The 72,089-nt window shown below is 46.9% G+C and overlaps 1 protein-coding gene across 4 annotated transcripts; it reads left to right on the top strand.

Annotated features, from left to right (window-relative positions):
• Nucleotides 1-44,500: 44,500 nt before the first annotated feature.
• On the top strand, nt 44,501-70,309 carry LANCL1 (LanC like glutathione S-transferase 1). 4 transcript variants are annotated; one of them, XM_083154471.1, is made up of 10 exons: nt 44,501-44,659; nt 49,370-49,459; nt 50,265-50,382; nt 50,817-51,024; nt 57,946-58,093; nt 58,719-58,865; nt 64,430-64,612; nt 66,791-66,967; nt 67,289-67,361; nt 68,450-70,309. In XM_083154471.1, exons 2-10 carry the CDS (start codon nt 49,382-49,384, stop codon nt 68,524-68,526), a joined length of 1,209 nt encoding a protein of 402 aa, XP_083010597.1. In that variant the 5' UTR covers nt 44,501-44,659; nt 49,370-49,381; the 3' UTR covers nt 68,527-70,309. The 4 variants fall into 4 exon arrangements, with proteins under 4 accessions (XP_083010597.1, XP_083010598.1, XP_083010599.1 ...); XM_083154472.1 differs by lacking the exon at nt 44,501-44,659 and adding an exon at nt 44,934-45,051; XM_083154470.1 differs by lacking the exon at nt 44,501-44,659 and adding an exon at nt 45,527-45,681.
• The last annotated feature ends 1,780 nt before the right edge of the window (nt 70,310-72,089 follow it).

Raw genomic sequence — 72,089 nt, 5'->3', positions numbered from 1 at the left:
CGTGTTTGCTGCACGAATACGATTTTTAAATACGAATTTATCTTAGTAATTTTCCCCCTTCCAGTCTGCTGTGTTTTCATATGGGTATTCAGCAGTGATGCCGGGCAGGGGGCAGGTACCTTGTGTGCTACCTGTCAACTTGCAGGAGACCGCATGCTGCCATCCTTTAGACCCTAAGTCACAGGTCTGCTTCCCCTTTAATGCTGCAGGCTATTTGAATCTCCCTGGCCGTGCGGGATTTCACCGTCCGGCAGGATTGGATACTCAAATCCCGGGGTTGAAATCCCAGACTTTTGAGGCCAAATCCCGGGATCCCTCCAATCCTGATCCAGTGATTGGCCACCCTAGCGGCAGCTATCTACACGCCGTTCTCTGCAACTTTTCAGATTAGCGTTCAGGTCTGAATAAGGCCCAATGTCCTTCTCCATGAGACATGCATTGGCCTCATTCTAAAGTGACACAAAATAGGGATATAAATAGGGTGTTGTCACCCACATTATGGATGATATAAACGTTGGGAAAATATCTGTTACTGTGTAGATGTTACGTAATATTCCCATTGTGCCAAATACAGTGACGCATAACAGATCTGTATTTGGACATGTCCTGTTGTATCTACTTAACTGTGATGTCTCTTTACCCTCCTAGTTCACTGAGTGGATCTCAATGCACATGGAGAAGAGGTCAGATGGCCAATAAGGCGGAGGCTCCATTCCTGCTGCCTGAAGAGCGGGCGGCTTTCCTTGAGCTCTGAGTAAGACATACTGCTCGTATCATTGTATCTGATGTACATGTATTGCCACATCCTATCTCAGACTTTGGCCCTTATTCTGATCGGTGCGGCCCGATCAGAATATGCGGCCGCAACCGTGCAGGCGAATCCCCGCCTTCCATACGGATCGCCACCTGCCGTCCGTACGCGGATATGTGGCGATCCGCATGAAATTGGACGGGGATACGCCTCCTCCGTCTTGGGAGCTGCCCCTGCATTCGATGGTCGTCGAACATCGAATGCAGGGCCGCACGCTCCACCAGGTCCCGCAACACAAGACCACACGGACACTTGTCCGTGTGAAATCATGTATGGGGGCGGGCAGCTGACATCCGGCGATGTCAGATGCCCGCCCCGTACCCACGCGTCACGGCCTCATTACCATGCATACGCCCCGCGTTTGCATGGGAACGCCCATGAAACGGGGGGCGTATGCATAGGGTAATGAGGCTAAGTAGCCCCTCACGCCCCTCTACGCCCCCTGTGCGGCGTATAAAGAATCCATGCGGCGAAATCGCCTGCACATGCGCAGAGTGACCTCTGCACATGCGCAGACGATAAACATCGGCGGGCCGTACGCAAGCGGGAATATCCGCACCGATCAGAATAAGGGCCTTTATTATGAGTTATAGGGACCACACAGTCCAATACCAGTAAGTAATAATGTTCTAGAAAAGTGGATCTCAAACTCTGTCCTCAGGACCCCACACAGTTCCCATTTTCCAGGATACCCGGTTGGTGCATAGGCGCACTCATTATTTACTGACACATTTTCAAAGATCCACAGGTGGAACTAATTATTTCACTTGTGATTCTGTGAGGAGACCTGGGAAATATGCACTGTGTGGGGTCCTGAGGACCGAGTTTTAGAACCTGTGTTCTAGAGAGCTGTACATGTGTATATTGTGGGGAGAATAAATGACACTAGAATTTATTGCAGGGGTTCTGATCTAATGTAATTTCTTATTTATTATAATCTCTTTAGAGGATGACCACATAGACAACTTTCTTCTCCGAGACACTGGCTTTAGGGTGTCTGACAAGTACCTCCTTGCCATGGTGACACTGGCTTTAGGGTGTCTGACAAGTACCTCCTTGCCATGGTGACCCTGGCTTTAGGGTGTCTGACAAGTACCTCCTTGCCATGGTGCTTGTGTACTTTAAACATGCAGGCCTGAAGATAGAGGAGTATGGGAGGAATTTCTTCGCCGCCCTGTAAGTATCTCATCAATGACCTTAATTACTGAACTTTTACGCCAAATAATGACTCCGTTCCAGAATTTACTGGTACATTTTGGTCCGCTAATTGTCCACCCATCAAAGTGGGTGATTTGTAGGCTTCTCTTACAATCACACCTTTCCAATATCACACCTTTCCAATAGTGCTAGCACCCTCTTACTTACGTATATGTACCAATGACTGATATAGCGTTAGCATTATTAAAGGTGGAATATTAATCACAGCCAGATAAACCAATGTTAATACATTACCAAATCACCATGGAGAACAGAGATCGAACATTGGCACATTTAGCATGGAGGAAATAACTGACCTAGCAGTGCTCACAGCCAATCCAGAAGTCCACATTATGGCATCTACATGACTCCACCATCCACTCACATGCAAACTGGCTTCACCTGGTGTCAATTCGCTGGTGTATTTCAATGGGGTTTTCACTGGGATTCGCCGAGAGTGTATTCAATGCTAGGATGGCAAATTGCTTTCTCCCTGATATTTGCCATGATTCATCGTTTTGCATTCAACATCTTTTTAAGGTGAAATGGAACGTGATCTTTTAAAATAAAGGGTGTTTGTTTTTTTTTGGTGTCCAAAAAAATCAGTTGTTTTTTTTCTGTGAAGGGGCATACTATTTTTATGCATGTGCTCGAAGCACATTAATATATTTTTATTATTTTACAATTATTTTTTACACATACGCCAGCAGGGGGCCGGGAGCCGCTCATTAAATATTCATATATTCACTTCACCTTGGAATCCCTAGTTTCTAGGACTATAAGTACTTAGCACACTCAGAGAGATTGTAAAAAACATGTCTTTCTTGATGAAAACGGTTATTCTTTTCTTTATTGAACAAGACTGCAGTCTGATGGACAGTGTGACTTACCCGCATTAAATTCTGTTTTTTCAAGGCAGCACGTTTGACATTTACAAGTTAAAGCAAGCTTTACTGTTTAATATTTCCATTCCCTCCAAAAGGAATAACTAATTGCTACCATGAGATTATTGAGTTATAGTGGAGTAACAACAGACAGTCCAACACTAGGAAAACGGCAAAGTTGCAGACACATTTGTCTGAGGTGTAAAAGACTTTTTAAGCCGTGTACACACGGCAGCAATATGTGCTGAAATCGCTAGCAATATATATGGTTGGCTGGTGACCATATTGCCAGTGATGGGAGTGTGCCCCGTCAATAAATCACCGGATGCGCACTCCCAGTTTCAGCCCCGTTATAATCGCAGGAGCTTGCTCCTGCGACCAGTTTATTAACTCTGCGGCTCCGCCGGCAGAGGTTTCTTGTCATCAGCGACCATCTCTGGTCGCCGATAAAAAGGAGACATTAAGCGATATATCACTCGGCGATATATCGCCCCATGTGTACGCACCTTTAGAGAACTAAAAGGGACTAAGCAAGACTTCAAAGCAAACCAGGATCTTGCAAAGAGAAGTAATAAGAGCCTTATGTGCACATAGATGGTAGAAATACTTTTCTTATATGGGCTAAATTGCACAATGGGGGTTATTCTAGTTCACTTACAAAGGCACAATTGCTCTCTAATGGAGAAAACCATGTGCACTGCAGGTGGGGCTGATGTAACATGTGCAGAGAGAGTTACATTTGGGTGTTTTAATGTTTCTGTGCAGGATAACTACTGGCTGCTTTATTTTTACACTGCAATATAGATATCAGTTTGAGGTACAAACCCCACCCAAATCTAACTCTCTCTGCACATGTTACATCTGCCCCACCTGCAGTGCATATGGTTTTGTCCATTAGAGAGTTATTGTGCCTTTGTGAGTGAACTAGAATAACCCCCAATATATGTAAGTGACTTTATACTAATTCAAGGACCATTATTATTGTGTGATGATTTATATGGCATTGGGTACTTGTGAGTTATCCGGGCGCCCGATGTGGTCATCGCATGCCATTATAATAAGCATACGATGCGACGCGATGCGACGCGATGCGACGCGATGCGACGCGACGCGATTTGCCATCGCGTAGTATCTCGTCGCATCGTATGCTTATTGTATGGTATACAATGGGATGCGATGCGACGCGACGCGACGTTAACACTTCCCGCCCATTTTTAAACCCGCCCTCTGCCACATCTGGAAGAAAATCAGTGTGAGGTAGTTTCCAGAGGAGAGAGCAAGTGATTTACAGAGAGAGAGAGTGATTTACAGTGTTGGTGTATTTGTGAGGTGAATTTTTGGACATTTGCCCCAATATTGCCCCATTTGGCCCCTTACACCTGCCCCATTTTGGCCCTTACACCGTATTTCCCAAAATGGCTTTGGTGGATGGTATCTTCAGCCTCCCTAAAACTGAAGAAGAGACAGTAGTATTCCTGCAGGACAAAGGGCTGCTTCCATCTACAGCCACTTGTCCAAATGGCCACCCTATGCGCCTGTCTATAAAGGAGCGCAAATGGCGCTGCCACATTAAAAGTTGCAGGAAAAAGCAGAGTCTGCGGGCCTCGCTATTCTACCCTGGGTGCAGGCTGCCGTTCATGACAATCCTGCGCTTCATCTACTGCTGGTGTGATGAACTCACTTCAATAGAGTTCTGTACTAAGAACTTGAAAATATGTAACAAAAGCACCATATTTTATAACGCATTGATGCGGGAGGCATGCCAATGCGACTTGATGTCACAGCCTCAACGCCAGATTGGAGGACCAGGGCAAATAGTGGAGGTGGACGAGACACTCTTTGTGAAACGCCAAGCCAATGTTGGCAGAGTTCTCCCACAGCAGTGGGTGTTCGGAGGAGTGTGCCGGGAGACAGGGGACTGTTTCATGCTAGCAGTTGCCAAGCGAGATGCACCAACTCTCCTCAGTGCAATTGTGGAGCACGTGGCACCTGGCAGCACGATTGTCAGCGATTGCTGGCGCGCCTACAAAACTCCTGAACTGGAGCGGGCTGGTTACAGCCACTTGAGGGTCAACCATCGGTACAATTTTGTAGACCCAGAGACTGGTGCACACACCCAGAACATTGAGAGACTGTGGGGTTGTGCAAAATGGCGCAACAAACGCCAGCGGGGCACAGCCCGCCATCACCTTGATTCCTACATGCAGGAGTTTGTGTGGCGAAAGTGCCTGGCGGGAGACAGCGCATTTGCCCGCATTCTACATGCGCTCACTTTGCTCGATAAATAATGATGGTGATTGATTATTGTGTGCTTTGTGATTGATTGTTATTATAATTTATTTCTGTAATATGTTAATTACACAGTTATTCCCTTAAATTCAGTTGTCCTTAATGTGTCAGATATGAATGATATTGATGAATGATATTGGATGCTCACAGCCACTCCACTATCAACGTGAACCCGAAGCGTGGCGAGCGCAGCGAGCCCGCGAGGGGCGGCGGTACGCGTCCTCCGACCTTTTCATGCCCTACTATCCACTAGGGCGTGGAGTGAGAATAGAATAGTGTGGCGAGCGCAGCGAGCCACCGAGCCCGAAGCGTGGCGAGCGCAGCGAGCCCCGCGAGGGGACACGGATACCTTCACAGGGAAGCGCGTCCCTTCGCGGGCTTCCCAGGTGTCCATGGCGACGCGGACACCTGGGAAGCCCGAGAAGGGATGCGCTTACCTGTGAAGGTATCCGTGTCCCCTCGCGGGGCTCGCTGCGCTCGCCACGCTTCGGTCTCGGTGGCTCGCTGCGCTCGCCACACTATTCTATTCTCACTCCACGCCCTAGTGGATAGTAGGGCATGAAAAGGTCGGAGGACGCGTACCGCCGCCCCTCGCGGGCTCGCTGCGCTCGCCACGCTTCGGGTTCACGTTGATAGTGGAGTGGCGTTGACAATGGGGATGGGGACTGACATTGTGTCACTTTGTGACACTTTCTGGGGGTTTTGCCCTGCTAAAATCGGGTGCTGTCGCATCGCATCGCATGCCATGTGGTTAACATGCGATGCGACGTGATCACTTTACATGGTACCCGATGTAAAATCGGGTTTGGGTGGTGATCTCGTCGCGTCGCATCGCATGCCATTTGGTTAACATACGATGCGACGCGATGCGAAATCGGGTTTGGGTGGTGATCTCGTCGCGTCGCATCGCATGCCATTTGGTTAACATACGATGCCATGCGATGCGACGCGATGCGTATACGACCAAAAATCGGGCGCCCGGATAACTCACAAGTACCTGGCATTGTTATTCTGTGATTTATATTGTATGGTTATTTAGTGGTGATTTAAATTACATTGATATTCTGTGCTGATTATATTGTATTGTTGTGACGTGTGGTACACATTCACGGCAGTATAATAAACCGTATATACTCGAGTATAAGCCGAGGCACCTAATTTTACAAAAAAAAAAAAACTGGGAAAACTTATTGACTCAAGTGGGACCATCACTCGAGTATAAGCCGAGGGGGGCTTTTTCAGCATAACAAATGTTCTGAAAAAGTAGGCTTATACTTGAGTATATATGGTATACTGTATGCCCTGCGGTAAAAAAAAAATAATGTTTCATTTATACCAAGGGATAAAAAATCTCTTTTGATGCAGGTACTCCACAGAAGTATAACGACAATAACCCTGGAAACCTTAATGCGGATAATATTGGTGGGTGACTACATTCTAAAGTTAGGGAAATACCACCAACACAGATTAATAACTATACTAGACAATGTTAATGAGCCCAGACCCACAAGAACATAAGTATGACTACAATTAGTGTGGATGAAGTTTAAATTATTTTAGACATATTAGAGATGTCATGTAACTATTAAACTTCTGGCAATTCAAAGCTTAAAGCAAAGACAAAGAAATTCTCCCTGTCCCTCAGTTTACCAATGAAAGGGACATCGGGCTAAGACAGCGAGTAATTTAATTTGTCACTGATACCCCTTTTCCACTTGCAAGCTGGTTCCCACCCGGGATTTTTGTACCCTGGTGTGACCCGGCTTGTAAACCCTTTCCCACTGGTGCCCGACCCGACATAAAGCCTGGAGGGTGACGTCATCAGGAGGCGTGGCCGAGGCGGTGCTGGGAGATGAGAGCATCTCTCACTGGCGGCCTCTGTATTGCAGTGAATGGGACCCGTTACCACATCGGGTCCAACCTAGGTAACTACCCAGGTTGAAGTCGATTTTGAATTTCCACTATCAAAAAAACCCAGACGACCTGGGTTATATTTGGTAGTAGAAAAGGGGTAGGAATGATCTATATTAGCTGTATATCACTAACCTAGTGTTTGGCAAAAGAGTGACTGTCATTAGCATAGTAGTCAGGCTTATTACCATACATACCATCTGATTAGCATATTACTGTTTGAATTAATCATGTGACTCACAGAGGCCTCTCTCAAGCAGCAGAAAATATTGTTACTTTAGGCCAGAGGTGGGGAAACTTTTTGTGCCAAGGGCCGCTTGTATGGGTAAAAAATCCTTCAGGGGCCATATGTATAAATGTATCTTACAAATTGTCCTGCTGCAGCCGTCCCACGCTCTGGCGGCTGCCGCTGAATAGGACTGACAGTCTACCGCTGCTGTTGATTAAGAGGAATCCTTGTGAGAATTCCCCTGTACTCGAGACTCCCGGCAAAGCCGCCGGGCAGGTGGGAGGGCCACTCAAATCGGCTACGGGGCCGCATATGGCCCTGTTTAGGCCTTAAATATTTAACAAAAGAGGTTACAGTCGTACACAACATTTAGAATATAACAGGTGCCCATACACGGCACAATGATTGCATACAATCTGGACTAGCTCGCACCAAACTGCATTGGTTATGCAATGCAATGCAATGAGATGAGACCCAGTACAAAAAGTGCAGCACATACTTTTTGAGCTGTGCGATAAGATGTGTGTGGGAGCGCGCATCTCATCGCACCCAGCAATTGTACAGTGTATGGGCACCTTAAGTAATATACTGCTATTGTACAGTAGATATACTGTAGCTTAGTAAGTAAGAGTACCAAGATAGGACTTCCGGTTCCGGCGGCTGCATGGAAGGCTGCTGAGAGGCGCAGCTCCGATAGACAGCCGTCCAAATTACCTCTTACAAGGCCCAAAGCCTCCCCAAACTCAGCTCACTGAGACCCGCTGCACTGGTGACAACCCCCGCCGTATGGAAAAGTACCTCTCGGCGATGCCGGGATCAAGAAGCCGCTCACAGAGGGAGAAAACTAAAGGACACAGAGAATCCAAGATGGCGCCCGGACCCTCCGCCAGCGCGTCTCTCCCTGCATCTCCGTCACACAGCCAATATCAATCGGAGGATGATCAGACAGCAGATGACTCTCAGGTACCTGATCCCCTATCCCACGCTACCCCTCTGCTGCTAGCTGACACAGACAGACCAGATGAGACTACCCCTATTACATATGGGAACCTGGCAGCAGCAATGAGACTGGCAATTGGCCCTCTCCTTAAGGAGCAGACCAAAGACATAAACCAGCAAATAGCACAGCTCCAAAGCAGGGTCCTAACAACGGAACACAGGGTGGGGGAAACCTTTGCTCAGGTTACTGAAATATCTAGAGTCACTACTGATCACACTAAAACCATCAATCAGTTACAGAACAAGATCCAGGATCTGGAGAACAGATCCAGGAGAAATAACCTGCGGCTAGTGGGGTTACCAGAGTCCATAAAAGGACAAGAATTATATGATTTTGTGAGAATCAAGCTACCCACATTATTACAATGCCAAGATAGATGCAATGATCTTGTGATAGAGCGCGTGCATAGACTGGGCCCGCAGAAACCACAAGAGGGCGCCAGACCACGCCCCATCATTTTTAAAACCTTGAATTACCTTCACAAGGAACTGTTATGGGTTGCATCGCGCAAAGTTAGGAATATTACCTGGGAATCCCATAAAATCCTGCTATTCCAGGACTATTCCGCAGAACTGTCTAAAGCACGCAAAGATTTCTCCCCAATATGCTCGTCACTAATACAGGATGGCAGAAAATTTGCGCTGTTGTATCCAGCCCGACTGCGAATCTTTGAGGGCTCCTCCTTTAAAGATTTCCTTAACCCAGATGATGCCAAGGCATATTTACAAGAACAAGCGGGCAACCCGAGATCTCCCCATCACATGTCGGATTGTGACTAACCTGGCAACACCTCTTAGCCATTTACTTCCCTATTATAAGCACACCATCGGCCAATTCGGATTATAAGTATGAACTGGCCTTAAGGGCACCTATGCCCACAGGCACCTTTTCCATTTTTGAGTTTTTTTTATCTTTTTTCTTTATTATTGTCGACTTGTGAGTCATCAATACTTGTTGAGGGCCAAGAGACTCACATACCCAATTGGGTCCAGATGCAGATCGCTGCAGCAAACACAAAACGGATCTTTCTCCGACTGCAGACACACGTGATTGGCAGCCAATATGGCAAGGTTACGAGTGGGAACCACCAATGTTTGTAATGACTCACAGGTTCTTGGACAATCCTATGTTACAAGTTTGCACTGGTTTACAGACACCTCTCTTGCACCATTTACATCAGGATGCGAATGTTGCTTAGAGATGATTACTATAGAAAGTTTGATTGCAATTTCAGTGAATTGCTGTTTGTTTAAAAATACCACAAATTTTGGACGGTTGGTACTAGGAGCCAACCCTCTCCAAGCGAATGTCTGGGATATCTATATCCTAGAATGCAGATGATTTCTTACGGAAGTCAATTTAAACAATTTTTCTTGTTTGTATTTGTCTTTATGTGTTTCCCTCCCCCCCTCTCTCCCTCTGACTTTCCTAACCCCCCCCCCTCCTCCTTTGGGTTGGACAAACAAGCCAATACTATACTCTGCTGCGGCGTTTTCCAACAATAAACCACAAATGCGGTATCATGCTCTTGCGTTTTCACACACTGAGAAATTAGATGTCACTTAAAATTGGGAGCTGGAATATCGGTGGCATAAACTCTCCGGGCAAACGCAAAAGCATTCTAATTTATCTAAATAAACTTCGCCTAGATGTGATTATGTTGCAGGAGACACACCTGATAGCCAGTGAAACGCTAAAACTGGGTGCTTTGGGGTGGAAGATGGTTGCGGCCGCGCCATACACCTCAAAGGCTAGAGGTATAGCCATATTAGTCAGATCTAATCTACCTATTCATGTAAATAATGTTACTGCAGACCCAGAGGGCCGCTTTGTCTTATGCCATATGTCTTATGAAACTCAGTCATTTGTTATTATGTCGGTCTATGCTCCTAACACATATAGCAAACCATTCTTTACGAAAATAGTGTCTCTACTCACACCGCATACACACTCCCCGATTATCCTGGGGGGTGACTTTAATCTAATTTCATCGGTCATCCTGGATAGGCAAATTACCCCCACACGCCCCCCCAAACTACCCAAATTTGGAATAACTGCCTTGGCAACCCAACTTCAGCTACTAGATATCTGGAGAACACTCCATCCCATAGAGAAGGAGTTTACTTGTCTCCCTGCAGCCACAGGACAGCTATCAAGAATAGATTATATCCTTGCCTCATCCTCCCTATTGCCAAAAATGGAAGACACCTCTATTGAACCTATCACTCTCTCGGACCATGCAGTGGTCTGGGTTAAAATAAAGCTAACTAAAGAGAGGCCTTCGATACGATGCTGGAGGTGCCCCTCCTCTCTGACATCATCTCCCAAAATGAAAGAAGCGGTGCGCTCTGCTTGGGATGCGTACCACCTACATAACAAAAATATTCTAGATACCAACCCGGTATTATATTGGGAGGCTTCCAAACCAACCATACGTGGAGAAATCATTTCTTTCTCTGCATTCCAGAAACGAGAAACGACACGAGAATATATAGCAGCACAACAGAAACTCACCGATACATTTCAAACCTTTAAAACTAACCCCAGTCCTCTAACCCGTACTCAATACAATGTAGCTAAGACAAACTATGAAAAAATCATAGCCAAAATCGAGGCATGGTACTCCTTCAACAAAGACTTTAAATTCCACAGATTTGGTAACAAATCAGGAAAACTCCTATCCAACCTTCTGCAAGGCCAACGTACCCCCGCCACTATCCACCCCTTAAAACATCACGATAACACCTTAACCACATCTGACAAAGAGATAGCCCAAGTTCTACATAAATTTTACAGCAAACTATATTCAAAACCTAACTCTGACACGGACAGGAAAGCGACCTTCTGGGACAACCTACCTCTTCCTCAACTCCCACAACAGTTAGGCACAACACTAACTCGTGAAATCACACTCCAAGAGGTAGTAGATGCCATAGCGGCACTGAAACCTAACAAGGCCCCTGGCCCCGACGGGTTTACAGCGGCATACTACCGTCTATTGTCCCACAGGATCGCACCCAGCCTAGTGTTGGTCTTCAATACTTTACTTAAATCCCCTAAAATTCCACTAAGCTTTAATTCCGCAAACATACGGGTACTACTCAAGCCGGGAAGAGATTTATCAGATCCTGCCTCATACAGGCCAATATCATTATTAAATCTTGATTACAAGATGCTAACCAAGATCTTAGCAGAAAGACTAAAACCTCTTGTCCCGTTGTTGGTACATGAAGATCAAACCGGATTTGTGTCAGGAAGACAACCAGTCACAAATATCCGCCGGGTGCTCTCGGTGGTGTGTGACTCCCGATGCGCCATGTCGAACACATCCAAAGCAATACTTGCCCTAGATGCAGAGAAGGCGTTTGACATGGTGCATTGGGACCACTTATTCCACACTTTACGCCGATTTGGATTCCCCTCAGTCTTTGTAGACTGGCTCAGTGTTATATACTCTGGATCCTCATCCAGACTATTGTGCAATGGGGACATCTCAGAGCCCTTCCCTATCCTGAGGGGCACCAGACAGGGATGCCCAATGTCCCCCCTCCTCTTCGCCCTGGCGTTGGAACCCTTGGCAGTAGCCCTGAGGGCTTCGCCGCTATATCAGGGGGTTTCTATACGTGGGGTGGACATGCGGGTATCCCTGTTTGCTGATGATATGTTGCTATTCATCTCTCACCTCGAACACTCAATACCCATCGCATTTGAAATTATAGATCAATTTGGCAGCTTCTCGGGATATAAAATAAACGTAAATAAATCAGAATTGTTAATGCTAAATGGAAGCCCCCCATCCTTTCCCCCATCTACCAATTTGACCTCCATCCAAATCAAAAACACTCACATAAAATACCTTGGAGTACAGATACCTAAGAACCCTGATTCTCTTCACTCCCTCAACTATTCTCCAGCTGTGAACAAGATTAAGACCGCAACTGAGCTGTGGCAAGACCTTCCATTATCCCTATTAGGCAGAGTGGAAGTAGTAAAGACCATACTTATGCCGAAATTAACATACCTTATGCAATTATTACCGATTAAGCCAAAATCCTCAGATATAAAATCTTTAATGCAGATTTGCTCAAAATTTATATGGAAGTCGGGCAAACCACGAATTGCCATGGCCAAGCTACAGATGCCTAGAGCAGAGGGAGGATTGGGTTTCCCGAACATACTTCTGTACTCCAGGGCACTATTATCCAGATATGCTATGGATTGGCTACTGACATCCAGCAACTTTACAGTTTTTGACTTGGATTGCGCGTCCTTTTACCCATATTCACCCGCAGCCCTTCTTCACACCCCTAGGAAACAACTCCCGAAACAAATATATACCCATTTACTTTTCAAAGACACATATGAAGCTTGGTGGTCAGTATGCAATGCCCTCAACCATAACCCACGCAACTCAAAATGGCTTACCATATGGGGCAATCCACAATTCACCCCGGGGATTACAAATCCAATGTTCCGCCAACTTTTTCAAAAAGGACTCAGACTCACATCACAAGTCTTCGACCCGGGTGGCAGGTTACTAACTGGCAAACACATCCAAGAGAAATTTGGACTCCCCGCCCAAAGATTATTCTCGATAACCCAACTACTACATTATGCTAACACACTACAACCTATCCAGGATGGCCATGAGACGGGCGACAGGCTCTCCCCAGTGATTTCCAAATTCCAAAACCGTAAATATAAAACTAAAATGATCTACTCCGAATTACTTCTACCCACGGCCCATAAACAAAAAGCACAGACACAATCGTGTTGGAAGGCAGACATTCCTTTATTGAGCGATGTAGACCAGTTATTCAAATACTATCATAAGACGTTACGCATATTACAATCCTCGGTTTTGCAAGAAACACACATAAGATATGTATTTAGAGCCTATGGGCCTTATTCTGGTTGGAGCGGCCGGGCCGTACGCGTACGTCCCGGGATTTTTTATGATCTGCGCATGCGTACATTCGCTAATGCGCAGGCGCGACCACTCACCAACGCTTACGGACGGGTCTCTACGTGCGAAAAAACCTGTACGCGAGTGTACGGTTATTGGGGGCGGCATAGGGGCGTGAAGAGGGGAGCGGCCGAAATAATGAGGGAAAATGGGCGTAAATATGGGCGTACACGGGGGTGTGCACCAAAAATGAGCGGTGCTACTACCGCACGATCGACTAAAGCACCGTTCATTTCGGACACAAAACAGGCGGCCACCAACCGCCATCTCAAACCACCCCTACAGATACCGCATGCCAGCGTGCGCCTGGGTTAGCTAATTTACGCGGATTACTACTCAAACACATACACCTGAATGTAATAAGCAATGCTGCAGTCTATTAAGTTAAAACCATGAATTCACTACCTGCAAGCCACACACAGCACTCTAACACATTGGAAGGTTATCTTTCTATACTTCTCTACATTTAAAGGTTTGTTTAATTTAAGGTAAGAATCTTTGTAAGACCTGCTTATATATGCTAAGGTAGGTATTTGTTAAACAGGTCGACACATTCACTACGTGCTTTCATCGACTTTACACAGTAGCACACTCAATCTACACAAGTCGACATGTGTCAACGTGTTCACTCTAATACAAACATAGGTTTTGTATTTATTATACAATAACATAAACCACATCTAACACCTACAAAGGATGTTTCAGCAATGTTTTAAGCCCATGGCCACTATTTTGCACATTAATTAATTCAATCAATTAATTAATTTTGAAAGGCAACATTTGCAGGTCCATATATATGAAGGGTATGTCAGCGTACACGGACGTACGCTCACTCTCACGAGCGGTGACATAAGCTGACTTTTCTATTGAAAACAATAGGGACCCGTCCGTGCAAACTGGCATACGCTCAGATCTCCGCAAGAAGTCGGTGGGGAGACGGACGAAAGACGTCCGTAAACGGCGCCGTACGCTCAGTTGTACGCCTGTTGTCGGAGTGCAAGGGCTGGGCCGTCCGCGTACGTTGCCGTACGCTCATTTGTACGCCACTCCCCTTCTACGGTATTTCTGCCCGTAAGTAAGCGGCTGATTTGTGGGTGGACCTAACCCTAACGGCCGCGTACGGCTAGCGTACGTTAATAGTGAACGTACGCACGTTTGGCCGCTCCGATCAGAATAACCTCCTATATGTCCCAAGCCCAGAGGAGGCATTTTGTCCCAGAGGAGTCCGGACGGTGCTTGAAGTGTGGCCTCTTCCCGGCCACCTTCTTTCATAATGTCTGGTCCTGTGGGCACATTAAAAAATTTTGGCATAAAATTGTGAATTACATTAATTCTACCTTTGACATTCATATTTCTAGTCATCCTCTTCCTTTATTACTGGCAAACTTTGATGTATGGCACCTGAAGGGGGCCCAAACACAGCTGATACCTTTCCTGACCCTGTTGGTAACGATGGCTAGGAAATTGATAATGAAATGTTGGACAGTCAAAAGAACACCTAGTGACAGAACTGATTCAGTTTCTCACACGTTTTATGTCATATGATAAATACAATACTGTGATACAACCTGATACCTCGGATAACTATGGTAGAAGATGGGACCTATTTGAAGCCACTCTACTTACTGTCTGAGATGAACGTGAAGTTCTGCTGCAGAGAGTATCAGGCAAACTGTGAATATTCATCACCAACCTAAATCAAACCCCCTCTCTCCCCCCCCCCCCCCCCCCCACATACACCCCCCTTTCTTCTTCCCCCCAAATCTTTCCTTACCTCAACCCCCCCCCCCCTTTTTCCCTCTCCAAATAGTTAAATATCTGTTGTTTAGTCATGAAAATGAGTATCACTATGATGGTTGAAGTTTTTTTCTGTGGGGTAGTTACATTGTGTTAAAAACAAGGTACCTTCACCGCGACTGACTGTGAATATACCTAAGCGAGACTCCAAGACCTAGAAGAATGGGTTCATATCTATGATCACTTCCAGCCGGATCGCTGGTCGTTCGGCTGACAAGGCCATTAGCATACATAATACAGCCTTGTATAGGCCAAACTATCTCGGTGAAATCTTGACTTATTACAAATGTGACCCAAATGTATGTGATGCTTATTTGTATGTTAATATTTTTGATATTTGAAAATCCTAATAAACATATTTTCAAAAAAAAAAAAAAAGAGTACCAATATAACAGGCTAGGGCAAAACCAGATATTTGGGATTTACTGTTTGAGAATTTACAGATGGATACAAAATATATTCAAATTGGGTCCAATTAAGTTAAACACCCTTCATTAATAGACAAGTATTTAAACCAGGGGTCCTCAAACTGCGGCCCGCTGAGGACATTTATATAGCCTGCCGGGTGTTTATGCCGCCGCTGCCTGTCTGTCATTTTTTCATGAGGACGGTCATTGGTGGAAGAGTGAGAGGGGGTGGCGGCCACCGCCGATTGGCTGGTCGGCTGAAGGGCTGGATCATGAGAATTGTTGTCCAGCTGCAATCTAGCTTCAGGCGGTGAGAGGAACCGGACTACAACTCTCATCTCCCAGGATTCAGAGGAAGCCAGGGCATTTGGGAGGGCTGCCTGAGTGGTGACTTGTGGGCAATGAAGGTCGGAAGCGGGAGAGTGTGGGAAAAGGAGGCATCACAGCGCAGAGGCAGCGCAGAGGAGGTTGGGAGCATTATTACCCCCTGAAGAGGTGAGTCCCATGGTCACTACTTGGGCTGTGCTTGACTGGCTCTCCCTCCCTCATTTTACTAATAGCAATTTGGAATCCCTAGGAAACAATGATGTCAAGAAAAAGAAAAATTGACTCGGAGTTTAGGATATTCAAAGAACAGTGGACTTAGATTAAGCAAGGGCTGCATAGGCATGAGGGCATTTAAGAGCCTGAGGATTTTGTGATTGTGCAATAAAGTTTAGTTGAAGAAGTTTCTTACCCCAGAGTCTATAGCAGTTAAGTGTAGCCAATCAGGTGTAGAATGGGTGGTAGCTTAGGCAGGGTATATAAAGGGTAGTCAGGGTTTCCCACTTCCTCTTTGAGTCCGGACTTTTGCTGATTCTGGGTCAAAGCACGCTGGCTGTGGAGAGAAGCTGAAAGTTAAGTGCATCGCAATTTTAGTGTACCATGAGACGCTCTACCCGCGCCGCTCCCCCCCCCCCCCAAGGTGGCTCGCCGAATCCGCACGGCCCGGTTCCCTCTCTCTCCCCGGCCTATACTGTCCCCCGCCAGTCTTCTCCCCGCCGTGGACGTTTCTCCATCCACGGCGTCAGCCAGGCCAAGCACGTCACCGCCGCGCTCCCCCCTGGATCTGTCCGCATGCAGCGTCAGCAGGGGGAGGGCGATCCCACTGCAGGGTCCATTGCACACCAGCAGAGGTGCATTACCCGCAAGTGCAATACAGCAAGGCCAATTCAGCCTGCCTTTCGGGGGGTTGTTCCCCAGGCAGGCACATCCGGGGGTCACACAGGGGGGCAGCGGGGTCTCATCACAAGCCACCACAGTGGCCCCCGGCATGGTCGGGTTCCCCCTGGGCCCCGCAGCAGGATGGCATCCCATCTCGGGACCACGGTTCCGGTTACTACCCGGCCGCCGGTCCCTGTTTCACAAAAGTCTTCCCCCCAGTGTAGGGCAAAACACTTAAAAGCGAAACACTTGCCCTTTGCGGGGGGTTTCGCACCCTTCTTGCCTGCAGTAAATGCCCAGTGTAGGGTGCCACACCCCCTCCACATGGTCCTACCCTAGGCAGGACCAGCAAGGGCAGTACCCTTCTCAGCAGCAGGTCAGGTACCCCCACCGACCAGTCACACCTATCCGTTTTCTCCGGGTTGGGGGTCAGGTGGTCAACCCAGCGGCTCTTACAGCCAGGTTCCCTACCCTACGCGCCCCCCGCGTGGCAGCCTGAGGCCACGAGCGGGTTCCCATACTTTCCCGCCCCGTCAGGCCACCACTCTTCCCAGGCCCCGCCTCACTTAGCCACGACTGTTACTCCCACCCCCGCTGGATCCCGGGGTGGGGTCGGTTTGTCACGATCCCAGGGTGCTCCGCTAACCTCTATGCATGTTATCCACGGTCGCCCGGCGGGCAGCCACGGAGGCGGAACACCTATCAGGAGAGGTCGGAGCCAATTCCGATGTGGGAGAGGCAGAACAAGGGTCCATGACGGCGGCCGCTGCATCAGGCAATGAGAACACCGGTGGCAGGTCAGCTACTGCAGGGACATCCCAGGACGTCGGCTCTATGGAGGACATCAACCTCCCGGATGGTGGTGAGCAGGATGATGATGATGATAACACCTCTGATTCTTCCTCGGGTCCCTCCTCAGCTAGCAGCAATGATTCAAGGACTAGGAAGCGCCCCCGCAAGTTTGCCAAGCTAGTGGCGTGCGCAGTGGCAAAGCAGGTAGGGGTGGGTAAGCGTGCTAGCAAGGCCAAACCCCCGGCAGAACCCTCCTCAGATATGGTTCACTGCAGTAACATGGCAGTGTCCAGGGGGGCTACGTAAGGGCATTAAGGGAAAAATAGCCAAAGGGAAGTTCGTCGACTTGTTCACGTTGACGAGCGGCACAAAATCAGAGTTTGATAAGTCCAAAAAAGAATCCAGCTCAGGCGAAAACTCGTACAGGAGCATTCACCATTGGCTATGGGGTTTTCTCACTTTTGCTTCTTGCTATTTGGATACCAGGCCAGAGGAACATCATAACGTTCTTCGGTATATCTTCCTTGTGAACGACTTTTCTCGCTTACAAGGGCACGGCATGGTGGGATTACGACGAGAAATTCCGTCGTACCCACGATGGCGTCTGCGTCATGCCCATGGGGCTGAAGCACGTGGAGATATGGTTAGAGGTTATTGGCAAGGGCCATGTTTCTGCCGAGGCCCAGACCAAGAAGCCATTTCCTGCAGGCAGGAAGGGTGCAAACCCCCCCGCAAAGGGCAAGTGTTTCGCTTTTAACAACGACAGATAAGCGAAATGCCGCTTTTTCCCACGAGTGTCGCAATGGCGGAGCCAATCACCCAGCCAAAAATTGCAAGGCCCCTGCCACAAGAGATAACAACTCCGGCTCTAAGTAAGGCTCCCTCTCCAATGGTTCTACCCGAAGTGGAGCGCCGTTTGCGTTCCTACTCCAATAGGGACGGGGCACTTTTCTTACTTAACGGTTTCGGTTTCAGTTACAGATTTAGATTGCCCATCACAGAGTCTGTCAGAGTAGTGTCCCACAGGAATTTAAAATCGGCAGCGGATTTCCCCGCGGTGGTCAGACAGAAAGTGCAAGTCGAGGTTGATCTTGGTAGGATGGTTGGCCCCTTTATTTCGGAGCATTTACCAAACATGTGCTTTTCGCCCTTGGGTGTAGTCCCCAAGGAAGCGCCGGGTAAATACCGGTTGATACAGCACCTGTCTTACCCACACGGGGCGTCAGTCAAAGATGCTTTTCCTGATGAGGTCATCAGCGTACGTTATCAGCTGTTTGATGAGGTACTCTGTTTAGTCCGCAGTTTTGGGCGAGGGGCACTCATGGCCAAGTTGGACATTGAGTCCACTTTCCGCCTCCTCCCTCTGCACCCCGATTCATTTCAATTTATGGGTTGACGGGGCATTTTCTTTGACAAATGTTTACCCATGGGTTGCTCTGTCTCTTGCTCCTATTTTGAGAGGTTTAGCACATTTCTACATTGGTGCATACAGGACGCTACTGGCTGCCGGGGCGTAGCACACTACCTGGATGACTTTCTTTTTGTGGGGCCAAGAGACAGCAGCACCTGTTCCCGCGTCTTGTCCTCAGCAATCAAAGTATTTCAGGGCCTAGGGGTGCCCATTGCCGGCGACAAGACTGAGGGTCCCACTTGTGTCATATATTACCTGGGCATAGAGATTGACACGGCTGCTGTCGCCTACCTGCCGACAAGGTCAACAAATTGTTGGTCCGTATACAGAACTGCTCTCCCAGGAAGAAAGCCAGGCTATGCGAGGTTCAGTCATTACTGGGATCCCTTAACTTTGCGTGCCGGGTCATCCCCATGGGCAGGGTTTTTTGTCGTAAGTTGGAACGGGCTACAGCAGGAGCACAGGACCCCCATAACCTGGTTAGGCTGTCCCGTGAGATATGAGATGACCTCCTTTGATAAAGCTACCAGGTGTAGCGAAACGCGTAAGGAAAAACCTTTGCTACATCCCTCCTACCATTCATTCCTGGACTATTGAACCCGGACACTTTCCTTTGGACACTCCATCCTGATTTCCAACTTTGGATACAAATTCTCATTGCATTGGTACTCCATGAGGTCGAGGACGCCACTATATTCCAGCAGCCGGTGGAAGGAGTTGGTGATTTGTGCCATCTTGGGCCACTCCTGCCCTCCCACCCTTCTCCATCAAACAGTGGATCTCCCCCTGGACTCATGCCTAGGAAATAAGCTTTTCCTCTTGGACTTCCTCAGTCAGGACTTTCCATTACTTCAGAGGTTGATGGTTGGTGAGGAACTGTTAGCAATTTTACTGTCTATTAATAGACCCTATTTTTATGATATTAATTTGTATTTCTGGTAAATGTACCTTTTATTGCTCAAGGAGTTATTAAATTATTGTGATAGATCAACCAATTTAGTATCTTTTTATACTAATCAGCGCTGCTCACTTTTCTTTTTTGGTGTACACTTGGTTTTGCACAGGACTGACTATCCTGTATTTAGAGCAGCAGCTTGGACAACTCCTGTAGAGCGCCCATGACCCAATCTCACCACGTGAGTCTGGGTCTCAACATTCTCTATGAGATGACCTCGCAGTCTGGTCCTCGTTCCTAGTGAACTTTAACAGGGAACTCCTGTGGCCCTCTGAACCAGCCCCTAATGCTAGGCTTCAGTTATTTACGGTTGCCTCGGGGTCCGCGGGTTTTGGGGCATTTTTCCAGGACGAATGGTGTGCTGACTCTTGGCCTCAGTCATGGATAGACAGGGGTGTTACGGCCAATTTACTGCTATTGGAGCTTTTCCCCATCATTATAGCGGTAGAATTATGGGCTCATAGATTAGCGAACCAAACCATAGTGTTCTAGTGCGATAACCTAGGCGTGGTTCACGCTGTTAACAACCAGCGCACATCTCCCCACCCCCGCCGGTTGCTCAGGCATTTGGTATTGCACTGCCTGCAGCACAACATATATTTCATGGGGCGGCATGTTCCAGGGGTTGAAAACCGCATCGCCGATGCTCTGACGCGGTTCAACTTCGCGAAATTTCGGGAGTTGGTACCGAACGCATCGCCCCTTGGGCTCACTTGTCAATGTGGCAGATCGTAGATCAGACATGATGGGACTAGCCTTGCGATCCCTGGCCCCTTACACCCGTAGGGCATATGCATCAGCGCAGCAGGACTGGTTGGTCTTTCAGGAGTCCCCCAGGAACAGCGGCAAGTCGGTCGAGGCGTTGGAAATCTGCCATGGTGGCGGCCTTAGCAGGGATAGCATTCCATGCGAGGTTACGCTGGCAACGGGACCCCACCAAATCCTTTGTGCTAGGCAAAGGCTTTGCGTGGTTGGGCGAAAGAGCAGCCAGCGGCAGCAGATTCGCACAGGCCAATTGACCGACAGATGCTGAGCAAATTGATAGCCTGTGTTCAGGGCGTAGTGGAGAGCGCGGAGGAGACGTCCCTCTTTTGGGTGTCGTTCTCTTTCGCGTTCTGCTTTTAGGGTCAGCGAGCTGGTGGCAACCAGCAAGAGTGCCACTGATTCCGGTTTGCGGTACAAAGACATGGTCTTCCAGGACGGGCTCGTCCTGTGTAAGCTCCGCCAGTCTAAAACCGATCAGTTGAGCAGAGGCCGCTGGGTGACCCTAAAGTCACAGCCATAGGGCGATATGTCCCCTGTGTCTGGCTGGGGCGTATGTGCCTCAGAGGCCTACAGGGCCGGCCCAATTCCTTGCGCATGCGGATGCATCAACGTTAATGCATTTCCAGTTCACTGCTGTGTTTAAGTGTTGTGTGGCTGCATTGGGCTTGGAGGCCGCCGATTACGGAACGCATTCGTTCCGTATTGGGGCGGCCACCAGCGGCGGGACTCCCAGTGAATGCCATACAAGAGCTCGGCCGCTGGAAGTCCTCCGCTTATAAATCTTACATTACATTACGTTTAGATAAGATTTAGCACGCGCCTGTTGCGCAGGATCCAAAAACGCAGTTTACACTCGGTTTTGGAATGGCAGCGTTCCGGAATCGAGGGTGTGAAGGGAATTTTTTACTTTTTCCTCCGATAGTGGGCATTCCTTCATTTTCTGGGCGTCCAAACATCAGCTAGCGGCTAAGGCCCAAGTAGAGTTAGAGGCAAAGTCGGTACACTAGTTTGGTGTCAGGGGGTTCCGGTGGGATGGTTAGGTGAGGCCACCCCGATCTGTTAGTTATCCACCTTGGTTGTAATGACTTGGGCCAAGGGACCAGCATTGACCTCATCTTGAGGCGGATCTCAGGTCATTAGTCAGCCATTGGCCTGAGTTGCGGATTATTTGGTCCGACATTGTGCCTCGATTTAATTGGAGAGGTTGCTGGGATCCCAAAGCGTTGGAAAAAATCAGGCGAAAGGTGAATTTTGCGGTCTCCAAGATTGTCTCGTCACTGGGCGGCATTGCGGTCAGGCACCCCTCCTTAATAAGGGAGTCCCCATCTTTCTACAGGAGGGATGGAGTACATTTATCAGACTCAGGCATGGCGGTCCTTCTCCGGGACCTGTTCAGGGTTTTCAGTTAGGGGTTTTTTCTTTATTCAGGTTTTAGGCATAGGCTATTGTTAGGGTTGGCGGGCAGCGGTTCTATAGTAATAACCTTTAAGTGGTAATTTTGAACCTTGCTGTGGCGGGAGGGCACTCTTGACCAGCGGTCAAGTTTGAGGTGCAGGAGGTCACTGTGCGGTATTGCCACCCTCTGCCAAGACAGCTGGTGAGTTCTGCCCCCGAGGGGGGACGATGGCCACTTCCTTGAACTGTCCTCACCATGCAATAGGAGGGCCGGTAAGACCGTCACAGTGCGGGCTGTGCCTTGAATTCAATGGGGGGCGGTTCATCGCCCTGGTTACAAGTTGGGGCGTTGTAGTCGCCGCTATTGTTAACATTTGTGACTTTGCTGGTCTCCAAGCGCTCTCCTGGCCATCCCTTTCAATAGGGTCATACCAACAATAAATACTGTTGACCTTTAAACTTATGCAGTTGTTGTCCGAGTGTTTATTTTTAGCATAAGGTGTTCATGTGATTTATTTCTAGGGGTAATCAGATTTATGTTAAGATAAAGATCAATCGCAATAATCCAATAGGCGCCTTATGATTACTTTTTCTTGCAGTACAAGGAAAGAGCTGTATGTCTGATATGCCAGAATATAGTGTCTGTGTTCAAAGAACATAATTTGCATCGACACTATGAAACTCAACATAAAGATAAATATGATTGTTTGGTTGGAGAAGTGAGAAAAGATAAAATATTAAAACTGAAAAATACATTGAAAACTCAGCAAAATACTTTTGTGAAGCAGAAGCAGCTAAATATTTCATCACTGCGAGCAAGTTTTCAAGTTGCCAAGCTAATTGCACACACTGGCAGACCATTCGTGGAGGGAGAATTTGTTAAAGAGGGATGCAGTCAAAATCCCGAATGGGTCATAATACCGACAAGGACAAAATCCCGACATTTAAAATCCCGACAAGGACAAAATCCCGACATCTAAAATCCTGACAGGGTCAAAATACCGACATATAGAATGTACAGGGGAAACAGTCAACATGACTTTCCGTCAATAGACAGGTTGCAAGGTCGACATGTTTTTTTTCACTGTTTTTTGACCCGACATGTGCCGTGTGCCGACAGGCAGTATTTCAAGCCCTACCATCCACTAGGGCGTGGTGGGAGAATAAAATAGTGTGCCGAGAGCAGCGAGGCACCGTGCCCAAAGCATTGCGAGCGAAGCGAGCTATGCGAGGGGCTGCGGTTCACTTCCAACTGTGTCCATGTCGACTGTGTCGACATTCGGGTCAAAAAACAGTGAAAAAAAACCATGTCGACCTCGCAACCTGTCGACGGAAAGTCATGTTGGACTGTTTCACCTGTACATTCTATATGTCGGTATTTTGACCCTGTTGGGATTTCAAATGTCGGGATTTTGTCCTTGTCGGTATTATGACCCATTCGGGATTTTGACCCTGTCGGGATTTCATACCAAATCCGTTAAAGAATGCCTTCTTTCTGTTGCAGGCCCATAGTTCCCATTGAAATACTGGTAAGTTTGTTGATTTAATTTACTTCATTTTAAATATTGTAATTGTTCCCGTTTTGTTTCTTCACTTCAAAACAAGATATATGCAGTGTGCATAGGAATTTGTTCATAGTTTCTGTTTTTACTATAGTCCGGCCCTCCAACGGTCTGAGGGACAGTGAACCGTTGGAGCTTAAAAAGTTTGAGGACCCCTGATTTAAACAACAGAAGCTTCTGTTAATCTTGTTAGATGTGCGACTTGTGAAATATTCTTTATTTCATGTGAGGCTTAAAGAGAGACTCACTAGGGATATTTATAGCAGAGACTAGTGAAAAAAAAACAAATAAAAATCTCCCTATATTGATACAATGAAATACCCCAATGAACCTGAATAGAGTTTGACGAATTTTGTTCACAGTACAAATAATTTAGCTAAATAAAAGACTTTCAGGCTAACTTGCTATTTCCAGCCTAGCTGGAACAGAGCTCTGGGGTCTTTTTCTACCAGGCAATGAGCAAATTAATGGGCAGAGCACAAGCTATGTTGTCTACGTTTCAGCTCTTCATCCAGCTGCTCCTCCAGTAGTGTGATCCTCTGCCGGTGTGCTCTCTCTCTCTCTCTCTAGTCTCCAGTGTGCTCTCTGCCTGCTGCTGAGCAATGTGCAGTCTCCCGCTATCAATTTCCAGCTCCTGACGATGTCTCATACTCACTTCCATCAGTCGCTGAGTGATCCAGCTCCATTATCTGTGACTGAGTCTTTGTGCCTCTGTCAAATCGTTCTTCAAGGAAATCACTGACTGGCTGAGTTGCTCCTTCTCGAAGTTAAGATGCTGAGCTTCTCCATCCACACACATATGCTCCCGTTTCACCTGCTGCAGATCCTCTGCTCATCTCTGATATTCCCTGCAGGCCAGCTGCATCTCCTGTACCATCTGTGAGAGACGCTGTCAGTCAATGCCTGTCGAACGGAATCTAGGCGCTCCTGTAAAACCCGCCTGTCGTGTTCAACTGCTGTTAGAGCTACTTGTAGTCTGCTCACATCCTCCTGCAAGCTCCCTCTGCCAGATGCAGCCTCCCTAAGTGCCTGCGTCAGCCCCTGTGACTTCTCCTGCAACTGCCACTCGCCATCCTGCGCCCTAGACAAAGCGATGCTCAGCCGCTGCACCTCCACCTGCAGGAATACTTCTCTGTCCAACTGCAGGAATACTTCTCTGTCTTTCAGTACCACGGCTCCTGCAAGTCCTCCTCCTCATCCTCGCAGACTGTGCTCCAGATTTAATGCGCGCTCTCCGGCAGCTTGCCGCTCCGTCTCAAAGTGACGCAGGTTGTCCTGCAGCAGCCGCATCTCTGTTTGTGATGTGCCCAGCCTCTCCTCTTCTGTTGCCCATCTTGGAGCTCTGTTAGCTGTCTCTGCAGTTTCTGCAGTTGGCTCTGCAATTTCTCACACTGGTCTGAGCCATCCAGCTGCTGTCTGCGCAAAGACATGATCTGACTGCCATCCTCATCCCTCTCCTTCCGAGCGTCCCTCAGCTCCTGCATAAGACCCTTTAGAGCTACTTTCACAGCCTCGTGTTCTAGCTCTGGGTATGGAGAGTGACTGCGATCAGGAGATTATCCTTGTGAGCCTAGAGTCCTTCGTCCATCCAGCCATGCACTGACTGAGGAATTAAGACCTTTACTGGGAGAGGCAGCGCTACGGGGTGAGGGGCTGCGGCCTCTGATGCCCATAGTACATCTTAATACTGAGTAGTAGCCATTTAGCTGGGCCTCTGTCTCTCAGCTCAGCTTCAAGTGCTCTCACTCGAGTCTCACATGCTCCCAGCTGGAGTCTGAGATCTGTGGCCTTCCAAATGCTATTTACTACAGAGCAGCGTGAAGTACCTGGGGCATGTTGTGAGTGGCCAGGGCATTGTTCCAGACCCCGAAAAAAATTCCGCAATCCAAGACTGGGCGGTCCCCAAAACAGTACGAGATGTTCGTAGTTTCCTTGGCGCCATTGGCTATTACCACCGGTTTATTAAGAACTTTGCACAGATCGCCACCCCCTATACAGATCGCCGCCAACAAAACAAACACATACCGATTGACTGGGCCGAGAACCAACAGAAAGCCTTCGAGACTCTTAAACAAGTGATGACCACATCCCCTGTATTGGCCTAACCCGAACTACAGTCAGACCTTCTACTTCTAAACAGATACTAGTTTTCAAGGGCTGGGGGTGGTCCTTTCTCAGCGACGAAATGGTCCGAAACGTATCATCGCATTTGCCGGCCGAAATTTGAAGAAAACGGAGAGAAATGACAGCAACTACAGCGCATTCAAGCTAGAACTTTTAGCGCTCGTCTGGGCTGTTACCGAAAATTTTAAAAATTATTTATTGGCTACCCCCGTTCATTGCATACACCGACAACAATCCACTGGCGCACTTGGCCACTGCCAAATTGGGAGCATGGGAGCATTGGAGCAAAGGTGGTACTCTAGACTCAGTACAGTTCACCATCAAGTACCGATCGGTGGGAAGTTATAGTAACGCTGATGCCCTTTCCCGCATTCTGCAAGAACAATTAGCTAATGACACCCAGGATGAATGGGAAGAAGTAGATGTCTGCCTTCCATGCCTGCATAGCCGTTCGATAAAAAGCGTTAACGAGAACCTATTCATTGGGATAAAAAGGTCGGGAAAAGGAGGCACTTCATTAAAAATATTCAAAAACAAGTAGCAGTCGGTATATAGATTGTACCCCTTGTCACCACAGAAACAAGTACAAATACTTTTTGGACATTTGACAGGGCCGGCCTTAAGGGAGGTGTTGTCTTGGCCACGGGAAGAATGGAAGACAGCTCAACAGATATTTCAGAGATTGGCTACCACGTTTCATGAGGAAACAATATCAAAACTAAAATCCCGCTTCTATGCCAGAAAACAAAGACCAGATGAAACCCTAAGAGATTTGGCATTAAGCCTGCAAGAAATGTTAAAAGACATACAGGACGCCCTCCTCTATGTATAGAGAAATGCTATACAATAGCATGGATATCTCTCCCCACATACTGTAGATGTTTTATCATGGGTATCTCAGAGACGGACACATGTCCAAAATGCGACAGTTCAGGTGCCACGTTCAAACATTCAATGTGGGATTGCCCACTCATAGCCCCTTTTTGGAAACAAGTACAAGGGTTTTTAATGACTTATCTATTAAACCACCTCCCGCTGACAGCAGAATGGGCACTTGTAGGTATCTTTCCCCCTAACGTCCCAATTTTACCAGATAGTAAGAAAATGATGCTAATCATCTCAGCAGAGGGCCGTTAATGCATCCTGCACCAATGGATCTAAAAAGAGCCCACCACGGTTCAGTTGTTTAGGGCGAAGCTTTTCCACATGTTCCACATGGAGTGGGTGGAGGCCTCTCTGCAGAAGGAAGAACGCACGGAACAATTCTTTTAGATTTGGGAGGAATTTATTGACTATCAACTTTGCTCAAGGCACAAATATATAAATGTTTTAGTTCAACGCAATGGTAGGAGACCCAAATTGTTTCAGGTAATCCACCAATTGCTCTTCGGGTTAGCTGATTCCAGAACCGATCATGGATGGTCCTCCACTTGCATCCATCCAAAAAGACCTATAGACAAAAGCAACACGTCAATCACCTTTTAAAACCATATTCCATTGTTTTTTAGCCAAATTGATTTTCAATACTTTTGTTTCCGGCTCTGCAGGACTATGTTGCAAACTGTCAATATCCATGTTATGCTCAATCCTCAATAAAAAATTTAATAAAAAAAAAGACATACAGGACTTAGATCTAGATGACACAGAGATCACAGAGGTTGATAAGACATTAATAAATAGATTAATCGAGGGAGTATATAAGAATAACGTAAAAACTCAACTAAAGTTATTGTGGCTACAGAAGGATGAGGATTCGTTCCTTGATTTTAAAGAAGCGGCCATACAAATTATTGGGACTACCAGGTCCAGTGAAACGGAGTTCCCAAAAATTCCAAGTTGTAGAGAGTATTCAAATTGCACTGCAGATGAGATGTCGGGGGCAGCAAAAGAGACAAAGACTCCACAAGTGGCTACCCAAGGGGCCCAGGCAACTGCGAGTGACATCACACATCTACTGAAAGGTCAAATCGAAGATTTAGTTCAAACGAAAGATCGGAATCCAGTTGGCGCTCCAGGAGCGGTACTTAAAGAAATGATTGGTGGGGTCCTGGCCAGGGAAGAGGTCGTCAAGCGGTCGATAAAATTGACGCACAGGGACGACCTATCTGCCGTAGATGTGGTCATAGCGACCATGTCGAAAGTCTGCAGACAAAAAGAACCTTTAAACGTCAATGCCCCGGGGAAACTACCCACATAGGTCCAACCCCAGAATAATGTGGGGGATTGTCCTGTGATACCTGTGTACATTGATAACATCCAAGTACTAGTTACCTTTGACACAGGATCACAGGTTACAACTATTGACGAGAAGCTCTTCCATGAATTATGGGATAAAAGAAAGACTTTACCTCCACCCCCCTCTTGGCTACGGTTACTGGCCAGCAATGGCCTAGACACTGCGTGTAAAGGTCACAGTGAGGTAGAGATCCGAATAGGCGAATCCTTGTTTCACGGCAGGGATGTATCATCACCCGTAACGAAAGCTCCTCCATCCCGTCCATCATCATCGGGATAAACGTGTTACAGAGTTGTCCTCATGAACTTATTCACGTTTTGAGAACAGAATTGCCACATATGTCCGTCAACTGTCAGAAGGCTCTATGTAAAGTTATAAAGACGTTACATTAATAGGAACACTTCGTGAAAGAGACTGGTGAAGTAGGCAGAGTGAAATTTACAGATTCCAAAACCGTAGTATTGAAACCCAATACCGAGACCATATTATGGTGCAAAGCACGATGTGGACCGAGCAGACTGCAGACAAGAACAGATATAGTTGTAGCCCGGACATTAATTACAGTGCAAAAGGGGAGAGTACCTGTTGGAGTGATGAACCCCCATGATTACCCTATTCGTGTAACAGGCAATCAGATAATGGCAAGGGTGAGCTGGACAAGCTTTCAAGACGTATATGAATTGGCAAGTTTCAACTTGACAGCTGTTAATCCTGATGAGGAAGAGACCTGTATTCCATGGTGGAAAGAGATTCATGTTGGAGAGGAGAGTACGCCTGAAGAACTCATTGAGGGAGTGTTAAAAGTGGTGCAAGAGAACGTGCAGACATTCAGTAAACATCCATCAGATTTCAGGTAGGTTGAGATAATCAGACACTTTAATCCCACGGGAAATGCCCCACCGATAAAAGAAAAATACAGACCATTGATTGGCGCCTGCTCTATACCAGCCCGTGAAGAAAATGCTCAATGAAATGAAAGAAAGCGGAGTGACTCACTAGAGTTTTAGCCCCTGGGCCTCGCCCATTGTCATTGTAAAGAAAAAGGATGGGCGCTTGAGGTTTTGCGTGCACTACAGAAGGCTTAATCAAATCATGCATAAGGACGCTTACCCGTTGCCAAGAATTGAGGAGTCGTCGACTACTTTGAAGTGTGCCTCATATTTCTCTAGCCTAGACCTCACAAGCGGCCATTGGCAGATACAGATGGCAATGGGAGATTGGGAAAAGACCGCGTTCACAACTCCGATGGGTCTTTATGAATTCGACAGAATGCCATTTGGCCTTTGCAATGCTCCAGGGACTTTCCAGCGGTTAATGGGGCATTGCTTAGGCCATTGAAACTTTGACATTGTGTTATTATATCTGGACGACTTAATTGTGTACTCAGACACCTATCACGATCATCTATATCATTTAAATGAAGTGTTCAGGAGACTGGCAGAGTTTGGACTGAAGGTTAAGCCTTCCAAATGCTATTTACTACAGTGCAGCGCGAAGTACCTCGGGCATGTTGCGAGTGCCCAGTGCATTGTTCCAGACCCCGAAAAAATTTCCACAATCCAAGATGGGCCGGTCCCAAAAACAGTACGAGATGTTCGTAGTTTCCTTGGCTTCATTGGCTATTATCACCGGTTTATTAAGAACTTACTTACTGCACAGATCGCCGCCCCTATACATGAGTTACTGCGTGGGGTGAACAGAAGCCAACAAAACAAACACATACCGATTGACTGGGCCGAGAACCAACAGAAAGCCTTCGAGACTCTTAAACAAGTGATGACCACATCCACTGTATTGGCCTAACCCGAACTACAGTCAGACCTTCCACTTCTATACAGATACTAGTTTTCAAGGGCTGGAGGCGGTCCTTTCTCTGCGACGAAATGGACCAAAACGTATCATCGCATTTGCCAGCCGAAATGTGAAGAAAACGGAGAGAAATGACAGCAACTACAACGCATTCAAGCTAGAACTTTTAGCGCTCGTCTGGGCTGTTACCGAAAATGTTAAAAATTATTTATTGGCTACCCCCGTTCATTGCATACACCGACAACAATCCACTGGCGCACTTGGCCACTGCCCATTTGGGAGCATTGGAGCAAAGGTGGTACTCTAGACTCGCAAACTTCCAGTTCACCATCAAGTACCGATCGGGGCGAAGTAATAGTAATGCTGATGCCCTTTCCCGCATGAACAATTAGCTAATGACACCCAGGATGAATGGGAAAAAGTAGATGCCTGCCTTCCATGCCTGCATAGCCGTTCGACAAAAAGCGGTAACGAGAGCCTATTCATTGGGACGAAAAGGTTAGGGTATTTGAAGAGCCGATGGGAGCTGAAGATACCAGTTTGGCAGGGTGCGTTCGAAAGGATTATAGACTCAGATGGTCTGGAGCTCTCAGAGGCAGAATTTGAAGGGCCAGCGTCCGCGTCCACATCCTCAAATCTAGCCAGAAGCCTCAAAGTACAGGAGTTAATGGCCTGGATTATCAATTGCAGAGAGGAAGACATCAGATGCAAAAAAGGTGGTGGCTAGCACACCACCAGGGCACAGCAGGTAGCAAACAAGGGGTATGAAGTGACCACAATGGTATTTCAATAAAGAAATAGTAATACCAATGATCCAGTGTTATGCAATTTTACTATGAGCTTCTCAGCAAGGTGTTAATGACGTCTGGAGCACCAGGGCACCCAGGCAGTCTCAGGGGATCGCATAGGGCTCCACTCGCCAATGTTTTAATGGGTAGCTCAGGTGACCCAGCAGAGGCCGTCAAGAGGATATGTATCGGTGCCAGTCCGGACCCCCAGCAGAGCACCAGGGGTAAATGAGCAGGAGGAGGGAGACCAAGATGGCGCCCGGAACCATCCAACAGCAGGGGCAATGATCGGCGCTCTCCCCGTCTAGGATAACAGCCTCTGCAGGAGTAGCCAGGTAAGCAGTCCCGCCGCATCAACCGGTCTGTGACCAGCTCTGAAGCTGCTCTCTGCAGACAGCCGTCCAGGAGAGGTGCCGCAGGAAGACAGGAAGCAAGATGGCGTCCGAGACCTCAGATCTCGGCAGGCCCAGCTGCAAGGAGAACTAGCCGGAGGCCAGCAGATGGCACAGGGGATGCAGGAGAGACTCCGGAGGGTAAGTGGGCTGGATAGAGGGCACCACGATCCCTGGGACAGGATTGTACAGCAGCATATCTGCAGAGCTCACACAAGGCACATCTTCCTACATGCCCGGTCAAGCCACGCCCCTACATTGACTTTTTCTTAACAGTTATCAGGATAAAGAAAGGTGTTTTTTTTTAAACATTGCAGAAAAATAAGTGCTTAAAAACAGTTACATGCTCTTTAAGCTAAAAGCTATACTTACAAATCTCCTAAATTCCAAAACTCTTCAAAATGTACAACACAAAAACATAAACAAAGGAAAATATTTGAAGTGTTTTTGTTATGATGTTAGACTGTAGGAGGCCAAAAACTGGGTTGACCATACGTGGCTGATGGATCAGACATGGCTACTGGATTAGTGTCATAAGGGAGAGGAGGCTGCGTGCGCACTGGGGGGGTCATATTATAAACTGGCCACATGGGGCTTGTTTTCAGTTGGAAAATTAATATCATTGTTGTTATTCTGTGTTGCCATCCCCTGAAGAGTGTTGACCAACAGACAGAGACTGCCAATCAGATCTGGCACAGATACTTCCTGAGCTACAGAGCTTTGCTCCTTGGAGGTCTTCTCTCTCCACATCATCTATTATAGATGAAAATATGTCATCAGGGACATCCATGATCTCCACTTCCTCTATCCTACTTCTTTTTGGATAGGATGTCCGGAATGGATGAATGGATGGGAAGAAGGAGGCCTAGCAACAGCTGGGGTTGGTCATCATCAAGACCTTTGTGTATTCAGGCCAGATATGATCCATGAATTCCCAGGCAGTTTGTGGACAGATGAATCCTCTGCTTGTAATGATCTTTGGTAATTCCTGGCATAGGTAGGTGTTATAGCCAGACACTTTGGGGCAGAAGTATTAAGCCTTAACAAGAGATAAATGCAAGGGTGATAAAGAGAGAGAAACATCCAGCCAATCAGCTCCATACTGGCTTTTTTCAAACACAGCCTGTAATATGGCAGTTAGTATGTGATTGGTTGAACGGTTATCTCTCTTTATCACCCTTGCATGTAGCTCTCTGCCCCTTTATGTGCTGTAACTTTGAACTGCTTTATAGAAAACATGTGAATAAATCCTTTCCACACAGCGGACAATGAAGAAGGCGTCCCTTGAAGTTCAACACTCAAAGCATCTTTTTTCCCCGATCTCTGTGGTCTCTCCTGAATGTGAAGAACTATTGTGAATTTGTCTACTGCAGCATCATGTTTTCATTGAGAGAGAACAGGAAATCAAAATTTGACTATGTGTTTAGAGAGGAAGGAGATTAGATTTTTCTTATAGATGAGAATTTAGAGCGTGATGAAAAAACTGGAATCCGCTCTATTAAAGGAAAACCGCATATGGTGGGAGGTAGTAACATTAGAAAAATACCTCTTCCATAAAATTGTGCCGAAAGGCCTACTCATCCTAAAAGAAGTCTCCTTCATAACATCAAGTGAAAAATTCGCCCTTGAGTGGCAACATATTTTAAAAACATGTTCACTCGGGGGCATGGCTACGACGGCAAGGGAGTGAGACGCGCGGCGCTGTAGCTCCCCGGGCAAAAATCCTGCACAACTATCCTGCTCCAGGACAGCCCTGCACCCATCGCACACACACCTGCCCCGAGTGTCTCCTGTGCCTGGTGGGCTTTCCGGGATGCGGACCGGCCGCCTCTGGAGCCGGGGACGGAGCATTTTGGTTGAGGCCTAGCTCCGGCGGCGGCGCCCGCACTTCCGGCTCGATGGGTTTGCCGGGAGCCGAGCAGACAGACAGCGTGAGGCTTGGGGGACTTTTTGGGTCGAGCGGACGCTCCCCCCTGCTAGCTACTGCGGCCACCTCATCCATCCACGAGCGCAGCCTGAACCCTGCAGACCGGCTGGGAGCTTGCGGCTGGGACCGGGTGCCTGAGGAAGCCTGAGGCCTGGTGAGTGCTGAGGTGGACTTACACGCATCACATGTGCTCTGGGGGCTCACTGCTCCTTGCACTGTGAGTACATTGTGTGACTGGAGCCCTGATAGCCACTTCAGGACCCGTGTGGCTGTGTAACCCTGGCTGTAGAGACTCTGCCTGCATTGTTATATCTATGCTGCTCACACTAGATAAGGCTGTGTGACAGTACCTTGCTTCCTGACCCCTTCCGTTACTGAGCATAGGGTCTGGGGCCCTTGCCTTGGGAGCACCAATGGCAGGACTGCATTTAGGATATCCAGCCTATTACAGCAGTGTGAGGTGACTCTGCACTGTATCCTCTGATATACCAGCTTTTTTACAAATACAAGACACCTCCATCAATACCCAGCTGCTGACTTGACCCGGCACATACAGGGGCCTTGGTCACGTTTGCTCCTTATCATGGTGAAACAACACCACAATACCCCAGCAGCGAAGCTCGCTAAATGTGCTAGGTCTGCTGAACCACAGGGGCAGCCTCCGCCTGACACGGCGAGCCCGCCTAATCCTGATAAACTGCCTGACCCCAAGGATCAATCTCCTGATGCCCAACCTGAATCCCCATCTATTCAACAAGTGTTGGAAGCCATATCGGGCAGTGAAAAAAGACTGACAAAATTGAGAAGGTGCAGTGTGACCTATCCCTACTCCTGAAATCCAGTCTCTACCTTAACGCAGCAAGTCGCCAACATACAGAGCAAACTTATGGACATGGAAGGTCGCCTGAGAAGAAACAACGTCAGGTTTGTCGGCCTTCCAGAGAAGGAGGAGAGGTCGACACCAGAAAGGTTCCTGGAAGAGTGGCTCCTGGCGACATATGGGAAAGAATCCTTTACTCCCCAATTTGCGGTGGAAAGAGCTCACAGGGTCCCCCACCCGCCCGCTCCCCCCCCTGGGGCTCCTCCTAGAACATTTATAGCTAAATTCCTGCACTACAAGGATCGGTATGCGGTCCTTAGGTTGAGCCGAACCAAGGGCCCCATGGTGAGGAACGGGGTCACGATTTCTACATTCCCTGACTTCGCAGTAGAAGTACAGAAGAAAATGGCCCAATTTGAGCCTGTGAAGCGGCATCTTAGGGACCTGAACCTACCCTACTCCATGTTGTTTCCGGCCAGGTTGAGAGTGGTGGCGGCCGGTGAAACTAAATTTTTCAGCACTCCTCGTGAAGCCGTTGGATCGCTTTGCTCCAGGGGATAGACAGCTGGCTCCATCCTGAACTTAAGTACTGACTATGTCACTTGGTTCTGATTCAGGATCTTATTGCATCCTTCATGTGCCTTCTTGATGTTGTTGGGGTTTTTTGTGATGCTATGTCAATTTTGTTGCCGTGGTTACACCATGGGATGCGGTCTCATACTCCTGTAAAGGTGTGTGTGGCGTATTTCATGCTGTACTAGTACAGCTGTAGAATTAAATAATGGTTATTTTGGACCTCAAATGCGTATTTTATACCCGGGGAGCTACCTTGCTTTTTATTGGTAGCTGGGACTAAATTGCCCACTAGGACACTGGGGATTTTGTTGTGTTTACTCTAGTTTCTTAGTAGTTCTGTTTGGGACTAAAGTATGCCACGGTTGGGGAAGGTATACCGGGAGGGGGCGAGTTATTTCGGGTTCTTCCTATGTTTATCTCTATTTCTTTACTTCCTATTTTCTGTCTTACCTCATACAGCATGTCATGCACTATCTATATTTGGGAGCTATGTCACGTGTTAGACGGAGGATGGCGCTGCACGCCATGGTTTGGGGGAATAGTTGGGGGACAGGCCATTCTTATTCTATTATTCCTCCCCTTCTTCAATGGCGCAATTAACCTTATTATCTTGGAATGTCCGTGGGCTAAATGACAGAATTAAGCGCTCTTTAATACTTAGGGCGGTTAGACAATACGGCCCGGATATTGTATGTCTAGTGGAGACTCATTTGGAGGGTAATAGGTTGCTGTCCTTACGCAAGCCCTGGGTGGGATGGGCATATCATGCTTCCCACACCACACACTCGAGAGGGGTTTCCGTTCTCATTAATAAATCGGTTCCATTTGTGTTATCCTCTGTTAAAACAAATCCAATGGGGAGATATGTGTTTCTGCACTGCAAAATATACTCACAGCCCTACTTTATATTGGCGGTCTATATCCCTCCTCCCTTTAGCTATGAGGTGCTGAAGCATGCGGCTACATTTATTACACAATCACCGGGAACTCCGGTTATTTGCCTCGGAGACTTTAATAATTTAATGAACCATAGTCTGGACAGGTGGAGGCCCCCTGGTTTCGCTCCTCTGGACGACTGTCCCTCAACATTTGCTAACTATGTCATGTCACTTGACTTACGGGATGCTTGGCGGGTTAGGTACCCTTACACTACCCAGTTTTCATGTTTTTCCAAAACTCACAACTCATTCTCACGAATAGATCATGCCCTGGTCTCCCCCTCCATTCTACCTAGGATCTCGGATGTGAGATATGGGACAAGGGGTATCTCCTACCACTCTCCCCTATTGCTAACATTGGAAACGGAGTGTCGGAGGGGGCAATCCTTCTGGAAGCTGAACCCTTCATGGATGCTTCAATTCGGGGAACCCTCGGACCTCCAGGGCTTGTGGGAGGGTTACTTTAATGACAACGTAGGCACGGCTTCTGTCCCGGTAGTTTGGGAATCCTTTAAAGCATTCCTGAGAGGCACCTTAATTTCTAAAATAGCTTCTCTAAAAAAAGCTCAGAGTTAAGGGATTGGAACTGGAGGAAAGATGTAGAGACCTTGAGATTAGATACTTAGCGGATGGCTCCAATGAGTCTAGAATCCGTTGGGACCAGGCACAATCTGCCTGGATCTCGCACTTAGAGGATCGCAATGCCCGCAGCCTCCTATTTCAGTCCCATCGCTTATATATGCATGCCGATAAAACAGGTAGTCTGTTGGCACACCTGGTGCACTCCGACCGCCCCGCGAGCTCTGTGGCCCAGGTCTGTGGACCTGATGGGGTTCTGAGGACTTCCACAGAGGGCATAGCTGATGTTTTTTTTTCACTTCTTTCGGAATTTATACAGCTCCAAACTGGTCTGCCCTTTGGGAGATATCGATGAGTACCTTGAGCGTATTGGGTTACCTCGGCTTACTAGTGAAGCTGGGACTTTCCTGGGTGCCCCTATAACAATTGCGGAGGTTGAGTTGGCGATCCGAGCTTTCCCTGGTGGTAGGGCCCCAGGAGTGGATGGTATCCCGGTGGAACTATACAGATCTAACCTAGACGTGTTTGCACCAAAGCTACTGAATCTGTTTAATGGTCTATTTTAGCTAAATGTTATGCCCAACTCGATGTCCGAAGCTGTTATAATTGTCTTGCCTAAACCAGGTAAAAACCCTGACTATCCTGACTCTTACAGGCCTATTTCCCTTATCACAGCGGACGCAAAGATCTTGGCGAAGATCCTGGCCATCAGGTTGAATGCTGTAATTTTATCAATAATTCATCCAGATCAAACTGGTTTCATGCCAGAAAACAGAATGGTGTACCAGCGCAGGCTGAAAAAAGTATAGTGAGAACGGTAACCTTTACAAAATATTTTATTATAATAAATAGCTGTAATTATGGCATTCCATAAAGCATTAAATGAATATTGAAATATATAAAATTATATGTTGGACATTCAGTATAATACAATGTAGCTAAACATCACCATACAATTGACATTTGTGTGGGCATATTACCATGAGGACATCATAGTTTCGTTGAATCCCATATATAGCAGGGGAGCACCAGGTGGCCAGTGGGTCCCAATAACAGAGTCCATAGATGAATTAGGTTCCTCTGAAGGGGAAGGTGGTAGACCTGGATGACTTGATTAGTTTGTAGCTGCCTCTGATAGCTTTCCGGATGGGAGTGAATAAATGGATGACCAGTGTCCTTAATACATGGATTGCCGAGGGTGATGTTTGTAGAGAATGTCCAAATTTAAAAAGATCGAGCTGTCCTCATGGTAATATGCCTCATGGAGATATGGGCGTACTAATTGGGCAAACCGAATGCCTAGCACATGAACAAGTGATCTCCGCAAAGTGAAACTTGCTTATGAAGACCGCATATTTCATGCACTCCCTCGTGTACGCCCATATTTACGCCCAGTTTTTCCCACTTTGAAACCACGCCCTTGTGTAAGTCCGAATGATTGATTTACCTGATCCACTTCTCTCCCTACTATCCGTACGTAACGTTTTAGGCTATAGACTTCGTCATTTGTACAGTAATCTCATAATGTGCAATGTAGAGACCTTAAGAGCACCTCTAGCGACTCAATGGAGAATTGATTTCCCATAGCTCCCTGAGTTTAAAGAGCTGTTTAAAAAATGTGTGAACACACTAAAACATTTACAAGCAACTTCTCTTCAAGAAATTCACCTTAAATTTATAAACAGAGCTTATATTTCTCAAAAACAGCGAAGCTATTTCGTCCCCGATGATTGTGGACTGTGTCCGAAATGCAGTATAGGTGCAACCCTTATAGACAATTTTTGGGAATGTGAAAAAATAAGGGCCTTTTGGCATAAATTGATTTCTTATGTTAACAAGGTGTTTAATATAAAGCTTACGGCTCTTCCAATTCCATGTTTATTTCTGTATTTGAAAGAATGGGACCTAGGCCGTAACAAAAAGCCTATTATTCCTGCACTAACGGTTATGCTCACATTAGCCAAAAAATTAATACTTAAGTATTGGATAGTTAAGAAGTCTCCTACTATAGTGGAATACAAGCGGATATTACTAGATGTTATTTTGTATGAAAGACAAGCTACTCTACAGAATATAGAACAAGGTGTACTTAGATTCTATAAGAAATGGGAAGTGGTATTGCTAAGCTATGATGAAGACACCCAAGCTTATATCCAGAAATTGTTCGAGAACACTACTTGGTTTCTTCAACGCCAACTTGCTGCTTGACAGAAATAGTACTTAAATAATTAAAAAAATAATAAATATATACATATATATTTCATAGAGGTGTACCATCGATAACTCTCAGGAATGATGCAAGTGAAAGTCCACTGTGCAGTTTATTATTACTTCTAAATGCAATTAACTCTCTAACTCAGTGGTTCCCAAACTTTTTTGAATCACGGCGTCCTAGAGCATCAAAATATTTTCAAGGCACCCCTAGGCCAAATGCATCTTATCGAAAAATGCAGGGGAAAAAATATTAAATGAAGTGCATTGTGTTTATATGTCACAGTTATCTGTGAGGGACAGGATTGCTTCTGTTTGTCCACATATATTATGATTGGCAGCCACAAGCACTGGTTTTGCCTGGTACATTGACCATAAATAATATGAATTGATCTTGGTCCACCAACCCAAGGCACCCCTGCAATTGTCCCGAGGCACCCCAGGGAGCCTAGGCACACAGTTTGGGAACCACTGCTCTAACTTATAATGTATAAGTCTGGGTTCCTAAATTACAAATACAACTGGATCTACTCCTCTTCCCGTCTGTCTTCCCTCGTATTCGATCTACTCCTCTTCCCCTGTCTGTCTTCCCTTGTATTCCCCCGTTCATCCTTATATCCTCCCTTCCCATTTTTCTTTTAATGATTATTATACAGTACGTTTTTAAAATGTGGAAATTTACTATACGGTATGGGCCTACATGAGTAACTTTACTTTGTTATTCAGAGACACCATATATTATAGATACAAAGGCATAATTCATTACAAGCAAGGATATGTGGTCAAATAAAATAAAAAAAAATGGATCTCACACACAGATTCAAACCATATAAGTTTATTGAGTTGTATAATTACATTGTGGATCCATTCTCCTTTTGTATGTTCTAATTAGTTATACTCTGTTACACTGAGGTAAATTTGTCATCCTGCAAGAATCGAACAACAATGTTTTTGTCTTACTTCTGAAAAACAAATTGCACTCTATTATGTATTGATGTCTTGATGATGTACTGTGTTTTTCTACATGCTTTGTTATACTTGAAACACAAAAATTCAAATAAAAAGTATTTAAAAAAAAAAAAGAATCTATTGTAGAAATAATATCATTGATAGACAAATTTGGCTTTGCAGGATTTGAAGTGAAATAGTCTATGGGGGGTATTCAATCTTCGGGTCACGGCAGACGAGCTTGCTCGCCTGCCGTGACCCAGTCCCGTTCTCGGTCAGCTCGACCGAGAACATGCAGGCGGGATTCAATGTCCCGCCTGCAGCGGGACGAGAAGGGGGCGTGGCCGCGAGTTGCGGCCGGGAAGTGACGAGTTGCAGCCGGCAGCTCGTCACTTCCCGGCTGTTCTCGGCAGAACGAGCCCGACAGCTAGAGATGTCGGGCTCGTTCTGCCAGGAAACCCTGTTCAATGCTGTCGGGGAAGACAGCATTGAATAGGGCCCGTCGAGCATCTCCCCCACGGGAGATGCTCGACGGCGATTGAATATCCCCCTAAATCTGAGCTAATGATTCTTACTGGAAAAAAAAACAGACCCATTCCCTTGAATTCTTCCTTATACCAGTTTCCTATGGTGACCCGGTCATTGAAATATTTGGGCATACATATAACTCCTTCTGTAACAGATATATATATATATATATATATATATATATATATAAAATGTAAAAAATTTCCTGCCAGTAATGACGGAAATTTCCGCCTTGTTCCGCCTATATTTTCAAAATTTCTTTGGGCTGGTTGAAAACCTAGAGTGGGTTATGCCAAACTCCAACTCCCTAGATCGAAAGGGGGGAATAGGTATTCCAGACGGAATGGAATTTAGTAGAGCGGTTAATTTTCGTTATATAATGGATTGGTTTTAAAAACACCCAAGTCTACACGAATCGGACATTAGTATGGAGCACTATTTGCTCCATATTCTGCTTTATTGCATACTACCAAAGGTTTGATCAAATTAGATATATTGAAAAATGTTTTATTCAAAGATGTATACAACTCTTGGATATATACAAACAAGAAATTAGGAATACCCTCAGTCTCACAATTCATTCCCTTTTGGGGAAATCCCCAATTCATACCAGGTATTGATAATCAGCATTTCTTGATATGGAGAAAGGGTTATCGGCCCTCAAGGATGTATACGACCCAGGGGGTCACATTATGTATTTTACAGACCTGATAGATAAGCTTGGGTTGCAACAGACGCAATTTTATGTTTTTACAGATTAGACATTTGATTCAGTCCCTGCCTCTGGCCATGCCAGCAGATGCCGACCCAATAATAAAGGTTATGGCACTGACCCGTAATGGTCCATATAGATTACATTACTATTATACTAAACTACAGGTCTCTTTAAGTGTCAAAAAATGGACCAGGTCAATGATGGCCTGGAAGACAGATCCCTACAGTATATTACCAGAGGGGAATGAAATCTTGAATCATTTCCAACAGTCGCTAAAATATTTACACTCTGCCTCCTTTCAGGAAGTACATTTGAGAATATTTTACAGGGCATATGTAGCCCCAGCCCAGAGAGCGCACATGATTCCGGGAGAACCCGAATGTGTAAAATGCGGTCAAAGAAAGGCTAATTTTTATCATAACTTTTGCCAATTTGGCAAGATAGCGACATATTGGAACAGACTTATCTCCCTAATAAACAATATATTTATTGTCAAAATAGCAAAAAGCCCTATGTTATGTTTGCTTCTTTTCTTTAAAGAGTGTGAATTGGAAGGTCGGAAAAGGAGATTATTACCAATTTTGACAGTGATTCTAGGGATAGCTAGAAAATTGATCTTAAAACATTGGATAAAACGTACAGCTCCATCTGTCCTAGAAACTAAAAAATATGCTGCTTAGTACATTATATATGGTAAGACGATCGACGCTCTGATGCTTAGTACATTATATATAGAAAGACGATCGACGCTCTGATATTCAAGCTGGGGTAGCCCATTTTTACAGGAAATGGGGCCCATACATTGTGACACTACCGATTGTGATTCAAACTCAGATATTACAAAAAACATATGAAAACACCACTGTGGTGTGAGGATTCGATTTATATTTACCAAGGGGGAAAGTACAAGAAAATGCCTAATTGTGATAGAACTGTACCAGGATGTCTATTACAAATAATATAATTGGTTATATATTATACAGGGGGGGAAAACGTCCCAATACCTCATGTTTTTACCTTTTGTATTGTTTGTTCACCCCTAAAAATATAGGCATAGTAGGGGCAACATGGATGGTGTAATGGTTAGCATTACTGCCTCACAGCGCTGAGGTCATGGGTTTGATCCCCATCATGGCTCTAAATGTGCAGAGTTTGTATATTCTCCCTGTGCTTGTGTGGGTTTCCTCCGGGTGCTCCGGTTTCCAAAAATATACTGGAAGGTTAATTGGCTTTCAACAAAATTAACCCTAGAATGTCTGTGTGTGCGTGTACATGGGGTAGGTAATATAAGCTCCACTGGGGCAGGGACTCATGTGAATGTTGAAATATACTCTGTAAAGCGCTGCGGAATATGTGTGCGCTATATAAGAAACTGTTAATAATTAATAAAAATAAATAAATAGTAAAATTTGTATAGTATGCTATAATATAAGTTATTTAAACAATCAAGGAGAATGTTGGAAAGAAACTTGTTTGTAGCCCTGCGTGGCTAATGTGAATGATGAATTCTTGAATTTCTCCTTGGATTATAAACTATGCAATAAAATGTGAATTAAAAAAAAAAATCATAGGTTTGTTTTTTACGAGATGAGCCTCTGCAGATTTTTTCTTTTGTTTTTGGTAATGTGATGTAGACATTCTTTTCACGTCCGCTTCTGGTTATAATTTTCTGTATTTTGTTGGCTATTATGTACTCATTAGCATATTCTTATACAGACCAAAATGTATAAATTTCTGTTAAAAGTACTCTTGAATTCAATAAAAAAAAAAAAAAGCCAAAATGTTACTGTATGTCAGTTATGTGCCTAAACATGGCCAAAATATAGTGGGCAATTCAATTATGTTAGATGTTGTACTAACATTCAGGTCAATTTTAGCTATATAGCCAAATTACTTGATTGTTCAGAGGGTCCCTGTGACATCATTGAACGATCCCGGGTGTGTATGCACAATATCGGTACCCGCGGCCTGGAGAATATTGTCATTTATACATATAGATATATAGATATATATATATCAATATATATTTAGTTTGTATAGGACTTTAGTCTGACATGTTCATTTTAAGAGGATTGTGTATAAATGCTATTTAATGTAGAAAGCCTCTATCTGATAAATAGCTGTTAGGTGTTTGATGTCTATATGCACTGCACTCGGTGTGACTGGATTGGATATTGCAAGTGATTGTGGAAGCTGTGAGAAATAGTTATAAAGCTAATGAAAATGTATTTTCTTCATGTAACGGTTGTACATATACCCAATACCAAGCAGGGAATACCCTGTGCGGCCAATTACCTGTATTCAGGTTCGTGACAGCTACTGACCAGTGACCATGGGACGAAATAAAGCTCAGCGGGTGCCATAAAACGACGCTCCGTATAACCAGCATCAGCCATACTGACGCGATAACAGCTGTGTAACACAGCGGGATGCACCGTGACACCTGTGTGTCTAAACTGCCCAGACCAAGGGATCTATTTGTTTTTTGCGGACCAGTCACTATTTGGAGCATTTGGTGAAATACATTAAATTGTTTTTCTACACATAACCAAGAACAGTGTGAATAATCTGGCTGCCAGACCATTCACACCATCACGCTTGCTAATGAAATTTATTTTGAAAAAAAAGAGACGGCGCTTTATAGAAAAATTACTATTTGTACAGTATATATACACATATATCTCTATAATTTCATCATTAGCTAATTTAATTAGAAGGAAAGCAGCAGACTTCTAGATGGACACAATATACAGGCAATGGGAATGTTTTGGGCAGACACCAATACAAATTAATTAAGCAGCCAGCGCTAGTCAAATCAGGTGCATATATGGTACTGAAGTGATATCACTACCACAAAGGGAATATCTAATATATTTTTTTAAAACATCAATTCTGCTTTAATAGCTGGTGGCCACCAAACAGTAAATATATAAACTGCATCATATAAATCTAAGAACTAAGCAATGTGAAGAGCACTAATTAACAAATTTTGAAAAAGTGCTCGGAGTGTGATAAGCAGGTAGGTTTACCATGTTATACTGTATAGCACGGTAAACATACTATTTTGCCATGTGATAGTTCCATATTGCAAGGCAAAATAGTATGTGCAGGCAGGTCATTTTGCACATCGCATTGCGTCTAGCTAAAATCGCATTGTGTATGTAATTGCATTTACATATTTAAATTACATATTGTAGTCTACTACAAAGCTAACATAGTTTTAATCTTATGTAGTTCAAATAGCAGAGTGCATAAAGTGGAAATCGCATAGCACACATCGTGTAGCTCAAATCGGACTTGGCACACATCGCACCATGTGTGGGCACCATTATATCTACTACATCCTAACTTTGCAGCTTTTCTAGATATTAGTTTTAAGCTCCTATTTTATGGTTTATTCACCTAAACTATCTAATATTCAATTAGACCAATGTTATTTTATTACCCCCAAGTTTGATTTATCACTAGCTGTATTGGTTTAATAATTAGTACTTGTTTACATGTACTGTTGTATATGTAAAGCTGAGCACCCCCTGGTTTGTGGGTATTACTATAACCAGGATGTTTTTTTTTTCTATTAAAACATTAATGCAAAATAAATCAGTTTTACAAATAAAAAATAAAGTTTTTAAACAAACTATGTTATTTGTTTGGGTCTAATAAAACCTAAGTACATAAGGACTAGTGGGCAGTACGGATGGTGTAATGGTTAGCATTACTGCCTCACAGCACTGAGGTCATGGGTTCAATACCCTCCATGGCCCTAACTGTGCGGAGTTTGTATATTCTCCCCGTACTTGCGTGGGTTTCCTCCGGGTACTCCGGTTTCCTCCCACAATCCAAAAATATACTGGTAGGTTAATTGGCTCCCAACAAAATTAACCCTAGAATGTCTGTGTGTGCATGTACATGTGGTAGGGAATATAGATTGTAAGCTCCACTGGGGCAGGGACTGATGTGAATGGTCAAATATTCTCTGTAAAGCGCTGCGGAATCTGTGTGCGCTATATAAGAAACTGCTAATAAATAAATAAATAAATAAATAGTGCAGAACACCCCACTGACAACGTGTGCTGGAGATGTACACTGCACTGCACGGCACATAAGAATGAGCACAGTACTTTTGAACACATTATAGACAGCCGGCTGCTGGCCACACTCCCCTACACTGGTGAGGCCCAGTGACTAGCACCAGGCGGGAGAGAGACTAATGGCGTAGTAGCAGCAGAATCAGCTCTCCCTATTCCTCTATCACACACAGACAGTGATGACGATTGTACCCGCCCGCGACCGCACCCTGCTTTATATACTGGCGGAGGGGCAGCTGTGCCTGCGCTTATGGAGCAGAAGGAGCAGGCATCAGAAAGGACGCCCGTAGTGACGTCACTCGGAGCACCGCCGATGCCCGGAAAGCCCCCTGGCGCAGCGCAGTATCCCTGGAAACGGTAGCGACTAGATCCCCTTCGCCGGAAGTCCTCTGCACTGCGGTTCCCTGTGAGTCCCGATGCATGATGGTCCGGTGTGGGTCTTTTAGAGGGACAGGGCTGGATAGGCTTGTGTGTGTGTGACAGTGTAGGCTTGGCCAACTTCTTCAGTATCTCTCCAACAGTTGTGAAACTACAACACCCAGCATGCTCTGCCGCAGGTTGTTTTTTTGATTAGGAGGATGTAGAACTGTGGTAATGCATGCTGGGACTTGTAGTTTTAAAACAGCTGAAGGCCCACTGATAGGCCAGCTCTGGCATAGGGGGGTCTTTTATTGGGTGAAGTGTGTAATGGGGGTGGTTCCAGTTGTTGTGTCGACCATTATTTGAGTTTTTCATGATTTGTTTCATTTAAAGAACTTGTTCATACTTTATTATCCATGTTGACTACTATTGAGAAAGGTAAAGTGTGCCGAGCGAGGCACCATGCCCGTAGTACGACGAGCAAACACTAATTGGTGGTTGGCTGGGATCGCATGCAAAAGGACTGAATGCGATTGCAGGCGACTTCTTCGAGAGGAGAAATCACCTAGTTCCCAACCCTGGTCCTCAAGTACCCCCAACAGTGCACGTTTTGCAGGTCTCCACACAGAATCACAGGTGACATAATTAGCTCCACCTGTGGATCTTTTCAAATGTGTCTGAAGAAAGAGTGCACCTGCCAGGTGATCTGGAAAACGTGCACTGTTGGGGGTACTTGAGGACCAGGGTTGGGAACCACTGACCTAGTGTATGCCCAGCTTCAGAGTTGGAGCATTGCAGAGCTGCTGGCTGTCAGCCTAGCAGCACTGAAAACGACTGGAAAAAAAAACACAGGACAAGCAGTTTCCATTAAAAGCGGGAAACTCTAGTTCTTCGCCATCGATAGTAGAAGTATTCATTATCGGTCATGTACCATCATTTTGAATCAGTGTTCTGATGGTGAGGTGTGAGCAGGATAACAAATCAGATGTGGCATTTGCCCAGTTTGAGAATACTTATAGGTCCTCCTACTCAACCCTTTGTCCAATCACAGCGGGGTGTTCTTTAAAGGTATGGCGTGAGTGGTGATGAAGCTTTAAGTACATATTACCTCCAGTACTACTTGAGTATAATTATCAGTTATGCGTAATGTATTTTATTTCTGATTAAGTGTAATTTCACTTAATAAGTTAAAAAAATAAATATTATTTGAATGTGCTACCAAACGAAATCCCTTAAGAATTAAATGGACAAGTAAAATATTATTAAATGCTATATTTTGTATGTTATCAAAGCAACAAATTCATAAAGTGTTTAAAGAAACTCCTTATAGTAACATTCATACTGTGGAATTACATACTGCACCTGTGGGGTTTCCGGAGGTCTAGTGTAGTGAGGGCCCGCTGGCGGTCCAGCCTCGGTCTTTCAGATTGATGATTAATTGCCTTGTGTTCAATTAATGCACAGGAAGATCGTGGAAATAATATTCATCTTCTTGATCGATATTGTAATGAATGCATCACCTCGAGTTAGATAATAATTGCGCTAGTGCAGTTCAAAACAGAATAAAAGAAACGTTGGCACATACACATCGGAGTAGGAGACACCAAGAAGATTAGTAGGTTCCATATTAAATGGTCGACAGCTTCTAGGTGGACAGTCTCTAGGTTTCCCACTATTGGTCGACAGGGAATGCGGTTGACACATGGGGCGGTATTCAATGAGCCTGATTCGCCATGTTTTTATGGCGAATTTGTGCTGTTTGGCGAATTTCTGACTAAAACGGTGAATCACCCTATTCAATGACCACATGGCGAATACATTTCAAGGTTTTTTTCGCCATGATTCACCGAGTAGCAATCGCTATCTTTTTATGGTGAAGTGGAATGTGAACTTTTAAAATAAAGTGTTTTGTTTTTTACATTTGGTGTAAAAAAATCAGGAATTTTATTTTGAGGAGGGGCATGCTATTTTTATTCATGTGCTGTAAGCACATGAATATATATTTAATTAAAAAAAATATATATATATATAATCGCCGCAGGAGCTCATATTCGCCAGTCAGGGGCAGCGAGCCCCTGACTCGTTGAATACCGGAGCCAGCGAGGCTCCGGAACGTGGCGAATGTGCAGCGAATCCTAAAAAGGATTCGCTGCACCTCGCAGGTATTCTCATTGAATACCGCCCATGGAATAGGTTGATATGTAGTAGATCGCCATAGAAACAAGGTTGACATGGAACTGGTTGACACCTGAAAAAGTCGACAAGAGATTTTCACCTGGTGTCTGTCGAAATCTGCCGACTTGGACACCATATAAGCGTACCGCGTCCCCTCCCATTCGGGTGAGGTGCCTCGCTGCACTCGGCACACTATTATATTATCCCCCTATGTCCACTGGGATAATGAAGTAAGAACAAAAAAAACTCAGGTTGACCTTTTCCTGTGTCCACCATTAACATGTCGTCCTTTGCTTGTGTTGACCATCTTTCTTTGTCGAGCTAGTGCACATCGACTTTTTCCATGTTTCAACCCATTTACTGTCAACCAATAAGGGTTGACCTGGTGACAGTCAACGTAGACACTGTTGACTGGATACCGATTAGTATATTTCTGCTGCAACATTTTTGGATTAATTCAACTAACACATCAGGCAAAAGTAATAGCCTGCGAAATGCAAGCTGTTCGGGAATTCCTGCGAGTCTACCCGTAATTTTTAAAGCGGTAATAATTTTCAAGGTGAAAACCAATCTGCTATTGTCTTGTAGATGATTGTCACTTAAACCATATGGGCCCACTTAGACGCATTCCTGAACACCCTCCACCCCACAGGCTATTACATTTTTCCCATCATGTCGAACCAAACATTGTGATGCATTGGGCATGAAACTCCATCTTTGATGCTGATCCTACCATTTAATTTGGAACCTAATAATCCCTCTGCGTCTCCTGCTCCAAAGGGTACGTGCCAACTTTTAGCCTAGAAACATAGAATTTAACGGCAGATAAGAATCACTTGGCCCATCTAGTCTGCCCCTTTTATTTTACTCTCTTTGTAACTGCACATGTGCAATTTTTATCTAACCCCAGACTATGCATGCATTACAATATCGATCATGAAGATGAATATTATTTCCATGATCTTTTTGTGCTGATGGATAAGCTTGGCCGGTTGGAGAGGCCTGGTCAGCAGCTAGGTCTCAGATAGCAACCTTTTCTATATTTTCCTGGCTGGCATCTGAGGCTTAACCAGCAGCTTGGCCTGGATTGGCTCAGCAGGTAGGATAGGAGTCTTAGATGGTCTTGACCATCTGCCGGACCTTGGCCAACTGGATGGGCTCAACTGGCTGCTGGACCTTGGCCGGCTGGATGGTATGGGTTATCTGCTGGGTCGGTTCTGGCTGGATGGGCTTAGTTGGATGGAAGGTCTTGGCCAGCAGCTGGGTCTCCTCTAGCTCAGCTGGTAATCCACAGTGAATTTATCATTAGAGGTTACTCAATGGTCTTATCTGGCTGGATGGTCTTGCCAGCTAAATGGGCTCGGTCGGCAGCTTAGGCTCAGCCAACTGGATAAGCCTGGCTGCCTGGATGGGCTATTCCGGCGACTAGGGCATGGATGGCCTCAGCCGGCTGCTGGATGGTCTGTCTGTGGTTGTATATTATTGGCCTGCTGGATGGTCTCGGCCGGCGGCTGGGTGTCAGCTAGCTGGTTGGTCTCAGCCATCTGCTGGGTTTCAATTGGTTGGATGCTCTTGGCCAGCAGCTAAGGCATGGCCAGCTAGATGAGCTTGGCCAGCTAGATAGGCTTGTCCAGCAGCTGGGTCTCAGATGGCAACCATGTCTAGATATTCCTGGCAAGCAGCTTGGGCTAGATTGGCTCGGCAGGCAGGATGGGCCTGAGTCTTGGATGGTCTTGACTGACTCAGATAATCTCAGTTGGCTGCTGGACCTTGGCCGGCTGCATGGTTTGAGTCATCTGCTGAGTCTCGTCTGACTGGATGGGCTTCGTCGGATGTCTTGGCCGGCTGCTGGGTCTCCTCTAGCTCAGATGACTGGTAATCTACAGTGAATTTATCATTAGAGGTCACTCTACACTACGGCACTTTGTAACTTCATGGCTAAGCAGTGAAAGTTGGACACTTTGGTATAATGTCAAGGAACCAAGTTGTCTGCGTATATGCGCTTATAAATGCAACAGGAGGAATATGGTATCCAAACTTTAGGTCGACCTCTTAAAGGGTCAAACGGGTGAAATGACAGTGGTCGACATGAGTTTTTCACAATTTTATTTCTTGTTTTGGGAACTTCCTTATACTATACCATTAACATGGACTAAGATTGGAAACGGTAATCTGCACTTGCCCGAGGAATGGTGAATACACTAATTGGGGGTCCATGCGTGTCAAGTTAAAAATTGACACCCCTAAAACATAAAAAAAACTCACATCGACCTTTTTATGTGTAGACAATTTTCACATTGATATTTTGCTTGTGTTAACCTTCTTTTCCCTGTTTTTGTGGGCTTTATGTATGGCAACCTTTTGGGGTTGATCCTAGACACTGTCAACAATTTTACTGTGGATTTTATGAACCAAACCCGGTAAAAATTGAGATGGGCCCTAAGTCAAACAGCGCCTCAGTTGTGTTCTTACTACAATGAGAGGCCACAGCGCATAGAATAATTCCACTTCATTCTTTTCTGTATAAGATTAGACAACGGGCTATTTTGCTGATGTCTAATTGCAGTTGCTTTCTCCTTAGAGTTCCTGCACCATGGACATCAGAAATTTTCCCAATCCATTTCCAGATTACAGTAGTGGCGCATCGAATGCTTTCAATGCAACTGGAAAGGTGAGCTGAGCGGGTTACTAGGGGGAGAAGTATCAAAGTTAGGGGAGAGATAAAGGGGTACAGTAGATGTATGAAGCAGTGATAAGGGAGAAGTGAGCCAGAGGAGAACTAGCCCATGGCAACCAATCAGCTGCTCTGTATGATTTTATATTATGCAAATTACAGATGTTACTTCAGTGCTGATTGGTTGCCATGGCCCACTTCTCCTCTGGCTCCCTTCTCCTCCCTTATCACTGCTTCATACATCTACGCAGCGTTGCATGTCTTTTAAAGCCCGCCCGCCGCTCGCAAAGACCGCCGCCCCCCTTCGCAGGGCGAATTCCCCCGCACGTATGTGAATGGATATTTTGCATAAAGATCCATTCGCAGCCATTGGGGCAACACCAACATCATTCGATGGTCGCCAACCATCAAATGATGTATTGCGTATACGCAATACTAAGACACTCTTAGGTGTCTAGGCTTGCATGTGTCCTGTGCGAGGACATGACGAGCAGCTGACATCCAGTGATGTCAGCTCACCGGCACCCGCATCATCGGGTTATTTCATGAGAACGCCCCGCGCACGCACTGCTGTGTTCACCTTGGCCTTTCACTCACAGCGCAAAACATTGCGCTCCCGTGCTAATTCGCATGGGACTGTGCCAACCAGGATAACCTCCATTATCTATTGTCTTCTGCGAGGTGCTAAAGAATAATAAACCATCTGTCCTTCCCCCCGTCCGTCCCCCATCCCAAGCGTTGTTTGGTTTTCAGTGTTTAGACGATGCTTCCTTCATTCATTATCTGACCGTTGTATTTACAGCTGACTCCTGACTTTGTAAATCGCTTGAACAGCACAATCCAGGGACTCCTCCAGCTCATGGAGAAGGGACTGAAATCTGCAGACCGGGGAGACTTCACAGTGTACACAGGCTGGTCAGGTAAATCCTAGCGAGGAACACCCTTCCCTTATGCACCTGCATCGGAAAATGCAAACTACTGGAATATGGGTGTTATTCAGACCTGATCCCTGTTGTGCCAATTTGCAAGGCGATTGGGTATCAAGTGATTGCGCATGCATGCGTATCACAACGTGCGTGTGCACGGCCAAACCGTGCCAAAATTCAGTGGTTACTCTGTTTGCAAGCCGTTCACAAGTTGTTTGACAGGAGGCCGCCATTTGTGGGTGTCAATCGGCTGTTTTCTGGGAGTATCAGGAAAATCACAGGTGTCCCCGGTCATTTGCAAGGAAGGGTCTGTGACATCAGCTCCGGCCTCGATCCTCATGTTTCCGGCTGGGTAGGTCCTGGGCTACACAAACACCCTAAACCCCTTATGAAGCTGTTATAAGTTAAGACCCTGTTTTTTCCTCTAGGAATTGCCCTATTGTATCTTCACCTGTCTGAGGTGTATGGAGATCCATCCTACCTGCAGAGGGCACAGGAGTATGCCTCCAAAGGCCTTCGCTGCGTCAATAAACGTGACGTCACCTTTCTGTGCGGCTGCGCAGGGGCCTATGCAGTAATGGCCGTCATTTCCTATAAGCTGGGAAACCACAAGGAAGCAGAGGATTGTATCTCAAGGTAAAGGTTCCAGATCTGACTCCCCAGCACATCCCTCTAGTTCTATACCAAACCCTGTTCTCTTTGTCATTGTCAATCAGACCCTTAACATTCTAATCACACATATTGCTAGTTACACACATTGGGCAAGGGTCATTATATACTGTACATCCCAGTGGCGTAACTATAGTCCCGCAGCCCCCGCGGTGGTGGGGAGGCGCTGAGGTGGTGTGGGCGCCGGGGGGGCTGCGGGACTATTATTACTCACTGCTTTGCCTTCAGTTCTGCTGCCAGCGCCTGTGCCGGTACCCAGCTCCCCCGGCTACTGCTGCAGCAGTGACACTCGGAAAATGGCTGCCCCCATGCTGCAGACAGTTTTCCGTCTGCTGTATGGGGGCAGCCATTTTCCAAGTGTCACTTTTCATTAGGAGCAGTAGCCAGGACCTGGCGCAGATGGATCCGGCTCCCCTCCGTGCACCCCAGCTCCCCTCCACAGCACCCCGTCTCCCCTCCACTGGCAGAACAACTGCGGCCGCGGCTCAGGTAACGGCCGCATGGGGGGGTGACAGGGTGGTGTTTACTCTAGGGGGCATTTTCTGCAGGGGGGCGCAGAATTAATAGTTACGCCTCTGGTACGTCCGCATAGTGCCTAGTAAATGTATTTCCATGTCAGGGCTGTTGTATGGGAATGTTAGTAACAGTCAGCACTAGAGGGCGCTGTACACCAAGAGCTGTGGCATTACCCTCATCTCTTATATATTTGGCTACATCTGTCACTCAAAGTTTGTCTGGAGCTGTAACGCTGGGTTGTGGACTTCCATCTTAATTTATGATTGTCATCACCTGTTTTAAACAGGGTAATTGATAAGAAAGGTGTTTAAGCACAGGTGATGGTAATCCATAAATTAAGAAGAAAGTCCAGAAACAGAGCAATGTGTCCCTCCTGGAGAGGGTCATGTTGGGAGGTATGCACCTCCCTCCCTCCCCCCCCCCCCCATTCACCGCATCCCCACGATTAAATGGCACATGCAAAACACTGACATGGCTATGGTCGACAATGAAAAAGGTTGACAAGATTTATTTTTCACTTTTTCAATGTTTTCATATTCATTCTCATGTGTCGACATGGACACCAATGAAGTGCCACACTTATGTCAACATTTACATGTGTTGACCTTTCTGTGTTGATTTTTTCTTGTGGCGATTCGCGGCACCCCCGCGACCCCCCTCCCGCGATTTGCAGCACACCCCCCGCAATTCGCGGCACCCCCGGTGACTCCCGCGATTCGCAGCCCCACCCCGTGACACACCCCCCCTCCTGCGATTCGCGGCACCCCGCGACCCCCCCTCCCACGATTCGCGGCAACCCCCCGGGCCCCCCCTCCTACGGTTCACGGTGCCCCCCACGGCCCCCCATACCGCGATTCCCCACCCCTGACCCCCCCTCCTGTCATTGCGGCAACCCCACGCCCCCGCCACCCACCCTCCCGCGATTCACTGCAACCCCCGAACCCCCCCCCTCCCACAATTCGCGGCACCCACACACCCCCCCCGCGACCCCCCCTCCCGCAATTCACGGCATCCACCCACGACCCCTCCTCCCGTGATTCGCGGACACCCTTCACCTCCTCCCTCCCCCCCCACCCCAGCGCACGATTCACGGCAACCCCAGGATTAAATGGCACATGCAAAACACTGGCACGGCTATGGTCGACAATGAAAAAGGTTGACATGAGTTTTTGAAGATTTATTTTTCTTTTTTTGAATGTTTTCATATTCATTCTCATGTGTCGACATGGACACCGATGAAGTGCCACACTTATGTCAACATTTACATGTGTTGAACTTTCTGTGTTGATTTTTTCTTGTGGCGATTCGCGGCACCCCCCGCGATCCCCCTCCCACGATTTACAGCACACCCCCCCGCAATTCGCGGCACCCCCGGTGACTCACGCGATTCGCGGCCCCACCCCGTGACACACCCCCCTCCTGCGATTCGCGGCACCCCGCGACCCCCTCCCACGATTCGCGCCAACCCCCCGGGCCCCCTCTCCCGTGGTTCACGGTGCCCCCCACGACCCCCCCTACCGCGATTCCCCACCCCTGACCCCCCCTCCTGTCATTGCGGCAACCCCCCGCCCCCGCGACCCACCCTCCCGCGATTCACTGCAACCCCCCGCGCCCCCCCCTCCCACAATTCGCGGCACCCCCCGCAATTCATGGCATCCACCCACGACCCCTCCTCCCGATTCGCGGACACCCCTCACCTCCTCCCTCCACTGTACATATTGCTGTACTATATATTTCATTTTTTTAAAAAGGTGGCACATCTATTAAATGATTTTGGAGGATATGTCTCCTCTGTTTTGTTCTAACTGCCCCGATCATGTGATCCTTTTCAGGTCCCACCCCCGCGCGCAATTCACGGCAACCCCAGGATTAAATGGCACATGCAAAACACTGGCACGGCTATGGTCGACAATGAAAAAGGTTGACATGAGTTTTTGAAGATTTATTTTTCTTTTTTTGAATGTTTTCATATTCATTCTCATGTGTCGACATGGACACCGATGAAGTGCCACACTTATGTCAACATTTACATGTGTTGAACTTTCTGTGTTGATTTTTTCTTGTACCAATTTTTTTCCAGTGACAACTATGAACTATGTGCACGTCAACCTACACATCATCAACCAATTCTTTGTATAATATATAACACCTGTTCTGTTTTACTGTAGGTGTTTTAAGTCAGACCTTTTACTGCTACTATTACTGTTTATGTAAATGCATTCTGAATGACAGCAACATCCTACCATCCTTCTACAAGAATATATAACCAACTAGGTGATTCATCGCGCCCCGTGCCCCCCCCCCCTCCCGCAATTCACGGACCCCCCGCGCACCCCCCTCCCGCGATTCGCAACCCCCCCTCGCGCAATTCACGCCCCCTCCCACGCTTTGCGGACCCCCGCCCTCTCCCGCGATTCGCCGACCCCCCTCCCTTGATTCACGGCACCCCCGCGCCCCTCCCGCAATTCACGGCACCCCTAAGCCCCTCTTTAGTCCCCCGTATACTCACACACCCCTATCACTACCCAGCTTCCTGCTCTCCTGAACCGTAACTTCCACCACTGGGGAGTTTGCTGACGCTGTTTTGCCCACATACCCCTATCATGCCTCATAGCTCAGCCTCCTGCTCTCATGCACCCGAACTCCCACCCAGTAGGAGGAGACACTGACTAAGGGCCACCATCCTGTACTCCTGTACTGCCACGCTGGACTCTCACCCACTGGCAGAAGCTGCACAGTATCTCCCACCCTCCTCTTTAGTCCCCCTTATGCCCACACACCCCTATCACTACCCAGCCTCCTGTTTTCCTGTGTCGTGACCTCCACCAGTGGGGAGCCGCTGACTCAGAAACACCCTACTATACTATTGCACTCACACACCTAAACAACATGCACACACAGCCCCCCCCCCCCCCCCACACCCACAAATGTCACTGTACCATCCACACTATCAATGTACATCTTACTCTGTAACCGCTTTTTAATTAAACAAAACAATACACACCCCCTTCCACATCATATGCTCTCTATTTAACACATTTCACCTATAACTCAAGTTGCAATACAGGCCATCTTTCATACAATTCTAACTATCTTTCTCATATGCAAATGTTCACAAATTAAGGGGGCGCAGCCCCTTACGACGGTGTGAAGAGCGCCCGTAGGGCGCGATGAATCACCTAGTGTTACATTACACCTCTCAAGCACATCTAGGCTCGCCTCTTCTAAATAGGAGATTTATTATGAGCTCGCTGTTCATTTATTTATTTATTTCCAGTTTCTTATATAGCGCAGCAGATTCCGTTGCGCTTTACAATAGTAGACAGTGATAAAACAAACTGGGTAACAACAGACAGACTTGGAGGTAGGATCTCAGCCTTCCAGCTACAGTAGCTGCTCATTCGGCGGTGCTGGAGGGATGACAGAGAAACAGAAAGAGCTGCGGAGTTTGCTGGCCCTACATTGTGACTAGGACACACTAGGAGACTGTGCTGATTAATTTGATGTGCAACACTGTGCAAATGAGTTTCTGATTCTGCATACGCAGTGCTTATATGCAGCGGGCGTGACTTTTTTCCACACACAGGTGTAGATTTATTAAGCTCGGTGAAGTGATGAATTGTCTACTATTTATCAACGGCCGATTAGCTCCTACCTGTCATGTTTCAGACCAAGCCTGTAACTTCACAGGTAGGAGCTGATTGGTCGGTGATAAAAAACAGACAGTTTATCACCTCACCGAGCTTAATAAATCTACCCCTCACTTCCTTACTGATTCATGGGCCCATTTATGACGGATGGTGTATTAAATGCGATGTAAGCGGGATCTTACTGCCCAGGATTGCATTAAGCTGCAGATACAGGGATAAGGGCTCCGAAAAGAGCTGCTCCGCATTAAGGTCACTTCCGGGGCAACCCTTTGAGTATTCCATAGACTACAACAAGCAACCGTCATTTTCAGATGGCGGTAGCTGCGGGGGCCAATATTGGTATATCGAATTGCGTGTGGCAATGGAGGGATCCTAGCGGGTATCGGAGAGGGAAGTGCCGGTTCCTTATCCACCTGCAAGTTACACTATTAAGGGTTGTACAGACGGTCCAATTGCAGGGCGATTTTGGCTAAGGCCAAAGTCCAAATACACGGCTGTCAAAATTGCCTTGCCTGCACTGTCTATCTCGCTGGGTGGTAGCGACGCCACAGGGCCGAACATCGCTATCGCCCACAGGAGAAGAGCCGTGGACACGCGGTACGATGCTACATAACCTGCCAACCAATGTTTGTACACGACTTTATTCTAAGTTTTTGTTATTTTTTTTCAAGTTGTTGCCCATAGCAACCCATGAATAACCTTTTTAAAATTCATTCTAGAGAATGATAGCTGTTCTACTTTCCTACATTTCTCGCCTGGGCATGGGTCATTGGGTCAACCCAATTTAGGTCAATATGCATTGGGTCGACCACTGAAATAGGTCAACATGGCTAAGGTCGACATTTTTAGAAGGTGGCCACAAGCATTAGGTTGACAATGAGAAGGACGACATGAGTTTTCACAGGTTTTGTTTTGTCCTGAATGTTGACAGTCGACATGGACACCGTCTAAGTGTTCCGCGCCTCCTCCTATGGCTCGCCGTGCTTCAGGCACACTATTTTATACTCCCACCAAGCCGTAGAGGCATGATATACCGCCTGTCGGCACATGTCGGCTCAAGATAAAACCTATGAAAACCTCATGTCGACCTTTTCACTGTCGAACTTGCCATTGTCAACCTAATGCTTGTGTCGGGCTTCCAGCCCTGTTGACCTTAGCCAATTGTTGACCTTCAGTGGTCGACCCAGTGCATGTCGACGTAATAACCGTATCCCTTTTGCCAGACTGTCTTCCATATCCTGAGTCTGTAACTCAGTAGCAAGTAATTACTTATTAATGTGATGTGATAATTGCAGAACTCTGCAGGGAAGATGAACTACAACGGAACGCTCATGTACATTACACAGAGCAGGAGATGAAGGCGTCTCCGGTGTAGACGCCTAGCTCTGCATGATCCTGCTGTCCCCTACGTACACAGAGCAGGAGATGAAGGTGTCTCCGGTGTAGACCCCTAGCTCTGCATGATCCTGCTGTCCCCTATATACACAGAGCAGGAGATGAAGGCGTCTCCGGTGTAGACCCCTAGCTCTGCATGATCCTGCTGTCCCCTACGTGCACCGAGCAGGAGATGAAGGCGTCTCCGGTGTAGACCCCTAGCTCTGCATGATCTTGCTGTCCCCTACGTGCACAGAGCAGGAGATGAAGGCGTCTCCGGTGTAGACCCCTAGCTCTGCATGATCCTGCTGTCCCCTACGTGCACCAAGCAGGAGATGAAGGCGTCTCCGGTGTAGACCCCTAGCTCTGCATGATCCTGCTGTCCCCTACGTGCACCGAGCAGGAGATGAAGGCGTCTCCGGTGTAGACCCCTAGCTCTGCATGATCCTGCTGTCCCCTACGTACACAGAGCAGGAGATGAAGGCGTCTCCGGTGTAGACCCCTAGCTCTGCATGATCCTGCTGTCCCCTACGTGCACCGAGCAGGAGATGAAGGCGTCTCCGGTGTAGACCCCTAGCTCTGCATGATCCTGCTGTCCCCTACGTGCACCGAGCAGGAGATGAAGGCGTCTCCGGTGTAGACCCCTAGCTCTGCATGATCCTGCTGTCCCCTACGTGCACCGAGCAGGAGATGAAGGCGTCTCCGGTGTAGACCCCTAGCTCTGCATGATCCTGCTGTCCCCTACGTGCACCGAGCAGGAGATGAAGGCGTCTCCGGTGTAGACCCCTAGCTCTGCATGATCCTGCTGTCCCCTACGTGCACCGAGCAGGAGATGAAGGCGTCTCCGGTGTAGACCCCTAGCTCTGCATGATCCTGCTGTCCCCTACGTGCACCGAGCAGGAGATGAAGGCGTCTCCGGTGTAGACCCCTAGCTCTGCATGATCCTACTGTTCTATTACTTCTTTTCCTTTGAAATTTTCTTCAAAGGAAAAGAAGTAATAGAACACGAGGACATGCACTGACACTGAAGGGAGGTAGGTTCAGGGGAAATGTGAGGAAGAATTACTTCACAGAAAGGGTAGTGGATAAGTGGAATAGCCTCCCATCAGAGGTGGTAGAGGCTAAGACAGTAGAACAATGTAAACATGCTTGGGATAGGCATACTGTTATCCTTACAAAGAAATAAGGATTAAAAAGGGTTGAGATTACCTGAAGGGTAAAAAAAGGGGCAGACTAGATGGGCCAAATGGTTCTTATCTGCTGTCAAATTCTATGTTTCTACTGTCTCCTATATACACAGAGCACTTCTCCTGCTAGTTATCCCATCTGTTTCCTGTGCTGTTTGCAGGGTTCTACAGATGCACTCATCCGTGATCAAGCCAGAGTCCCGGCTACCAGATGAACTTTTATATGGCCGAATGGGCTACCTCTACACCCTGCTGTTCATAAACCATCATTACGCAGAGGAGAAGATTCCTGGCCGACACATACAGGAGGTCGGAGTATTCTATGTTCTGTCCAGTCAGTGGGTGGAGAGGGGAGAAATGTGTGCAGGGGGCTCGTGTGGCTCATATCCTACTGCTAGAGAACAGGTCACGTTGTCCCTATAACTGGCAACGTACGCCCTCAAAATGGTTTGCAGAAGCCGAGCAGAAAATTACACGTTTGGGTTATAAGTGGTGCAGCTGCCTCCAATAACGCTGCTTTTATATTATCCAAGATCTCTAAACCGAACATGAGATCCTATATACACTCAGTGGGAGTATACGGACCTATGGGCTGTCTCAGTATAAGCAGGGCAGGTCCTATCTGAGTTCTGTTTCCCGCATTCCTAGTAAGCACAGCTTTGTCACCCGTGTCCTACGAACACTGCGGTAGCGATCTGGTGCCATGCACGGGTGCTTGGAGGAGAGGACAGGACTGCCCCATCATGGCAAAGACTGCTCCTGGGGGTTTGCAACTATCGAGGACAGGGACTGATTTGTCCTGCTACAAGCGGGTCTGGTTTGGCCTCTTAGTTTAGGCTTTGTTTGTATGAACGGTTCAGCGGCAGACAGTAGAATACAGATCTCTATGGTTGGCAGAGTTACCGGAATGTACTAAGGTGCGTAATGTTTTCAGGTGTGTGACGCGGCCCTGCGATCCGGGGAGAACATGGCAGCTCAGAAACGTATTGCCAACGAGAGCCCATTAATGTATGAGTGGTACAGAGAACATTACGTGGGACCAGCCCACGGCCTGGCAGGCATCTACTACTACTTATTGCAGGTGGGTCGTTCGTGATGAGTGACGGAATGTAAGAAGTGCCATGCTATGTGCAGGCAGCACCCTCAGCCGGCACTGTCAGTGCCAGCTCATATATGGGCTTATTTGGGTAACCATACACAATGTACTATTGCCCTGGAGGAAGTCATTTAAAAACAGGGAAATACATAGAGATTGGTTATAGGCATATCCACCCCAAAAGCACCACTAACATAAGAACAGCATCAGGCATATTGGGGAAAATATCCTTTATTGAAGAATATATACATACAGTAGGAGCAAGTTTCATCTTTGCTCCTTTGTCCATGGCTAGCCATGGCTATTCTATTGTTCTCAGCTGCAATACAATACGTATTGCAGCTGAGAACAATAGAATAGCCATGGCTAGCCATGGCCAAAGGAGCAAAGATGAAACTTGCTCCTACTGTAATAGACAATAAACCAACATTTGCTGATCACACATGTGGCGGCCATTCTGAGGTAACCTGCCGGGGTCCTGTAATAGTTTTGGTTGTCTGAGTGTGTGTGGTCCTCTGCGAGTTTGTGAGGTGTGTGCGCATGTGTGTGTGTGTGTGTGTGTGTGTGTGTGTGTGATCCGCTGCAAATATCTGAGGTGTGTGCGTGTGTGTGGTCCTCTGCGAGTTTCTGAGGTGTGCGCGTGTGTGTGGTCCTCTGCGAGTTTCTGAGGTGTGCGCGTGTGTGTGGTCCTCTGCGAGTTTCCGAGGTGTGTGCGCATGTGTGTGGTCCTCTGTGAGTTTCTGAGGTGTTTGTGTGTGGTCCTCTGCGAGTTTCTGAGGTGTGTGCGTGTGTGTGGTCCTCTGCGAGTTTCTGAAGTGTGTGTGTGTGGTCCTCTGCGAGTTTCTGAAGTGTGTGTGTGTGTGTGGTCCTCTGCGAGTTTCTGAGGTTTGTGTGTGTGTGTGTGTGTGTGTGGTCCTCTGCGAGGTTGTAAGTTTTGTGTGTGTGTGTGGTCCTCTGGGAGGTTGTAAAGTGTGTCTGTGGGGGGTCCTCTGTGAGTCTGTGAGGTGTGTCTGTGTGTGGTTCTCTGCGAGTTTCTGAGGTGTGTGTGTGTGTGTGTGTGTGTGTGTGTGTGTGTGTGGTCCTCTGCGAGGTTGTAAGGTGTGTGTGTGTGAGTTGTCCTCTGCGAGGTTGTAAGGTGTGTGTGTGTGTGTGTGGAAGGGGGGGGTCGTCTGTGAGGTGTGTCTGTGTGTGGTCCTCTGCGAGTTTGTGAGGTGTGTGTGTGTGTGGTCCTCTGCGAGTTTGTGAGGTGTGTGTGTGTGTGTGTGTGGTCCTCTGCGAGTTTGTGAGGTGTGTGTGTGTGTGTGTGTGTGTTCCTCTGTGAGTTTGTGAGGTGTGTGTGTGTGTGTTTGAGACCCTCCTGGAGACAGAAGCTGGGACCCCTACATCTCCTAGCAGTCCCCTCCCCATGGGATGAGGTGGACTATCTATTTTTTTCCAACACCCCAGGGTATCGGGAATGCACATACCCACGGTAATCCAAAACTGGGCAGGAGGTCTGCAGGGTGTTTTTACCTCACGCCGAATTGAATTCCCCCCCTATAGTGTGTGCTGCTAAATATGGCACAAAAAAGCTGAGTTCAAGAAGCTGAAATAATACATTTTGGCCCGATTCCGACCTGCTCGCTGGGCTGCTTGCGAGTATTTAGAGCCCAGCGAGTAGGTGAACCCTCCCCCCGCTCGCAGCGCTGAGTAAGTCTAGACATACTCAGTGCTGTGATGGCTGCGGGGAGAAGGAGGCTGCCGCTGACAAACGCAGAAAACTCTGGCGAAATGCCCGGCGCTTGTCATTCACCTTGCGAGTGGACAGCCACCACTAGCCTTCGCATGGTACGTCCGCAGGGGGACCCCACGCATGCACACAGCGTACCCTGCGCATGCACGGTCTTTCAATAATAGGCAAGGCTGCGGATTCGGGTCTGAATCGGGCCCATTGACACAAGTCCTTACAGCAGAGAGGGAGCAGGACCATCTTACTCTCAGGAATAGTGTATGAGCCCTGCACATTGGCGTCTTCTAACTACGGATGGAGCTGCTCTCATCATCTGATCGCCATCCCCTACCAGACTGCGCCGCCCCGTCCCATTCGCCAGAATGGGGCGCACACACGAGACTCTCACGCGCCCCACACTCGGTAATTGGACACGCAAGCGTGGGAGATGCTCGCCGGCCACACCCCCCACCAGCGCTATGGATATGTCGCACTGGCGGGCTGAATCCATCTGTAAATGACTAATCAGTTTCATAGCTACTCTGCTAGATAGCTATATAATTATTTGTAGTCACAACCTGTACGTGCTGTGGAGGGGTGTGGGAGCCAGAGGACCAATCGGTGATATCATGGAGATTGCTGCTTTTGGATTTATCTTCCTACTCCCGCCCACCTTCGCAGTATCACTTGGAAGCTGTCCAATTAGCCAAAACCGCCCAGCAACTATAAGGGATTTTCAGGCATTTAACAAAATCCTTGCTAACCAGTCCTTATAGTGTTTTCATAAAAACACATAGGTTCGGAAACTTATGCCGGTACTTGTTTCCTAGCACGGCCACAATCCCGGGCATCGGGTGTAATTTTTAGTGGTCTGCGACGCGACCGATGCGATGCCCCCGATTTTCCCATTGAAATGCATTGAAAAAAGTCAAAATCGCGTCGGTCGCGTCGCAGGCGGCTAAAAAAGGCTTAAATGGTCCAGACGCGATGCCCCCGATTTCCCATAGGAAACAATGTTAAATGCCTCAATTTACCCGCGATGCCCCCGATTTCCATTAGGAAACAATGTTAAATGCCTCAATTTCACCAAATCATCATAGGGAACAATGGTAAATGGCCCAGAAACCCCCAAAAACACCCCTGAACAGTGAAATGTCCCCCCAAAAGTAGTTTACGCCACCCCACGATCAACATGAACCCGAAGCGTGGCGAGCGCAGCGGGGCGGCGGTACGCATCCTCTGATCTTTTCATACCCCCACTATCCACGTCGGCGTGGAGTTGAGAATAGAATAGTTCCTGGCCACTAAGGGAATCCTATAGATATGACTTACTCATAGTCAGTAGTTACAAGTAGGGAGGCCAATGAGTATGGCTCAGACGCTGCCCGGCTGACTGTTCATTACCCCCGGTGCTGCTGTCGGGAGTTGTGAGGGACAGTGTGCTGTGCCGACGGCGCCCAGGCTGCGCAGCGTGACCCCTGACATCACGTCACGCTGCGCAGCCCGGACGCTGCTCTGCCTGTCGTGCTGACCCGGACAGACGCCCGCTGTTATGCCCCCTGCCTTCCGCCCACCCGCCGGAGATAGATGCTGCCTGTGCCCTGTCACCGCCACTGCCGCCGTAAGTGACAAGGCAGAGACTATGGGCACGGGGATGATGTGCGGGGTGCAGCAATTTATATTGACATCTGGGATTGCCCGTTTTTTTTTTATTAGGGAGGCCAATCCCGGGATTGAGCATTTTTCAATCCCGAATCCCGGGATTGAAAAAATGCCCCGGGATTGGCATCCCTAGTTACAAGTTAGGTTGAACTCGATGAACTTTTTTTCAACCTTAATTACTATGTTACTATTGACCCAAATGTAAAAACAAAAATTTTACATTCGCAAAAACCTTCCTTTCATGGACAGAATTTTTTTTGGGGTGGTGCAGACACGTGGCTTTTTTTGGGGGGGTGCACATCAGTCGTGCTTGTAAATTGCTTTCACTGTAATACACAATGTTACGCTGGTCAGTCTACGGCATGGAGGAGCTATGTCCTAAAACAGACGTCATACTGAATAATCCCAGAAAGCAGACACTTGCAGGATTTGGCCTTGGGATATTGGTGTAATAGGAGTAACCATTTAATTCCTCCCTTTTTAGCAGAGCTGCAATGACATGTTAAGCTCCGTACACACGGAGCAATATATTGCTCACTTTCCCGCTTTCATCAGCATCCAGAGATGGTCGCTGATGAACAGGAGACTCTCTGCGGGGGGAAACAGCTGATCACAGGAGCATGATCCGCCGACCACCCCAGGGCTGTTTGCGGTAGCGTGCTCCCGGCAACAGTTGCCCCGTACACACAGGGATATGGTCGCTCACTGTGTTATAGGCAGGTATTATTAATCATATATCAATCCCAGTACACAGCATGTCTGCTATGAATCTTATGCTGGAGAACCCCAAACCCTGATCCCAATGCATGACCCACCCCAAAGTTTAGGCCCCCATACACTATGCGATTTGGGCAGGATTTTGCCTGATTCGGATGAATCGGGCCGTTAAATAGTCCCAAATCGCATATGGAGACATCCCCTCCGACCCGATGTGCGGCCCCGTGCGCATTGGATCGGAGTCGGGAGGTCGGACGGGCTGCACATAAGATTTGCTAAATCTTATGTGCTGTCTGGAGCCTTGCGGGGGACTGCAGCTAACGGGGGACCTACCAGAGCCGAGCAGAGGAGGAAGCCGGGGGGTGGGGGGGGGGGGCGGCGCAGAGTACCAGGGAGCCGGGCAGGAGAAGACGCTGCAGCGGCAGCACGAGTGGCGGGAGCAGAGCTCTTCAAACAAACAAAAAAAGCTCATACAAACGCTTAGGAAGCCATTGATTGGCTGAGAGAGGTCTCAACCAATCAATGGCTTCCTATGCGTTTGTATGGGCTTTTTTTTTTAAGTGCTCTGCTCCCGCCACTCGCAGCGTCTTCTCCTGCTCGGCTCCCTGGTACTCTGCGCCGCCCCCCCCCCCCCCCCCCCTCTGCTTCTGGTCGCGGGCATATACCCGCTGCTGTCCCCCACTCCCATTGTCTCTGCAGCTCCCCGGGAATTGCATGTGATAAATTGCACATGAAGTGCCATCGCATGTGATCCCTCCCAGGGAGCTGCCGGGACAATCAGGTCCGACTTGTCCTTAGTGTTTCACATTCCTGGTTTGCGTGCCCTGCTGGCAGTCTTCCTGGTACAGGACCATTCTCTACATGCTATTCTTCACACGGGATACGGTCATTTGCTCTACAGTAACTAGGTCGACAAGTATTGGGTTGACACCACTAGGTCGACATGCAGCATGGTCGACATGGGCCAAGGTTGACATGGGTCTAGGTCGACAGGTCATTAGGTCAACACAAGCATTAGGTAGACATGGTCTAGGTCGGCATGGGGTTTTTCACAGTTTTTTGAGCCTACATGTGCCAACAGGCGGTATTTCATGCCCTACCATCCACTAGGGCGTGGTGGGAGAATAAAATTATGTGCCGAGCGCAGCGAGTGGATGCGGTGCACTTGAAACTGTGTCCATGTCGACAGTGTCGACATTCGGGCAAAAAAAAAACCCCATGTCGACAATTTGACTGTAGACCTTGCCCATGTCGACCTAATGCTTGTGTCGACCTTGCCCCACGTCGACCTAGACCCATGTCGACCTAGTGGTGTCGACCCAATGCTTGTCGACCTAGTTGCTGTAGACCAAATGATCCACACCCGCACTAGGACATGTGTCTGGCTGTATTACTGTGTACCATTTATAGATAAGGGTCAGTATATTTATATTTGTATAATACATTTCCTTCTCTCTCTCAGCCTGCCTCTAATACCAGCCGGGAAAAGCTACAGACCCTCGTCCGACCCAGCGTAGAATATGTCCGTCAACTTAAATTCCCATCCGGAAACTATCCTCCCTGCATCGGAGACAACCGAGACCTGCTGGTGCACTGGTGCCACGGAGCTCCTGGCGTTATTTATATGTTAACGCAGGCCTACAAGGTGCAGCGCACAGTTATGTGTAACCCTATACTGCAGCCCCAAAGTGTCCTGCTGAAAACCCGCTGTCCTATCTTGGCTGTCCATGCTGTTTGTCTGCACTGTGTAGAGACTTGGTATATTGGGGGGGGGGGATAGTCTCAGAGATTCTACTGTGTTTTTCTGTAACCGGGACCCCCCATGTTACTTTGTACTTTGGGCATTTCATTTTGTTGTGGCTCGGGTGGTAATTCAGACCTGATTGCACGGCGGCCAAATATCGATACACTGCATATGGTTCGCAGTACGCTTGCGCGACACTGGCCAGGGATGTGTCTGTATTCATCGCAGCCGCCAAGTAAATCTGGGGCTAAGCTGTACCTGCGATGAGCTGTAAAAATCATTCCATGGGCTTTGGACATACTCGCGCGGATGCGAATGGCTATGTAGCCGTACACATCTATTTGCAGAGTGACCACTTTAATTCACAAGGCGAGATTTTACTGTAGCGGGGCGGCATCTTAACTGAACGCTGGCTGCCGCTAATTAACGTCCGTGCTCTCAGCTCCGAATCGGACCTTTGGTACAGTCTTTGTCTTTGAGTTGTGAATCATGTGAGGGAAATGAAGAAGCCGCCTTCCTCATGCTTGCAGAATCCTGCGCCCTGCGGAGTAATCCACCTGTCCTTACAAAAGCTGGTGACCAATGGGGGGAGCCAGATGATGACATCTCGGTTGAACCACCAGGTGGAGCTCTTCTCCTCCAGGCAGAGGAGTCTGCAATGCTTCTGGAGAACGGCTGTTATTTGGAGGGGATGCGGTCATTTGGTCGACAGTCATTAGGTCGACATTGGAAAAGGTAGACATGGTTCTAGGTTGAAAGGTCGTTAGTTTGACAGGTCATTCGTTCGACAGTGTCTAGGTCGACAGTCAAAAGGTCGACATGAGGTTTTTCACTGTTTTTTGAGCCAACATGTGCCGACAGGCGGTATTTCATGCCCTACCATCCACTAGGGCGTGGTGGGAGAATAAAATAGTGTGCCGAGCGATGCGAGGGGATACGGTGCACTTTAAACTGTGTCCATGTCGACTCTGTTGACATACTGGTAAACAAAACAGTGAAAAATCCCATGTAGACCTTTTGACTGTCAACCTAGACATTGTCGGACTAATGACCTTTCGACCTAGATCCATGTCAACCTACACCCATGTCAACCTTTTCCCATGTCGACCTAATGACTGTAGACCATCATGCTGTAGACCAAATGATCCCAACCCATTTGGAGCTTCCATCTAATTGTCATTGTTCCCTTTGGATCAACAAGAAGGTGAACACTGTTCTGGTGATCCTGGTAGTATGCAGACGCTCTGACTATGTCGGAAGGCCCAGCATTGCGTTTTCTTCTAAAACCCGAGTCAGGGCCCTTTTTGTTACCAGAGTGGCCAGAACAATGTTACATCGTACAGGTTTAATACGGTTTGAAGCCAGTTACAGATGCAAAATAATGAAGGGAATAATCCTGTTGTCCAATCTCCTGTTGTGATTCAAATCCGGTTCTATTATTTGCTGGTCAGATAATGCTCAGCCTGTCAGCACAGCAGTACAGCATGATGAGAACAATTGCAACTGTTCTATGGTTCAAAGGCCAAAGGAGCTTTGTACATGTCTACCAAGTTTACTAGTCTAAGGGCATTGCAGTGTGCAGCTCTGGGCAGGTGGTCATTCTATTCTTACCCAGAAAAGGAATCTCCAAGTCCACAGATACTTGGAAATAGCAACAACACACAAAAGCAGACAGGGTCCAATAGGTGAGTGCCCCCTGGGGCAGCAGGTGTCACCCTTTTTCCTCTCTGCTTCGGGGCTTTGGACTCTGTGACCTGGCACCATAAAATCCATTTTCGGCCCACATAATGTGATATGTTTTCATAATATCCTGTATCATCACTGGCCCGGCTGCCCATATATGTGTGTACTGAGCGTTTTTCAGCCCAGCGATTTTCCTCCTCATCTGTCAGCATACACGCAAAGTCGCCCAGTGTGTATGCACCTTAAGGTACTAATCAAGTCACCTGCGCTTAAACATGGCTATCTTTAAAACTGATCTATTAGGATTCCTCAAAGACAGAGTTTTGGAACCTCTGGGTTCAATAATATAACACCCCATCATGGAGGCCGACTTGTAATGTTTCTTCTGCTTCGCAGATTTTCCAGGATGAGCGATACCTATCAGATGCCGCACAGTGCGCAGAGATCTCGTGGCAACGTGGCTTGTTGAAGAAAGGTTATGGCCTGTGTCACGGAGCCGCGGGCAACGCCTATAGTTTCCTAGCAATGTACAACCTGACTGGCGATGTAAAGTACTTGTACAGAGCATGTAAGGTGTGTGTCTGGGATCTCAGAATCCTCTGACCTAGAACAATTACAGTGAACAGTAGGCTGACCATATCGCTGCTTATTGTTCATTGTCGCACCCTGCAACTTTCAAAATCTGTGCAGTTCCTCTTTCATGCTCTCTGCTGTGGCGCACCTAGCACTATTTGGTCTGTATCTCTGCTGATATACAGATCAGTCTGTGCTAGAAGCACCACAGAAGAGAGCGACACCCCAGGCAAGAAAGCGGAACTGCACTGGTTCTGAAAGGTGCAGGGCGCTAGAAAATGAACACCAGCTGCTGTGAATTGACCTGGTCTCTTTCTCTAGTTTGCAGAGTGGTGCATGGATTATGGTGAACATGGCTGCAAGACTCCAGACTCCCCGTTTTCCCTTTTTGAAGGTATAGTGATGGATTCTTCCCTAACATATTGCAAAGGAAAGGTCAAGATGTCTATACTGTTGTGTTACAGATGTGTCTTTAGTCACCAGCCACAAACGGGGTATTTGACGCACCATGTTAAATATGTGAGTGAGCCGCGCCATGTCTCCCGGGGTGTAATACTTTTACTGCATTAGAGTGTTTTTCACACCGCTGCTATAATGCGATAACAGTGCAGAGTCCGCATACGTTCTACACCACCAGTGGATGTGTGATCTATAGCCGCGTGTACGGGGCGCTATGCTATGAAAAAGACAAGACCAGGGGCCGGTATGACTGAGCTGCACCATGCATCCGGCGACATGCAAATTTACACTGCCACGATTGTGAGAAAAGTTCATATACTTTGCCCAAAGTGCACTGCAACCCTGTTTGTATGCGACTATGCGAGAAAGAAGCCACAAGGTCGATAGTGATTAGGTTGACACCTAAAAAATGATCGAAATACACTAAGTTGACATTGACAGAAGTACGGCATGGAAATGGTCAAAAGGGCGACATTATTTTTCATGTTTTTTTTTTTTAAACCAACTTTTTCTTTTTTAACGATCCAAGTGGGCATAGAGATAGATTATTGCAGCGTGCGAAGCGCATCGCGCCACCGTGCCTGAAGCAGAACGACGGTAGCGGTACACTTATTCGGTTTTCATGATGATAAAATCTAAGCTAGACACTGTCCCAGAACCTCCTAGCTCAGTGATGGCTAACCAGCTGTTGTTGAACTACACATCCCAGCATGCCCTGCGTCAGTTTCAGCATGGCCAAATAGTAACACTGTAGCAGGGCATCCTGGAATGTGTAGTTCAACAACAGCTGGAGTGTCTTTAGCAATCATTGCAATAGGTCATATCTAAATGATAAGAATAGAGCTGCCCATTATTTGTGGGCTACAAGCAAAAGCAGCCGGTATTTACTCTGCATGCAAAAAATAAATAAATGTATTTGCACCATGGTCTATCGTTTAGTGCGCAAATGCTAGATGGTTGTTTAAGACGATTTATATTCATCAAGAAAATCTAACCTGTTCTATTAATGTGTTTTACCTATAGGGATGGCCGGCACAATTTATTTTCTAGCCGACTTGCTGAACCCGACGAAAGCCAAGTTCCCTGCGTTTGAGGTCTAGTTCCTCTGCTCTCGCTACAACTGGAATACCTGCCCCCTATTTTGATGCGAATACTCCTGACTACAGCCAATACAACTAACTTGCCTCCAATTCTATCAGAGACGGCTGCATTTTGTTATAGCGATTGTCCTATACGATGAACCGGCCTGGTTTATATTCATACTTTGGAGGAATTTTTGGCTAAAAAGAGACGTTCTAGCGGCAGTATAATCTAGTTCAGTAACATGTTTGTGCTGCTTACATTTAGTGAATCGCTAATGAAGCATTATAGCATTGTTTAAAGCATCATTGAGAAACAAAATTTGTATTTTTATTTCCATGATCATTTGTAAAACAATGGATCCTTAAGCTGGCCATACACTACTGCGATTTTGCCCAATTTAAGCCGTTTCTGGTGAAATTGGGCAAATCGCATGTGTTTTAGATCCGATGTGGGGTCCCGTGCGCATCAGATTGGCGCCCCTAGATCGCAAGTGCTGCATGTAGGATCTGTCGGATCAGACAGCCCCTGGTAGCACTTGCTGTGATCGCATGCGATCTGCCACATGCATATGGACCACATGCAAAGGGACCACCTCTGAGAAGTGGCACAAGTGTATGGGGGCTTTGAAGGAGACAACCTGGGTAGTACAGGTTACTCAGTTATAATTCTCAGTTTTCTTTTGTATGAACATATTCTGGTTACTGAGTAATATATAACCTCCCATATATTGCCACCCATACACCGTGCGACGGGGCAGTGCGATGCAATGTGCACATCACATTTTACAGCACATAAAGTTTGTGACGACCGCACTTTTTTAACTAGATTGCATCACTTCTAGTTCACAACGCACAGTGCTTTAGCACATCGCATTCGTTTTGACCCAGTGTTTAATGCTCTGTGTTTGGGCGGCATATATATATTTACTAAACCGAGGGATTCAAAGCCACCGATTCCCTTCAGCATTGACTGCAGAATTATAAATGGCGATAGTGATCAATCAGATTTGTTATGCATTTGTTGCTGTTGCCACTTTAAATCCAGTGGTCGAAGCTGCCAAGAATCAGTGTCTTTGAAAACTCTATGGGTGGAATGTAATAGTTTTCCCTTTTTTTGTAAAGCGGCCATCATTTACACTGAAAAAAATAAACAGGTTGATTTTTGCCATGTAATTGATTGCCGCTTTAAATAAAAATCTCTCACTTTCTGATTCTCCCACCCTATTACATTTCCCCCTCTGTATAGTAAATATGCACCTTGATTATTAGCACATAAATCAAAAACCTCTCCTCCTTATTGGTACGTTATTGCATAAACAAATTTCTTATCTTTATTTTGTATGCATTTGTTTTTACCTTTTTTATTATTGTACAACTCCCACAATTCTCCCTGTTTATTTATTATGTATTAATATGTTTGTTACAGTATAAAATAGTTGCTAGTCCCTACCTGATTGGCTTCACGTAATACAGTAGTTATTACAGCCACATGCAGTAACCAGTATTCTTCATGCGATTGGACAGAAACCGGGATTCTAGCAACTAGAAATGTATTCTGTGTTCATAGCTTAGCCCAGTAACGCTTCTGACACCATTCTGCCCACTAATGCCTCCAAAAAACGATTTTTCCCCAGTAATGCCTCCTTTGCCATTCACGGACCTAACAATACAATGCGGCTCGTTGTATGGGACACAAAAGTGGAAGCAGGGCACTTTAACAAATACACTGGATGTCTCCATATTTGTGTATATTTGCTTTTGTTTGATTCACACTATGACTAAATAAAGCAAAGTGTGTTAATGGGTGGTCTGTGACCTCATAGGACAGTGGCGGGACATGAAAGCAGAGGGGTCCGGTAGAGATATTAGAAATCTGCCGGCTACCTACCCAACCTCCTTACCAATGATTTCTTCAGCATGACTTTCTACCGCAGGCTGTTGCCAGTAGCACGTAGATATTAGTAGTTCTGGGTCCTCTGAATACAGCCTGCGCACCAACGCTGGCATAATCCCCCACTGTGACTGTAAATCATGTAGACAGTGCTGAGTGTTATGATTGGTTTAGTGTGTGTGTTTCCTGTCGTATTATAGGTTCCCCTCTTATAGATGCATATAGGAAAGTATTACACACCAATATCTGCCACTTGGTGACATCTGTAATTTACTGAGCTGTTCTAAAATAGTCTCAGTATTTGGCCATTACAGCCAGCAGGTGGCAGAAGAGAGTAGCTGTACCTGTAAGTAATACCCCTTTTCCACTTATTATTTATTTATTAACAATTTCTTATATAGCGCATACATATTCCGCAGCGCTTTACAGAGTATAGTTGAACACTCACATCACTCCCTGCCCCAGTGGAGCTTACAATATATATTCCCTACCACATATACATGCACACAGACATTGTAGGGTTAATTTTGTTGGGAGCCAATTAATCTACCAGTATATTTTGGGAGGAAACCGGAGTACCCGGAGGAAACCCACGCAAGTACGTGGAGAATATACAAACTCTGCACAGTTAGAGCCATGGAGGGAATAGAACCCATGACCTCAGTGCTGTTAGGCAATAATGCTAACCATTACACCATCCGAGCTGCCCCGTATATATAACACATGGTGGGGATAGAACCCATGACCTCAGTGCTGTGAGGCAGTAATGCTAACCATCACACCGTCCGTACTGTCCCGTATATATAACACATGGTGGGGATAGAACCCATGACCTCAGTACTGTGAGGCAGTAATGCTAACCATTACACCATCCGTACTGCCCCGTATAAATATAACACATGGTGGGGATAGAACCCATGACCTCAGTGCTGTGAGGCAGTAATGCTATCCATCACACCGTCTGTACTGCCCCGTATATATAATACCTAGTGGGAATAGAACCCATGACCTCAGCGCTGTGAGGCAGTAATGCTAACCATTACACCGTCCGTACTGCCCCGTATATATAACACATGGTGGGGATAGAACCCATGACCTCAGCGCTGTGAGGCAGTAATGTAACCACTACACCATCCGAACTGCCCCGTATATATAACACTTGGAGGGAATAGAACCCATGACCTCAGTACTGTGAGGCAGTAATGCTAAACAATACACCGTCCGTGCTGCCCCACTTGCAGAAATATCTCCGGTCGATGCGCGGGATGTGCATCGACCTGGGTTTTCTGCTAGTGGAAACGTGCACTCCCGACTCACACCCAGGTACTATAGTTACCTGGGTTGGATCCGGGACGCTGCTGGGTGCAGGGGTAGTAGAAACGGGTAACCTGGGTCGTCTTGTTCGGTCACTGGGAGATGCTCTCACCTCCCAGCACTGCCCCGGCCCCGCCTCCCGATGACGTTGCCCGCCTCGCTTTATGCAGAGTCGGGCGGCTAGTGTGAAAGCGCTTGCAAGCCGGGTCGCACCCGGGTATAAAATCCTGGGTGCGACCCGGCTCTAAAGTGGAAAAGGGGTACAAGGGACGATCTATGTTGGCCTTACCTTCTAGGCATTCACGCCGTAAAATGAATTGTGATTAAACATCCTTCGGTTTACACAACATGCAAATAAAATACTGAGTTTGCTTAC

This window comes from Crinia signifera, chromosome 7 (assembly GCF_055691185.1).
Source record: "Crinia signifera chromosome 7, ASM5569118v1, whole genome shotgun sequence".
Taxonomy (NCBI): Eukaryota; Metazoa; Chordata; class Amphibia; order Anura; family Myobatrachidae; genus Crinia; species Crinia signifera.
The sequence above is the reverse complement of the archived record's forward strand: the minus strand, read 5'-3'. Positions and strand labels throughout refer to the sequence as shown.

Excerpts from the sequence above, each read along its gene's own strand:
- LANCL1 (XM_083154470.1), top strand. The coding sequence starts at position 45,568 with ATGGTGAGGTGTGAGCAGGATAACAAATCAGATGTGGCATTTGCCCAG. Across the intron at positions 51,025-57,945 it reads GCAGAGGATTGTATCTCAAG|GGTTCTACAGATGCACTCAT; the intron begins GTAAAGGTTCCA and ends TGCTGTTTGCAG. Across the intron at positions 58,094-58,718 it reads CTGGCCGACACATACAGGAG|GTGTGTGACGCGGCCCTGCG; the intron begins GTCGGAGTATTC and ends TAATGTTTTCAG.